This window comes from Saccostrea echinata, unplaced genomic scaffold (genome assembly GCF_033153115.1).
Source record: "Saccostrea echinata isolate AGI-Se365-2 ecotype Australia unplaced genomic scaffold, CSIRO_AGI_Sech_v1 ptg000029l, whole genome shotgun sequence".
Lineage (NCBI taxonomy): Eukaryota > Metazoa > Mollusca > Bivalvia > Ostreida > Ostreidae > Saccostrea > Saccostrea echinata.
This window is the reverse complement of record NW_026889778.1, coordinates 11,694,027-11,766,115: the sequence shown is the minus strand read 5'-3', so window position 1 is coordinate 11,766,115 and position 72,089 is coordinate 11,694,027. Positions and strand designations below refer to the sequence as shown.

Genomic DNA, 72,089 nt, shown 5'->3' with positions numbered 1-72,089 from the left:
TTGTAGCAAATCTTACCCTTATATCGTTGCAAGTTTGCTACATGTGAATGGGCGTAGTTTATTCGTAAAAAGAAACAGTTATCTAGGGTTTCTAAATGTAAGTAAAGGGTAAAAAATAGGCAATTTAACCACAAACAAAACCTTGTATAAACTTTTTGCAATGTGTTATTTGTGTACTTGAAATGTACACGGAGAGATGTGGAACAGAGAAAATGAGCGGAAAATACAGTACAAAATTAGTCATATCTTAATTAATTAAGGTTCTAATTACAAAGTATTGTTTAATTAAATCGGAAGTAAAAATTGTGTTTCTATTCAATCTAATTAAAATCAGATACTTTTATCAACTCATTTATTAGAGCACTACTACTGGTTAAACTTAATTTAAAATAAGTCTCGATGAAATTAGACTCTTTAATCTGCAAACATAGACCGTCACTCAAGGGATCAACGAGAGCGGATCAAAGAGTTTTATTTATCATTTTTTAAAAGTTAACTTCACATAATTTTTTTTTTCTGTCAGGTTTTACGTAAGACTTCTTTCAAATACATTCTTCAAAAATGATGATTATTCCAGCCTTAATCTTATAATTTTTTTTATTTTCTTATTTTTTTTTTTTTTTTTATTTTTTTATTTTTTTTTTTTTTTATTTTTTATTTTTTTTTTTTGTTGCTTTTATGTTTGGAAAGATGAAATATAAATATACCCAATTTATACTCATATTCATGCATTGTTTTAATTCGGGAAGATACCTTTTGGAGTAAATGAAATAATAGTATTCGGGTTCGGTGTATTGAATTTTTCTTAGAGAAAAGATAGTTGATATAAATTACACTTTTTGTAGATATTAGACAACCATCGTGATGCCTAGAGCTGTCTGGTGCTTATTCCTATTACAACTCATGGCCATGACGAAGCTATCTAAGGGTGTTTGTCAAAATATGCATTTCCTTCCTGTGTTTGGTGGAGAGGGATTAGGGTATTACTGTGAGAAAACATTGCATAATCTGAATTGCAGTGTTGGTGTAAGTGGTTTATCGTACCTACTAATGTTTATAAACTGGATCATCAATTTTTTGTTTAAAACCTTTATCTTTGATGGCAAAGTTTATGAATTTTAAGTGAAAGTTTTGTGATTACTTGAAAAAAGAAATGCAAATGATCCAATTTTGCCAAGCTTGAGGTAAGTTTTGGAAAAGGATGATTACAAAACAATATAAATATGATTTCACCGCTACAAAAATATAATTCTTTATAAAAGGATTTATGTTTTGATTCTGTGATTAGATTTGAATAAGTTTTGTTTGTTTAATGTCCCTTTCGAGAGAATTGTTCACTCATATTAAGACGCCACCATTTGCCGGTGGAGGGCCGCAAATTTTAGACCTATACTCGGCACTCAAAGCCAGTGAATAATGAGGGATCTTTTTAGTGCCAACACCTACTGCGACGAGGGACCGTGGTTTATACGGTCTCATCCGAAGGACCGGTCTCCACGTCCCGCAGTGGGATTCGAACTCGTGACGTAGGGATCAATTCCTTACTCCGCGAATCTAGAGCAAACGCTCTAACCACTGCGCCACGGGCGACTGGACTAAAAATAAAATTGACAAATTTTGAAAGCTATGAAATCCGAATAGGGCCACATAGTTCACTATCCAACATCGACTGTTGGGTCGATTGCGCGATGAAGCTATGGTGCAATACCAATTACACGATGCAGCGATAGTGCAATGGAGATAATGCGATGACGAAAATGCGATGACAAAGGTGCGATGGAGAGATGAGCGATAGTGATTATCGCTTCATCGTACATCGCTCCATCGTCATTGCACAATCGTGTCATCACTATCGTACCATCGCATCATCGCGCTATCGCTTTATCTCGCAATCACAGCATCGTCATCTCGCTATCGCACATCGCTTCATCGTCGTCGCATTATTGCGTCATCGCACCATCAACCCGAAACTCGATGGTGCGATGATGCGATAGTGCTACATACTACATTGCCCTATCCGGATTCCATTGAACGATAATAATCTGCATATATTGGCACATTTAGAGAATTTGTTCATACATGAATATTCATTTTTTACTTATTTATTCGTAAATGTGTTATATATTTTGAAACCGGGCATGCACTTCTAGCAAAAAAAGTGTTATTATAATAATTCAGAATATATAATGAACATAGTGCAGGATGAAGCGGTCTGAATGTTTTGGTACTTAAATTTATTAAGCTATGTCAAAAAACAAAAGTATTACTTAAACAAGGAAGTAAAAAGATACGATATTAATAAAAGAGAGGTAAGAATCAAGATATTGGTTGATATAGGTATCTACATGCTAGTACTGCCTAATGCCCCTATTGTCTAAGTAATTATGCAGAAATAAAATATTTTAATATACATTGATCTTAATATGGGAGATCGATTTCTGTTAGGTATAGAATGCCTGCTTCCGAGTATGAGAAAAATATATTTAATTAGTTGATTTTATTCTAGAAACATTCAAAAAATGATAACAATGTTAAAAAACAACATAAACAATATGAGTGCATAATTCGGAATTTGTAAATTCAGTTGATCTTTTAATCACTTTTCTTCGTAGGAGTTTATTAGACATATTTAAATGTATATTCTATTTTAGTTTAGGAAAGATATCGAAAAAGATACAACACTAGAATGCAAGATCAAACGAAAAAAAGGTAATGTTTATCACCAATACACAGTTTACGCTAGGCATTAATCAGCAGTACTGGTTAGGTGCCCGTCGTCCTTGTGTCTTTGTATGTCTTTGTAGGTCTTTGCAGGTTTTTGTATGTCAGTCTAGTTGTTTAGTTGTCCGTTTGTGTAGCATAAGGATGACATTTACTCAGATGGAAAAAAAATTCACTGATGGTAATGAAAAAAAAACACCTATTATACAGTACACTCTACATTGTAGACCTATGAGTAGGAAAATTTAGTCACTCTCAAATGTATATGTCAGAGACCTACTTTTTATTTTCTAGTGACATAGAAGTACATGTATTTCTTGAAAAAATATCGGGAAAATACCATAAAAGTTTGCACTTTGACGAAGATTTTCCTTCTAAGCAAAAAATTCGTTTGGTAATAAAACATAATAAAATAAAGGATTGTGTTATAAAATTTAAAACTATTCAATAGCCCAGTATGAATTCGACTGTCAATATTCTTATTTCTACATGTACCCATTATTTGATCTAATATTACAAACAAATGAATCATGGAAACTGTTTAAAGCTTCAGGTTACGTATTTTGTTTGTATTGAAATACACAATATTGATCCATTTCCAGTGAAACATCGTTCTCATGTAGACTCCTTTATGAAAAATATCTACAAACTTGTTTATTAAAATCCTGAATACTATAAAATTATAAACGTTGAAACGTTGAAAGTATATTTTACGTAATATTGAGAAATGAATTCAAATACAGCGATATGCATATTTTGATCGGATTTCGGTGCAGTGAAGTCATAGGCGACATTTATAAGAATAACAATTAAAATGCGAAATTCTTTCAAAATTGTTAAAATTTTACTAATGCTTTAGTTTTATTCCGTTTTCAAAAAAAAAAAAACTTACAACAGAAAGGCAAGTTCAACAATCAAATTTCTTTCTTTTTTATGTTGCCAGAAATCATGTTCAAGTGCTACTTCTTATAACTGCAAGAGAACAACATTTTCCTAGGAAACTTCCTGCTTAAACTTTAAACCCATATTTCATTTATTTTATTTTGAGAAGGTAATCTACAACCTAAATTTTACTTCAGGTTGGGAAGAGTATATGAAAACACTTGGTAATCTTACACGTTGTTCTCTGTGTGAACCTTCTCAGCTTGTGTCATTACGTGTGGTCAGAATAACACAGCGGGACTACCTTGATGAGGAATATTCATATCCAATCATTGAGCTTAACTTTACAGTGCCAAAACCTACAGTTAGCAGATTGTTCTGTATGTATACATTAAGGTGGCTAACTAATACATGTATATAATTCGGTGTCACATTTATACGCTTTATTTTTACTCCGTTTACTACTCTTAATCATGAATTTCTTTCTCATTTGGAATTTTTTCCTTTATTTTTGAACATTGTGAAGGAATAACTGTCAGTAGATATACCTTCAACCCAGAATAAAGTTTTAAAAAACACGTATTCCTCAATTCAACTAAAATTAATATAGTATTTGGTCTGAGTTCCTAGAGAGGGGGTTGTATATCATTATTTCAACAAAGTGGATCTAAGGTTTTAAAAAAAATGAAAAAAATATCATATATGTAATTTTTCAGATCCAGGCGGAATTTCCTTGTCCTTTAGCAGTAACAGGCAAGCTATGACCGATGATTACGAGTTTGAAACACGTTATAGACTGTTGGACTTTTCTAAATACAAATATTCAAGTCCTGATAGTAATAGCAATTATCAGGTATTTCATTGTAAATGTTTTATTTTTCCTATTCTGCTTTGCATATCATTGTGAGATTTGTATTAAGTTGTGCCCAATTCTTTCAACTCTGACTTTTGTTAAAACGATATTTCCACGCTTTTTTATTCCTACATCATTGCGGTAGATTAGGTGGATTAGCTTTTTTTCGCGACATCTCTTTTTTGTGAGTAATCTATTTGGTACTTATAAGGGAGACAAAAATTTAATCAGTGTGTGGTTATTTTATATACTTGTATTATGATTATAAATAAAAATATACGCGAGAATGAAATTTAAACGAGCAGACGGTCTTACCAATTTCGCTAAAAAATTAAGTTCCTGCGAATGAAAAGTGTTTTACATTACCTAGCATTTCCTATTAAATGCTTAAATATGTTGAATAAGACTTTGGCATAAAGTTTTGCGTAAAAGAAGTTATGCTTTCTCAGTCAAAGATGGTAATCAATCACATTTAAAACTATCCCCCAGTTTCCTTAAAAATGATGACTATATAATTTACCAGGATTACTGATCTCTTTTACAGAGATCTTTGAGTTTCCCGTGTTTCATGGGATATCGACATGATCCCTGCCAATCTGATGACTATAAAGTGTACTCTGTGTCCTTCAAGTCCTTTTCCAAGTTTAAGACATATCTGCAAGAAACGGCTTTTACAGAGCTTACGTACAACGTCACAGTATACAGTTTTTATGGTATGTATATCAACTTTTAAGTTTTGCAAATGATATAAAAAGTGCCATTCATTTTTTTCTTTCATCTTTTATTGTTGAAGTTTTTTTAAACGATATTCTTCCAAAGTATTTTTTCAGAAATATTTTCAAGTTTCCGCCATAAACAGTCACTTTCCATTCTTTAAAATATTGATTTAGGGTGTTTTATTAATTCTTGAACAAAGAACTATATAACGGATTTTTCGAACCTTGAGCACAAGCTTTAAAAATTCCTGTATTTCTCTTCCGATTTTAACAAGAATTCATCTATCAGTGTAAGAGAAAGAAATATTCATTTGGTTGCATTTTTGCGGACAAAAGTTACAGATCAACCCGAAGAATAGTATATTGTCATATGAATGTTTCTTTTTCTACTTTTTCTTAAAAGTTTCTGATAAAGTAAGAAAATAGTTAAGTAAGTTCAGTCTTTCCTCATATTTCTTTTTTGTTACAAAAGAGCTCTGAGAGCTAGTTTACTTTAACAAGTCTTCACTTGTATTGTTTCCCTTTTACTTCCAGAGGTGTAACAACTCTTCTTCAAAACTACAAAAATAGCCATCCTTTTAAGAAATACCGTTGTGAGAATTCTCTTTTTTAGGAATTGTTAAAACGAAATTACTACTATTATTCATAATTTAATGTTTCGAACAAAAGGTGAAGATAACAATCAGTGACCAATCTCAAAAATCTTAAAAGCAATACTAGTATGTGAACAGGGCTCATCGAAACTTCAGAGTTGGGATCAAGTGCTCAGGTATAGTACATGTAAGCATACTCTGTCGAGTTTTCAAGGAACTGATAAAAATTCATTTTTTTCAGTATATCACCCACATTTATGGAAATCCACGATTGCCGTTGCTTTCTTCCCGGGGGATAAAGATGTCATATTTCTGTTTGACCCTGTACCAGATTCTGTAACATTTCAAATGTACAATATTTCACTGGTTGATGCATATCATAATAAATCGCTCAGGAATGAGCTCATCCTAAAAGGACAAGCAACTAAGCATGGTTTTAGGGACGTGGAAGATGGAGTTTATCATATATTAGTAAGTCACCGTGCAGAACAGGTTAAATGTACAAGCAAAAAAAAACTTAACGAGAAAATGTTTCATGTATAAAAGGCATTAAATTTTTTGAACATGGCTTCAAAGATCAGTATGCTAAATTAGTTTTGTAGGTTTTAAACACACTGCAGAAATCATACTGGAACTCATACAAGAACGCATGTCTATTTCCTCTGTCTACAGTAATGAAACAATCTTTCTAATTTAGCTGTCTTCTCGGAAACATTTTATGGCAATAAAATTCATATAACTCTTCTATGCAGTTGATCAAATATTATATCGATTTTCTTTTTTATAGATAGAGGTGATTACTACAGACTATAAATGTCCAGAGAGTTGTAGATTCACAAGGTCACACAGTTTCACAGTTGGAAATCCAAAACCAGTCCAAGTTAGAGGTAAATAATATTCCGTTTATTGCCTAATTATCTTTTTGAAACTATTTCTAAAAGTTGCAAAGATTCATAAAAATATATCACCAATTGGATTTTTCAAAAGCTGATTCAAGCAATAATGACGTTCAGTCCAATAGTCCCTGATATCCTTTGAACGGACGAAATTCAAGCTAACATGAAAATTATTTCAGAATCCCAGGGAAGCACTTGGTACTCATATATATTTACCGTTTTCTATCGGAATGAAGGCATTCTAAATTTTCTAATTTTTATAGATTTACTTTTTGTAGAATTACTTCAGAATTTGTTTTATTCACGCAGTTGAACGCAACAAATACCTTGTCGAGAACTCAGAAATGATAACCATTATAATGGGTACATTCAGTGGGATTCTTTTATCTCTTTTATTATTCTTGGGAATCTTGAGTCACCGTCGTCGGAAAAACCACATAGAGATAAAAGAAACAGGTATGTATGAAAGTTTTGAGTTATATTAAGCTGTATGATGACATTTAAATATACATGAATAACTGGTAAGTGATGAATACTGAGCAAAATTTAAAGTTGAAAAATTAATCAGCCATGATTCCAATCTTGACTGTGAGTCGACTTATTTGATACAGCATTATTCGGTAACTTGTAGTGGTGAAAGGGAGATTTACATAGATGCTAAATTAATTAAATGTCTTTGCAAAAAAAATATATAACATTAACGAATAAAGCATCGTTTAACAATATCAATATTAAATACATTAAGGTTTCCTTTTCATTTCGACATGGAACTACAAGGTTTAAAATTTGTTTTAAAAAATCATTTTTTTTATTCTAATTTCAGAAAAGCGACCTCTTTTGAATGGGGTTTTGATTTACTCCAATAACAACAGAGACACCTATACATTAGCCTGTGAACTTAAAACATTCTGCTTGGAAGAATTGAAAATATATATTTCACTTTTAAGACCCCAAAATGACATGGTACAAAGAGATAATGAGGCGTGGTTCAAGGAAACACTTGCGAACGCAAAGATAGTTATCATATTTTGGACTCCAGAGATTAACGGGAAGCAACACGATTATGATATTACATCTGGTGATTTTGATACATGTGTTAAACTAGCATTAAATCCAAAATACGACGATAAAAAATTAGCGTGTATTTATTTTAAAAGATCACATGAAGCAACGATACCAAGCGATATCCAGAAGGCTGCACGTGTATTTTATTTTCCGGAAAACTTCTCATACTTCTGCTCTTATATATATGAAGAAAAAACTAGGCGAAATCATAAAATTACTATAGCTCTTAAAGATGCCTGTTTTGAATTCAGTAGAAACAACAGAACATCAGAAACAGCCATGGATGGTAAAACTCTTCATAATAAAATTATTTCTAATGGTAAAATGGATATTGAGGATACAGAAGATTTAATGGAAAGTGAACCTTTGATGGAGGGTGATATCACACCAAGTACAACAAAAGATAAAAGAAGAACATCGTCCAACTTCAAAACTGAATCTCAAAAGGATCAGGAAGTCATTGAACTGAAAAAGACCCCCGTTTCTATTTATCCAAATTCATCCATTTCTTCCAGCGTTCAGGAACAGAGTCCGACGACATCAAAAAAATCAATTGAAAGGCCAGCTATGCAAAATGGACCTCCATCTGGTAGTGTTTCAACTGATCAATTGTTTGACAACTCCTGTGAAAGTCATTATTCTAGTTCTTTAAGCATTTCTAGATTACAATTTAAGACAATGACTCGATTATTACAAGATTACGATCAATCCTCATATTCTTCTTATGAACACTGTGAACACATATCAACACTATCTTCATCATCGACAAACGAATATGAATGCATACATTCTCCATGCTGTCTTAAACCTAATCAAAATTTATTTTTTGATACTGGAACATATCGGAAAAATCCACAAGACTTGGTTTGTGAGGTGGCTAATCCAAGCATTAGTGAATGCAGTGTCAAAAGTGACAATATTCAAGACACTGGCTTGTCAAAGTGTCCGGTACATGCATTGAGATTCACAGAGGATACAACTTGGGAATGTTTCTGTGATTTACACAATGTTGAGAGCTACAGTGTCAACAGTGAAAGTATAAGAAGTTCAGAGATCGATCTCTCTGAGTTTATACATTCATAGGATATCTCAAAGAACACTTATGTTATCCAGTGCTCTTATTTGTCGGACTTAAAATGCTCAAACATTTTCGACCTATTTTTCTTTAAATTTGGTACCATTCCTACTGGAGTACATTCCACGTATATTTTTAGTCGATTCTGTGATCTAAGCAAGGGTCGTCATTATTCCACTTGAAACATTTTCAACTTTGTTAAAATTTGGTAAAAGTTTTAGTAAATGAAGTTGATAAATATCTTAGACAGCTCGGATCCTCCTCGCCGTCTTTGAGATTGATCAACCTGATACAATTTAACTATCACCGATATGCAAAAATACATTTCTTCAAGTGTCATACAGGGTGTTTCAGAAAACATGCAACCATTTACTTTCCTCACTTTATTTAAATGCAAACAGAAACATATGAAAGTTTTATATAAAATTATGCTAAAAAGGCCAAAGTTTTTATTAATAACAAACATTTTGAAAAAAATTACCATTTGAATTAATTATATGACGTCATATTTGACATCATTGAAAAAACTGATAATTTCATTCTCCATGTGGAATTTAAAAAAAAAAAACAATCATCAGGAGTTCCGATACTGCTTTATCAGAGCATGTCACCAGTTCCTTCGATTAGGACAATGAAAATAAGGTTTACAGAATGCAAAGAACTTACTAATAATAATGTAAAGTGAAAGTTGTATAATTAAATCTGTAAAATTTTGCAGCTAATGGAAGAGTTAATGCATGATCTAAGAAATTTTAAGAAAAAAAAAATTGAAGAAAAAGACAATTAGCACGCATGAAAACATTTAGAATGTTGCAAAAGAGGCATTGTTCTAGAGACTCACATGAAATCCTTTTGTAAAATAACCGAGTTTGGGAACAAATTGAGCAAGTCAAGTGTAGATCAGATGCTGAAATATGTTTTGAATCTTAAACCTTGTTAGAACAAATGTTTGGAGGACCATTCAACTCTTTCAAATCAGTTAAATTGGGTCTCCACACCTGACTTAACACCCCTTGACTTTTATCTGTGGGGATATTTAAAGGTCAAAGTTTTTAAAATACACCCCCCCCCCCAAAAAAAAAACAAAAACAAAAACAAAACAAATGAACTCAAAATGGATCGAAAAATGAGACCTGATTCATTACCAAGAAACTCTCTGCAATTGTAATGAGAACTTTCTTGCATCGGATAGATTTATTCATTCAACAAAAATGACGCCATTTAGAACATTTTTTGTAACTAAGTGAAATTTTACAAGTTTCTTTTTTTCTTTTGTGATTCATTATCTAGTTGCCATATCAACTTTATTTTCATAGGAATAAATCTTGAAATTGTTACTATTAATTTGATATGTTGGTTCATGGTTTTGGTTGAAACACCAGTAAAATTTAATCAATCAAAATGGTTGCATGTTTTCTGAAACACCCTGTACACAGCATGTCACAATTAAGACATCACCACCCTCATTCAAAAAGTAAAGTTATTACAAACACTGTAGACATTTAAACACTATCTTTTAAAACTCAAACAGGTTTTGCAAAATGTTCTCTCAATACACTTCCCATTTTTGTGTATTCCGAATGAAAAACGTTGCCTGGAATATGATTTTATTAAAGAATGAGTGGACATAACGCCCTATTTTGGGTCTTTTTGCGATTCCTCTACCAAGCTTAAAATGAAGTGAATCAAAAATATTGTACAAGCAATAGGACGAACTACATATACATGATTTTATGAGGTTGAACACTGGTACAAAAGCAATGCATTGGTGCCATGAATCAAAATTGAAGCAATGATGCATTAGCGTCGAGTCCGGAATTTGACATGTACCCGGATTGGTTTAAGGATACAAAATCAATATTAATAGGAGGCGGGGCTATCGATCGGCATCAGTGTCGACATTTCTCTCTCTCTCTTTCTCTCTCTCTCTCTCTCTCTCTCTCTCTCTCTCTCTCGAACTTTGAATATGTGTGTGGTATATAATAGCGATGTCAATATAAAATTTAAAGATTTCTTTTGTAAATATTGTAAGGGCAAGCAAAAATATAACATCATTCTGCAAATGGCAGACCAACCAAATACGCTCTAAGCCGTGATTTGGATCGAGGTCACGTTTAAGTATACAAATTGTTTTCACATACATTCGCAGTTCACTCGCAGCCGGACACCACGTGATGTTTGTTTGTTTTTATTGTTTAACGTCCCTCTCGAGAATTTTTCACTCATATGGAGACGCCACCACTTGCCGGTGGAGAGCTACAAATTTTGACCTATACTCGGCACTTAGGGCCATTGAGCAGTGAGGGATCTTTTTCGTGCCAGCACCTACTGCGACACGGTACCTCGGTTTATACGGTCTCATCCGAAGGACCGATCTCCACGTCCCCCAGTGGGATTCGAACCCGCGACGTAAGGATCAACTCCTTACGCCGCGACTCTAGAGAAAACGCTCTAACCACTGCGCCACGGGGCGACTACACCACGTGATGAATTGTAATATTCAACAGATCAATAGAAGTCAAATCAAGGTTAGCACAGTCATAACAATGGAAAATGTGTCTGTCTGTCTATGTGTGTGTCTAGCTGTCTGTCTGTCTGTCTAGCTGTCTGTTCGTCCGTAACTAATTTTTCGTCACAGTTTTCTCAGCAATAACACATCGCAGAGGCTTGAAATTTTAGCATACACTTTGCTGAGGCATGCCATATGGTGGGGTTAATTTTTGTACGAATCCGATGTCAACTTCCTGTTTATCCGTGTATCTGTCTGTACCATACATAAAAAATTTTTGTCGCACTTTTCTCAGAATTACTCATTGCAGATGTATGAAATTTTAGCACACTGTTTGTGTAGGCATGCCATATGGTGGGATTCATTTTTGTTTGAATCCGATGTCAATCTGATGTCAACTTCCTGGTTATCCCTGTGTCTGTCTTTAACTGAACCTGTGTATATTCACATCAGAGTGTATATTCACATCAAAGCGGGGGGTATTACTAGTGAGCATTGGCTCACAGACTTCTTATTTTATCTTTGTTATTGTTAAAGCTAGATCTTAATCTATTAAAAGGGATTTTTTGATTTTCTTTTACTGATAATTGCCTTTCTGAGACAAGTGAATTTCACAAAATGTCCATTGTTAGATAACATATATACAGAAGATTTTCTCCTTGAAGAATTGTTGCTTGAAAGTAAAATTTCATGTGGTTTGAAGTGCTCAGAGCTCGCCTTTGTATGTTTGTCTTTTGCTTGGAATAAAGGAACAGATCGTTGCTTGCTATACAATACGACGATTTATAACAAGTCATCATCTGCACGCATTGAGAATGACTGGGTACATTTTAATATAAAAGGTATCAAGTACGATCGATAACTTTTACTTTATTTTTACCTTTTTTACAACTCCAATCAATGTTTTGTTCGTCGTCTTTTTTTTTTTCTCTGTGATAGAGGTTTTCTCTTATTAGCCAACACAATCATAAAAATTCAAAAAAAAAAAAAAAAAGCTAATAGACATAGCATTAGCTGCCATAAATCCAGCATGTCCATTTACTATAGGAAATTGGAGAAAATCATCTGTTAAATTACACGTATTGCAATAATAGATTCAATTTTTTTTTTTTAAATTTAAAATGACGAGGAATTTAATTTGTTAGCCAAGTCTTTAAACAACTGATTGACTGTATGTTGCTTTATATCCCATTCGATATTTTTCACTCATCATCTTATAGGCCCTACAGGTGAAGGCTTCAACCTTAGACCTATTCTTCTCACTCAAGACCATATAGTAGTCGGAGGTTTCCTTATCGTGCCTATAACGTGCCTTTATAAAGCTTACCATTACAAGGGGTGTTAGTTTTAAGGTCTCATTTGAAAAACCCACAACTTTTTGCTTCTAATACCGGACGCTTGGTCACATCAGCTGAACTTCCACAGGAAGAAACAAGACCTTTCAGTTAAAAACTGACAAGCGGCTTTCAGTGACTTTTCAGTGGCCATTCAGTCACTGAATGGCAGGTACATTTCAGTGACCTTTCAGTTTCCTTTCAGCCAGAATTCAGGTACCTTTCAGTCACCATTCAGCGGACACATTTCAGTTATCTTTCAGTGACCTTTCCGTCGTCTTTCAATCGCCTTTCAGCGACTTTTCCGTCGTCTTTCAGTGAACTTTCCGTCATCTTTCAGTGACCTTTCAGTCGTAATTCAACGACCATTTATCGACTTTTCATTAGTTTATCAGTAATTATTCCTTTAAAATTTTCAAATAAAATTATTCACATTTCTAAATGACTGTGTTTTTGTTTTCTTATATTGAAGATAAAATTCAGATAAGTAGAACTGGTAATGGTTAGATGTTCAATTGTCTTAAAATTGTTTACTAAAATGTTCTAAAAATTGTGATTATTAACTATAACATTTATGTCTAAATATAATTTTATAAACATTAAAGATTACAATGCAACTGTGTACTCATAAATTCAGAATTATTTTCGAATTTCTAATTTGTTTCATGAAAATTGATTTAGAAAAAGAAAATTATTCAAATGATGAAAAATAATATTCATATCAGAATTTAATTAACGGGAATAGATTTGTCTTATTTTTTCTTTCTGTAAAATCTCTCAATCTGTTACGAATATTTTCACAAGCTTCTTCAATTTGATAAGAAGTTAAATGAATAAGCAGACAGTCAATCTGAAAAATAAATCGAGGATATCGATCAAAATGCTCTTAAAATAAACAAGAAAAAAGTTCTCTTATTTTTTCAGCTCTAAAATAATTTTTCATTAATTTTATGTCCATCTCAATGCGGTTAGTTTTCATGGAAATATAAGGTTATGAAAGACAAGACAGAATTAATTATTTATGCCTTTTTTAATATTGTAAATTTTGTTTCTTAATTGTTAAAATCGCATAATATTTTAGATTCTAAAGGATATCGTTTTATTTTACATAAACAGAATTAATTATTTATGCCTCTTGTGGAAGAACCTTAATATTGTAATTTTTTTCTTGATTGTTAAAATTTAGCAAGATAAGAGATACCGTTTTAAGAATTTACAACGTTTTCTGAGGTGAAGATCCATCTTGAATCATTTCTTTGGAGAAAAAAAGGTGCCCGTCGCCGATAATTGTCATCATCCCGATAAGAGATGTATAATTAATTAGTCAGCCCCAAAAATCCGCGCAATTAACATAGAATATACAATATGTATACAATATTTATTTTTTTATTCGAAAATAGATTTATTTAATACCAATATAATAAGAAAACGTGAAATAAAATTTCTAAGTTAAAAAATAAGCGGATTATTTAATAAAAAGATACAACTGAAAGATAACTGAAAGGCCACTGAAATGTATCTGCCATTCAATCGACTGAATGGTAACTGAAAGACCACAGAAAAGTCACGGGTAAGGAACTTTTCAGTGACCTTTCAGTGGCCATTCAGTGGTCATTCAGTTACCATTCCGTCGACTGAATGGTGTAATTTCATCCTGTGTTCCATTTAGGTTTGATTGTCAAGCCCTTGAAAAAACAATACAAAATGTAAGTGCGTGATTAAACATTTATAATTCAAAGAAATCAGGCAACGCAATATTTAAATATTCAAATAAAAGTAATAAGCATAATCACATTTGGAAATGTAGCAAACGTTTTTATTTGTTTATAAAAAAGAAAAAAAAACTGTACCATTGCCCCCATCCCATGTATTCTTAATATTTCAAAACATATAATTTAATACTGTTTAACTAGGACGTAGTGTACAATCAATCCATTTAAAACTTCTGAAATACATGAGTATATGTACATATAATTAAAGAGTTTTATGATATACATTTTATTTTTGTTGCTTTTCAGCCGAAGACGAACAAATCAATTGCGTTGATGGAATAATCCATTCACCTCCACAAAGTAAGAATCCACCGGTATATGAATCTTCAAATTGCTCATTTCTATAGTGTTTAAAAAAAAACTTTCCATACTTCTCAGTGCAATTGTAATACATACATGTATTATTATACAAAGATTGATTGATTTGTAATACATATTATTTTATTTTGCACAAAATGTTAACAATAATTTGTACATATAATTATTATACAAGATATGCAATTTATACACAGAACCCATAGAGAGGTGCTACTATCGTTATGGGAAAGAAATTACAGTGGAGAGCGATAAGTGGTTATCATGGCCTGACGCTCAGATAATATATTTATACACAAGCTGGTGAAAGATGTAAATAATTGTAAATTCGTCTCCAAATTTGAAACAATATATGATTTACAGGAGAGTATTATGAGTAAGACATTTTTTTTTAGATCGATCATTTGTTATCTTCACGATGTCATTACAGGTTAGACAATACTTGATGATTTGAAAACTATAATAATATTTATCGTTTTGTTTTAGGTCAAATGCTGACTGACGTTTTTCATACTAATTGTTAGGCCATTATTAACACACTGAATTTTCGACGGATTTTCCGTTATTTCCCGATCACGACAAGGAGCACACGGCGGGTGTGACCGGTCGGCAGGGGATGCTCACTCCTCCACGGCACCTGATCCCACCTCTCTGATGTTTTGGAGGTCTGTGTTTGCTCTGCACCTATTTTGTAAAGTTTAACGGACTTTTGAGCTTGGATACTGTTCGTTATCTCTATATATTTCAATTTAACAAATACATAAGCTTTTCAATTTTGCAAAAAAGTTGAATTGGATAAAAATTAGGGATGGCATTCGAATATTCATTCGATGAGTTGATATTCGAATATGAATTTAAGATTCGAATATTCGGTGTTTTTCAGATTTCATAAAACGAAGTACTGTGATTATTAAATTTTGATTAGAGCAGTGCTGGAATTATCCCTCTTTAATTTACTAGCGATCAATTTCGATCGCCTGATTTCTTTCACTTCTTTCTTATCTTATAGAATTACTAAATTACATGGATTTTGTTTTGAGTAAGGTGTTAAAGAATTGTACAATAATGTTTTATGTATTAATACAAAACGTACTTTCATAGTTTTTATTTCTTCAATACGATCGGGTCTAGAATCGAAAACAACAAAATGAAAACCCTCTTAGAATGTCTAAAAGACGTGAAGAGTATACTTATCAAAACAAATTTTATTGATCATTCAAATGAATGTCCACTGTAATTAATTTTGTAAAGGGCTCAATTTCAGATTAAATGATTATATCTTGGGTTGTATATAATCCTGAATTTTATATTCATTATCGGGAAACTAATTAATTACCTAGGAAAATTGTCTATGGAAATATTTGTTTATATTTTAAAAACATTGTATCAAAGATTATTGTCATAGCTCTTATAAAACAGATTTTATTTATTTTATCGAATATTCGAATATATTCGAATACTTTCATTGAATATTCGAATATGAATTATTGACAAAATTGACATCCCTAATAAAAATATAATTGTGAGTGTAATTCTTTCCAAACACTATTCATCCTAGGCTCCTGCAGATCATACAATGTTGTTCTGATTTCTATACTTCTAACTAAGTATACAAGTAGACTAAACCAGGAACCATAATTTCATCATAGCTTCTATAATTCTCAAGCCAAATGGCTCCTTATACTCTCCTTTATTTTATTTTAAGAACCAATCAATATTGCCACTCTCATCTTAAACCTTTAGAATATATCTTTGATTACTGTTCTTTCCCTGGGTTCCCTCTTTGACATTTATCTGAATAGTACATCTTTTATTAAATTTGAATATTATTTTGTAGCATTATAGTAATAACCATATAATAAACATTGTAACTTCATTAATTTTCTTCTACGGAATTAGCAAAATTGCCTAGACCAGGACGGATACTTACTAGAAATTCAATCGAAGGAAGAATTCCGTTTTATCAAAAAAAGAGTTCATAGACACAGGTATTATAAAGAAAAAATACATTTACATGATAAGACCTTTTTATATTCATTCGGAATCCAAGTACTTGAGCATGTTATATACATTTTCAGACACACTTTTCATTGCATGGATTGGTGGGAAAGGCACCCAAGGCGATATCTTACTCAAATGGCAGAAAAGCGAGGAGGAAATAAAAAATATAAGTTTACTAGAAGAGATAGTGTCTCCGTTCAAGTACTACTATTTTGCTGCAGGTGATTGTTTCTTCATCAATAGGAAATCCATTAAGAAACACAACTACAATGGTCTGTTTAACTGGATATGCGAGTTTGATAAATGTCAGAAGAGTAGATGTGTTTCAGTCATTTTTAGAACATTTGGACAATAATTCTGTATCTGTAACAATTTAGAATGTACCTACATGTATTAAGTTTATTTTTTAAAAAAATCACACCAGATCTTCTTACTTTCATAGCATAATTAATATATAAATGTACATGTAAACGCTCTCTCCATGTTTATCTACCATTAAAAACATTCTTAATTTTGTATATTCAAGTAGCCTGCAGTAAAAAAAAAAAATTCTCGCGAAATATCTTTACCACATTATCCATACACCTTAAACGATTAAAAAATGAACAAATTTTCAAGTTATCAACACAGTAAAGGCGTTCATTCAATATATATATATATATATATATATATATATATATATATATATATATATATATATATATATATATATATATATATATATATATATATATATATATATATATATATACACACACATTTGTACACTCTATTTGTTCATATTATTTTTTGAGTTGCTGTTTTTGTTGTTCATTGCTCCCTGGTGTCATTATGACCACACCCATTGGGTATCTGCGCATAACCAACAATATTATATGGGGTAACTACTACTAACTGTGTGTAATAAGTATGAAATAAACACAATAAAACATACCCTTTTCTACATTACGTATTGTATCAGCCCTTGACCAATATTAGCCCTCCAGTCTTCAGCCCTCTGGTTGATACTGGTGTCTCGGCCTGATACAGCATGTGATATGGTAAAGGGTATGCAGTATTCTCCAAAACATAAAGAAGTACTGATATAATAAGGCAAATTTATATATTGGTTGTACATGTACAGTAAAAAAATAACCTCTCCTAATGTGTTCTGAACTTTTTTTTGGCGTTCAGCAATTTATAAAACCTGTGCGGTAGTTCTTGATAAATCTGGAGAAACTACTGAAGTATACAGAGTCTACAGTGAGACTTTCAAAGGGTCAGGAACTATACCAATGCTATGTTTATTTCAAATATTTTTTTTGGTTGCTCAATACTGGTTTTTACCTCTAACCTTTTTAATGGATCAAAAACTATACCAATGCTCTATTTATTATTATTTTTTTTTTTTTTGGTTGCTCAATACTGGTTCTTACCTCTAACCTTTTTAATGGATCAAAATAAACCATTTGTCTTAAATGTAAACCTGTAAGGGTGATGACAGTCTCATAATAAACTGTTGACAGGAATAACCAAAGGAAACCATTACCTTCTTGAATAAATAATGAGGCTAGTGCTTTTGTAAAGATTTTTAATATTTCACATAAAATAAAATTAGAATTTAACAATGAAACAATTTGCAATAGTATTTGTTCAAAATGTGATGTCATTTTCACAATCAATTTTTAACAGTGTAGGCCATTTGAGCTATCTATAATTATCTGTACCACTGATGTAATATATCTTCAACTTTATCTTGATGTGCCCATTCTTGCTGAATCTGAAAATACAATGACAAGGTTGTTTATCATCAATCATGTCAAAAAACATTTAGAATGCAAATATACATGATATTTTTTTTCCTTTATGAAAGTGCAAAATTGAACTCTTTATGGTTTGTGCAATTTAAATTGAAAGGAGATTGATGGTCACATGAGTATCACGTTTCTCAGGCCATGACCAACTCAGTTCTGACAGAACTCGTAACTTAGGACCATGACATTTCATACAAAGATTGATTGAAATTGGATCAGAAAACGTGGAAGTGGGTATGTTCAAAAGTTTAAGAACAACGGAACGCAAGATGACTGTAACTTACAGCTACAGTGTATCTTTAACCAAATTGCTCAGGTAACCCGAAAACAGGACATACAGCTTTATATAACCAAATCAATCATGTGACCCAAAAATAGGAATATTCTATATTGCTGCAAGTTATTTTTTTTAACCCTTTATTCTATATCCAAAACGTTATTTATTTTGAACAAAGATTTCAATTTTGAAGATACTAACCTTGTCCCAGATGTCTAGAGTTTTCCTGCTTTGAGATACTGGTGCTGAGCTAGGTCGAGTCTTCTTAGTTCCTTGAAAGTACATGATAAAATACTCAATTGCATATAACATTAGAATAATTGAATAGGAGATTATTACATTAAAAAGGAGACATAAGAATTGTAAATATTTCTTTGTTGTACTTTTAAGAACATTTGTTACATTACAAACCATAAAATGTTCAAGTATAAAAAAAATAAAATGTATATTAATAGTAATATTAAAAGAGACTCTATTAGTCTATTACCATGTGTTACTGTCTTAAGTGTACTGACGACCTGCTTTTTTAGGTCACCGCTGGTGAATTTAACCATTGCCATCAAAAACCTGGTGCCACCATGATGATTGAACACCTGTTCTATTCTCTTATCACTCTTCACCAACATCTGGACAATGATCAGACCTGTCAGAGAACCAGTTAAATTTCAGACCGGTCACAGCACCAGTAAACAAGAGGCCCATGAGCAACAACACTCACCCAGGTCACTATGGTCCTGCTATTCTTCATCAGTACATACTTTGCTTTATATATTCCTATTTAAAACACTACTTATACCCCTGGGGGTCATGACTTGAACAAAATTGAATCTTCACAACCTGAGAAAGCTTTAAAATAATAAGACTAATTATGGCTTTACTGTTCTTGCAGAGAAGATTTTTTTTAAAAATTCCTACATTGAATATATTTCTATATAAAACTTTTATAAAACTTATATCACATATTGTGACCCCTCAGGGTCATGATTTGACCAAACTTGAATCTACACTATTTTAGGATGCTTCCATATAAATATGTCTGATCATGGCTTTGTGGTTCTTGAGATTTCCCCATGTATTCCTGTTAAGGGGGTGGGTGGGTGGGGGGGGGGGGGGGGTCATGCTTTGAACAAACTTCAATCTACAACAAGTAATGAACAGAAGTTTTTTTAATGAGTTTAAGCTTTTCTTGCCAAGTGGTTTTTGAGAATTTTCAAATGACCCCACCAAAATTTTTACTATTTCTTAAATATCCCCCCTTGGAAGAAGGACTTGCCCCAATCTAATTAAAATTAGATGTTCCGAATCCGCTACCACTTCTCAAACATCTAACAACATCCCATCTAACAACATCCCATCAGGGGTCACATCAGAGCGACCTTTCGATTATGAATAAACATAAAAATTTTGGCAAATCAGATTCTACCTTCTGTATACGATTCTAAAATTAGTTCCACAACTACATCTTTATATTATTGATGCTCAGGAGACTGTCTTACGTTGAATTAAAGTAATTTTGGTATAAATTGAACATATAGTCCGCCAATCTGGCATTCTCACCTGAAAAATGCACAAACTATACGTATACATTCATATATAGCACGGTCTTTACCATGCATATTTTGTTTACTACGAAACCCCTCGGGCATTAAGGTTTGGCAGTAAAAAAAGAAATGCATCCGAACAATAAGCCAAGATTTCAGAGACAGCGATTTCACTGGGTAATCGAAAGGTCGCTCTGACGTGACCCCTAATGGGATGTTGTTAGATGTTTGAGAAGCAGTAGCGGATTCGGAACATCTAATTTTAATTAGATTGGACTTGCCCTTCATTTCAAGAAATGTTTTGGAACTCCTTTCACCCAAGGAATTTATGTGTCCAGTTTGGTTGAAATTGGTCCGGTGGTTCTGGAGGAGAAGAAAATGTGAAAAGCTTACAATGATGAAGATGTCAGACAAGGCACAGATTTTGATGTCTCGGGTGAGCTAAAATTATCAGATCGTGAAACCTGTCACAGAACCACTTAAAAATAATTTGTTTGTTTATTTGCTTCCTAAATAAATTTGTTCGAGAATTTTTCACTCAAGCTGGGTGCCACCAAATACAGGTGGTAAACAGCAAATTTAAACCTGTATTTGGCACTTACATGTATGCCATTGAGCAATGAAGGATCTTTTTCATGCCAGCACCTACTGCAACACAAGACCTCAGTTTATAAATACAGTCTCACCTGAAAGACTGGTTTTCACATTCTGCAGTGGGATTCATATCCCCAGTGTACTAATCTAATCACTGCACCAAATGGGAGATGTTTAAACAATCAAATGTTAAAGAACGGGTCAAATATTTCTTGACAAATATATCCGATTAAGCCATATGTTCTTAAATACATGCAAATCTTCTTACCAATTATTTCCAGTAGTTCATTACTGGTGTTTGTTCTGAGGAAGTCCAGTAACTTCTGCATATATCCCAGCTGTGTCAAGGTCATGTGAACATCAACCTACACACAAAAATATCAAATCTGTGAATACTATATACAACAAAGCCAAAAAAGTTTTGTTAAAAGAGAAATGACTATCTACAATGCCACTTTCTTTAAAATTTCCCAAATAAATGAGATTGTTGATTCAGAACAAGTTTTTCAGAGAGGAAATACCTCAATCCCCTGAAAATTGCAGTCTGTGTGAGCATGAATGATCATTACAATAAGCACACATTTTCTCCCAAAAATCAATGGCATAAACAATAATCATGAAAAAATTTTAAACTTATAATTACATTTCCAAAATGCACTAGATCTCCCAGTAGAAGTGCACAGAGTTTTTTAACCTCTAAAGAAGAGGAAAGCATGGGTGTTAAAATCCGGGATCCACCCTCCTGTAACAGTTGCTCTCTGCACTGAACAGCTACAGGTTTAACTGGGTCAAGGACAGGCTTAGGGACCTCTGGAATTGGGTCAACTTGCCTGGAACTAGGCCTGTTTTCAATCACATCTGCAATAATACAGTAGGAGATTACATGTACATACAATGTAATGTATCATGATGGAATATAATTCAAGTTACTTGGATCTCAAGCCTTTTAACTTCTTTGTGATTTAGACTGACTTAAAATTTGTGTATATCTAAACAGAACAGTCTTCCTGAATCACTCTAATCTACTACCCACATAAACAAAAAAATGAATGAGAAAACTGAGAATAAAAAATGAGTGAATGAAGAGATAATGGTGAGCAAATGCTTAGTGAACCCTCATTAAATAGTTTTAATAACTAGATGTGTCGTAACGCCACGAATGTCCCCGCAGGCAGCAAAAATTTCAAATGCCATTATTAGTTTTAATTTTGTTTTCACAAAAGATTTTTTTTCTAAGTTCAAGAGGATAACTCTGTAAAAAATCCTCAAACCACGACTAAATTCAAACTTGACTTGTATCCTCTGGTAAAATACCTACACATGCAATTCCAACTTTATACATTCATCCCTACAAAAGTAAGAGAGCGGAAACCGAAAATTTCTTATTTTTTCTAAGTTCAAGAGGGATAACTCTGTCAAAAATCATCAGACCCTCACCAAATTCAAATTTGACCTGTATTTTTTTATAAAATACCTGCACATGCAATTTCAACCTTATATATACATCTGTACAAAATTTTAAGAGTGGAAACTGAAAAATTTCTTATTTTTTCCGAGTTCAAAAGGGATAACTCTGTCAAAAATTATTAGACCACGACCAAATTCAAACTTGACCTGCGTATTCCTATGACATAACCATATGTCAAATTTGAGTTGAATGCATGTGTGCAACTGTTGCAGAGATAATGTATGGAAAGTCAATGATGACAGAATGATGGAACAGGGTAACACTATATGCCCCCCACCATTTTATGCCCGGGGAAATATAAATGGATATTAGAACATATCAGAGACTGTAATTTATATTATCATTTAAATTTATTCCTTTAAATTTATTTAATTGTTTTAACATACAGATTATACATACATTGACTGAGTCTAGTTATAGCCTCAGTATCTGGTTCTTCCTCTGCCCTGGGGATAACATGGGGGGTGGAGGGGGCCAATCTTGGCCCCAGGGCATCTTTGATGATGTGAGCCACATGAGGTGACATGGTATGGAGAGCTTGTTTTACACGCAGATCTCTGGTGAGGGCTGCTGCTGCTGACTGAGGGCTACATATAGGTAAAATGAAAGTGCCAAAAGGGAGACAATTTCCATATCTTTTATTTCTTATGAAGATGATTTTTTTTCTTTTTATATCCATTATAAAAATCTTGATCGATGAATGTGTTTATTTTTAAAATATATCAACCTCAAAATTGATGATGTGGACTACTGTCAATCATTGTGATGGAAGAAACCTTTTCTTCTAAACTTAAAGCACATAACTAATATATTCAACTTTTTAAACAAAAATGCTGAACAGCCTTAAAATCCTTCATCCTTCGATTCCTGCTGCTTCTTTTATCAATACATGTACACATATAATGGTAGGATAATTTTTGGTATCATTGAATCAGGTAATAATTCTTACCGTAGTCTGGCATTTGCACTAGCATTGACTGGACCATACATGCTATTCAGAGTTATCTCCCTCTCTTCTATAGACTGTATGTTAGCTCTAAGGATCTCACAGGAGAAAATCTGAAAAATGACTCTGTTAGGTAAGAATTTATTTATATGTAGGATACATATTCAAAGATAAACCATTTGCCTTTTTATCTTTACAAAAACTCTTCAAAAACCACTTGCAATGACTTTCAATGACAGATTTTCTTTGAAATTAAAGGCCACTATTGAGAGTTATCATTTTACCAGTAAACAAATTTGAACATTAATGCATACCTGACATTGCAGATGTGAACACTGAATGAAAGGCACTACAACTCCAAATACACCTTGTTCAAACAAGCACTTCCTTAGCAACCGTCGCTCGGCACTTATCTCCTTGTCTTTGAGTCCTTGACAACGCTCTTCTTCTGACAAAGAGGACAAACCTACTGCACTGGTCGGTCTGCTTTTCAGAGGTGAACCTGGACGACTATTATAATATCCACCTTGTGTGGAAGAGACTGATTTTGAGCTTACAGGTGAAGACTTTTTCTTTGACTTGGAAGACGTTGGGAACAGATCAGAGAAACCTTTACATGAACACAGAGACATGACCAGCACCAGTTCTAGAAGAATCACAACAAGGTCTACTTCTTTTTCTTCAAACACGGCATACAGATCAGCAAAACCTAGGCGATCTAACACTTTCAATCCACTAGCAGACTTTGCTTCATGCTCGGAACAGAGATTTTTTCCTCCCCTGGCCTGCAGGGCTAAATCTAGTATGTTTCTGAGTTTCCTTGAGAAGAAAGTTAGCAATTCAAACATACACTCTCCAAAAGAATCCCACACCATCTGTACCAGGGCCCTGTTGATTTTACCATACTTCTTCCTATCCAGATTAAAGAAATAGATCCATTAATGTAATTAGGCATAGACTATCAAATTCCATGTTTATGCCAAACTAACATCTCCTACTGATTTTGTCCTTCTAAACTCTAAGAATCTTTCAATATTTGAAGCCATGGGAAATTTACAGTTCAAAATTTCTTAACAGAATACAAGTTAGAAAACCATGTCAAATATTAAATGGGAGTGAATGAGAACTCATCCAGTCATTGAGTTCCTAGTGCTTTTGAATGCCATTTTAATGATAAGTAAAATATTCTTAACATTAACCTTTGGTCCTCACAGTCTGTGAAGCTGGTCAAGTCCAGTGAATTCAGATCCTGCTTGTTTCTGTGAGCTGGCCACAGACAGACATTTAAAATGGCTGAGGAACAGTTGACCAATAGCTGGACATCACATCCTGCCCAGTATCCACATTTCACAACCTTCTGTAAATTGTTCTTCTCTATCTTAGCTGTAACAAATGTTAATGATGTAATCAATTTGAAATCCAGACTAAGAATACTAGCCTTTATATAAAAATCTAATTTTACTGTCACAATTATTTCACAATGATTTTCTGTGTATTATGTGTATCTTTTCAATTAAATCTGTATCTTATAAACTCACTATAATGTATTTTCATTAAAATCTTTATAAGGCTTCTCTGTCTTTTAGACCTCTTGGTCAACATAAATTACCCTCTATACAGAAAATCTTTATTTGTCAACATAAACTATACCTTCTTTGCAGAAGATCTTTGTCAACATCTCAACATAACCCTCCATCCCCCTCCATAACCTCCCCTCCCTCTCCTGTCTCCCCCTGATTGGTGGTTTGTCTGTGTGTCTGTCAGTATGTTGGGAGGGGAGAAGACTGTAAGATATGTGGCTCATTACTTCCTTACACAGTCCCAGTCTCCTGGTGCTGGTCACATGATTCATCAACACTAACGCCCTCTGTCTTACTATTCTGTTTTGAGGGGAAGTAACTCAAACAAGTCAAAAATATGACCAAAAAATGAATTCTTAATTATGTGCTTTTTTTATTGAGTGCAATTTGAAGGTGTGAGACAAACTATACATATGATACATGTACATGTTAGTGAAAAGGACTGTAAGATTTTTAAATAATATATCACAAAACAATTAGTATTTAATACAATGGAAATGCTAAGAATTATATATATTTAACTTGCCATGTGCAAATGCTTAACAATGTGAATGTGCATGTTGAAAAATTAATGTTGAATGAATTTGAACTATAGATTCTACAAATTACTATTTTCAATGGCAAAAATTACACAAAACTTTGTTAATAAGTATTAAGTACATGCAGGCAATTGATTTTAAAGAGTAAAAAACTATATTTAATTAGTTTAAGGAGGTTGGATCCTGCCATCAAAAGTAATGAGAATTTTTTATCAAGTATATTTTTAGAATTTATACACATAGCTTTATTAAAAATCAAAACAAAAGATGGGGGTCAATGCGCTTCTTTTGGCGCTACAGAGCATTTAGTTTGACCTTTTTGCACTGTAAATACGTCTTACACATAAAACAACTTTTAAAGTTTTTCCTTCAATATTTTTTGTTCAAATAAATTATGGTGAACAAGCACTGTCTTATTTCATCTTAAACAGACACATTAAAATTTGTAACAACGAAGAAATTTTCAAATTACTCCGCATGTTCAATTATTTGACCTTTTTGCGCTCAAACATTTTCATTTTTCTGACATTAAGATTTTACAAGCAAAAAAAATCATTTGAAAGTAATGACATCTTACTGAATTTAAGAAGAATGGTTAAAAGTATCGTATATATTCAGAAAAGAAAATTAAAAGTGGGGGTCTGTGATGTTAATTTTTAGATATTACTAAAATAGTGCTAATTTTATGCTTAAAGTAGGGCTATTTTTTTCTTCATTTCCATAATATATTTGCTATATTTATCAAATATGATGATAGAACTCATGACAGTTTATTTAATAAATAATTTAGGACCAGTATAAAACAGTCCACTGCACAAAATAACTATGTGTGCAGACTGCATGTAAAAATAGGAATCCAAACTTAACATACTTTAAATACTTCGAAATAGAAAAATTGATCATTTTCTTCTAAAAAACCTTCCGCCACAAAATATAGTTCCTAACTTAATGCTTTTGGTATGGAATTTATTCATGGAGTTTTAACTGAATATAGTTAAATTGGTATTGTAGAATCCAAATTTATTGTAAGAATTAAAACATTATGCAGAATTTTTGAAATATAGGTTAAGAAAAGAATCTGCTCAAAAGCTCAGGAGCGAACCTCGTTAAATTAGAGCATGCATTGTTTATTCAGAAGTCTGAATATAGTTATATTTAATAGGGAAAAGGGTCTGCATATCTGGATGGACATATAAAAATATAGCGGTTCTGGAGGGAAAGGGTTGGGGATATATATATCTAGTGTATAACTTTTTTTTTTAATTTGAATGAAATATTCATGCATTGTTTACATGCAGGGACAGAAATATAAAACACTGTATTGTTTTTGCATTTAACATCAAGCTGTGAAAATTCTAAATTGGTTATCTAATACAGTGATTACTTTGTTATTCAAAATTGAAACATTTTATGTTTTAATGTAAATTGAAATTACAGGTATATCATAAGATACTTTTTTGATATGTATGTGAACTTCTATGCCTTGTGTAATTATACATTATGCCAAGTTCAAGAAAAAATAAATAAATTGTGCAATAAATAGCAAAAACATTTTTTGCTATTCTTATATTATTTAAGCATTTTATTTCAAATGTGTTGTCAAATCTGAAAGCTTTATTGGTAATATTTCTGCATACCCAGATTGATTCAGTTCTGTAAGATATAATACAATAAGCCTGGTTACAAGACAAAATATCCTTATTAGTTAATTACAGTATTAATTTGTGCTAGGAAAACACATTCATGCAGAGAGACATTTGCAGTGTATTGAATTATTCCTCCTGAAAAAAACACACTTTATCTTTAACATTTATATCCTGCTAATTTCAAAATAAAATTTAATAATTTCGGGGAATCATAATAGTATTATTGTTTTCTATATTGGTCAGTGTCCATTATGGGGTGTTTTACCTGCATTTGGACTGCTGGACACAGGTGAGGGTGGTGGGGAGGATATCCTCGTCATTAATCACAGTGGCCCTCCCCCTTTCTGTCTCAGACAGAATACAGAGTAAAGACAGGGCCTCAATCTGCTGGTCACTGTGGGAGAGAATCCTTCAGTGGAACTCATTCAAAACCAGTATAAATAATACTAGAATAATACTAGAAAGATCTAAAGATTTAATGAATTTTTCTGTAGTCAATTTCAACATTCTTCAAGTAAACATGTATAGTGTATGAGCATACTATCTTATTCAATGATTTGCATATACATGTATATTAATACACAACTTTTTTAAAAATCTAAATTCAATTCTTCAATTTTTCTTTTTAAATGGCTCTTTCATTTATTTATACTGATATGCCAGTCAAATAAAATATAAGTGGTTACAGGTAAGAAAAGTAGAGAATTGCTAGAGGTCTTGTTATAAAGTACCATGGTCCCTCTTTGAGCATGCTGACCGCTACACCGGTCACTCCCTGGTCTACACTGCTGGACATCCCAGAGTCCTCATTCTTCACAACCTCTCCAAGAATTTTGGTGTAAATCTCCTGTCACAAGAATAAATTAACTCACAGTGTAAAATATATGCACCAGGTATCAAAATGACACTTATTATACATTAAATGTTTAAACAATATACTGCATAATTTTAATTCACCTGTATATCTAATGAGGTAGGACTTTAAATCAAACAAAAGAATCTTACTTTGAATACTATGAATTTTATTTTAATTTATTTTGATTAATCATATATATTAGTATATTTCACTCTGCTTCTTGTCTGCTAATTCAAGTACATATAATGTACATGGTGATATATTATTTAAACAAAATACACATAGAAGCTTTTCTATTAATTTGCTAATCTATGATTACACTAATCTTTTAATGAGGAAGATGGCACTAAATTTTGAGTGAGATAATTTATGCACACATTTACAGTACCTTTAACTTAGCACTGGAATTTCTCAGTCCAGATATGATTGGTAGAACTCTGTTTTCGATGATGCCTAGGAAATCCTGGTCCTTCCCAAGACAGTGAAAGAAACAGCCAATCCTATACTTGTGGTCCAGGGTGACATCCTCCATAGACAGGGCGGTCAGAAGGAGGGGCACAATGTCACTCAGGACCCACTCATACCAGTCCTCCCTAAGGCTCTCATGACTAACCACCTGCAGTTACATGTATGGGAGGATCTTTTCAGTTATTTAAAATTGACCTGATTTCCTCATCAAATTAGCTTCTCTTTGAAGTAGTTGAAAGTATTTCACTTGAACTTTCAAGACTACAGCAAAGAATTTCAGGTAGGACAACAATGAATAATAAAATTAATCATAAATTTATTACAATCAGACTTACACTAATGATTGTGTCTACACATGGTCCCAGACTCTCACTGGAGGAACTGACAGCCTGGATAATATTTTTTAGAAAATTCCTCTTCAGTAGAAATGTCACATTGGAAAGGTTCCCACACAGCTTACTGATCAGAGACCAAGTCATCTGTTTTATTCTTAGGTTGCCAGATTCTAAATACTCACAAACCTATAACACGATTGGATAAAAAAACCTGTTATAAAACTTCATTATCATCCCTATCTTAATCAGCTCTGCTAGTTGTGTGTTTTTTATCAAGCCACTTAGAAAATAAAAGATGAAAGTGTGTAAAGGTACCTTCTCGAGCTTGTCATGTGAGACAGATTCCTCGCAGGAAAACCCCTCTAGAACCCCGTTGAAAGCCTGACTTGAAATCCTACCATCTGGCCTTTTGCTTAATCCATCAAGCAATTTCAAGAGCACTCCCAAGTCCACATCTGTACAGCATTCAGCCAAGTTAAAAAGTGCATTTGTTATTCAATATGTGAAGTTATTTTCCTTATACCAACTCTCTTAATATACATTAAATTATGAGTAGGACTGAAACATTATTCTTTATCTAAAATTGCTTATACATGTACATGTATTACTGTGGAATCATCATATTTCATAGGGGTTCAGTATTAGTGGATTTCTCCACAAATTTCAAACCTTGAAAATTCATACAGGAATTATATTTCATAAAGAGACATTAACTCAAGAAATTATGTCATCATAAACATGCATGTCTTTTATTAAACCAGACCAAATCCCCCCTCCCCCATTTTTTTTTCAGTATGTAAATGTTATATGATAGAAAACATTCCTCCATCATTATAATACACATTATCTACAAATTGTACACAAAATCACACCCTCCTCATTAATGTTCACATTTTCTACATGTAACCCTCCATATCAAATTCTTCACCCGGCCTCCTCATTAATTTACACATATTTTTACCCTCTTCATCCATGTTTCACAAAGCCTTCACCATCCTCATCAATGCATACAAATTCTCACTCTCCTCATTAATGTAAAAAAATTACAAATGTATCGGTCTCCTACAAATTCTTCACCATCCTAATAAAATTATAAAATGTACACTAATTCTAACCCTCCTCACCCAAGTACAAAAATTCTTACCCTCCTCATCAATGTACACAAAATCTCACCCTTCTAATTAATGTACTCACAAATCCTCATCGTCTTCATCAATTTACACAAATTCTCACCGTCTTCATCAATGTACACAAATTCTCACCCTCCTCACACACAAATTCTCACTTTCTTCGAATTCATCAATGCACACATACATTCTCACCTTCCTCATCAATGTACACACAAATTTTCACCCTCCTTATCAATGTTCACAAATTCTCAGCCTCCTCATCAATGCACACAAATTCTCAGTCTCCTCATCAATGTACACAAATTCTCACCCTCCTCATCAATGTACACAAATTCTCACCCTCCTCATCAATGTTCACAAATTCTCAGCCTCCTCATCAATGTACACAAATTCTCACCCTCCTCATCAATGTACACAAATTCTCACCCTCCTCATCAATGTACACAAATTCTCAGCCTCCTCATCAATGTTCACAAATTCTCAGCCTCCTCATCAATGTACACAAATTCTCACCCTCATCAATGTACACACAAATTCTCACCTTCTTCATCAATGTACACATAAATTCTCATCCTCCCCATCAATGTACACATAAATTCTCACACTCTTCATCAATGTACACACAAATTCTCACCCTCCTCATTAATCTACATATATTCTCACATAAATTCTCACCCTCTTCATCAATGTACACACAAATTCTCATATAAATTCTCACCCTCCTCTTCTTCATCTGTATCCTCTTCAGAGCTGCCCTGGTCCTTTTTCTGATGTTGTTTACCTGAACCAGATGTCTGACCTACTTTGTGACACTCGCATGTGATATGGACCACCCTCTGACGTCTGGGAGAAGGGGAGGGGGATTTACTGGGAAGTCTGGAGTAGATGCTGTTTATTGGATCATAATCAGGATCCCTGTAATTAAATAAAAAGGAATTATATTTTTACAACTGCACAGTGCACATGTGCTATATGCACATGTATAAAGAAACATTTATTTGTAAAAAAAAAAAAAATGTTGGGGGATTCTGCAACCTTCTTTTACTTGTGAATATTTCTTTCAGAGAACCATTACTTACTTTGTATTTAAGAAAAATCCTTCCTCACACATTGAAGAAAAATGTTGCCAATGGATTTCAAACTGACAATTTGTGAATAAAAGTTGTATAAAATCCTTATTTTAAGGATATTTGTGTTTGAATCAGAATGAGGCAAGTAATTAATTTTACAGTTTAAAAACATAATCATAGTGGAAATTTGTTTGTATGAGACAAGTACTTTTTCATACATGTATATTTATTATTTGATATTCAAATTTCAAATTGTTTTCTACACAATTACAATTGAGTGTAAATTTCACCAAGTGAAAGGTCAAGTGCCTAATATGCATGTCAATCTCTCGTGGCTGTCTTTGTGTCTGACGTCAGTGGGCGGGGACTATGGAAATTAAAATGGAATGCCTTGTGTACTTTAACTCTTACACAGCATTTTTTTTATCTATATTTACACTTTTATTTCACATATAAATGTAAATATAAGGAATCACTGTCTTGTTTGTTGGGACATGAATGACTGCTGGAAACGTGGAATAATTTATGCATAACGTGCTTTGCCTGTTATGCAAATTATCTCAAGTTTCCAACTATAGTTCATGCCCTGGCATACCCAACAAACTTGACAGTGATTGATAAAATATATCTGAGGCCAATTTTCAAAAGGACTTTTGCCAACAAATACTTGTCTAATTTAATTTTTTCTTTTTTTTTTTTAATTCACGTTAAAATTACATTTAGATTCATATATGGTTTTTTGTTACTTTTTCACATTGATAAGTTTTTGTTAAATGGGTCAGTGGTTCTCAGATACATGACAATAAGTCACATTCTACCACAGTTATTGCCGAGATCAAAGAAATGCAGCGGACATTATTCTCCAATATATTAATCAAGAACGTCATCAAAAAATTATCAGATCAGAAACACATATCAAACCTGTAGAGTTGAAATGAATATTTCACTAAAGAATCTAATACTTATTTAGACCATAATCAATGTGTTGTCTTCCGCAGTCTAAAAAGTGTATACATTTTCATGTGTACATTCCGTGATTTTACTGATCTAGCAATGAAATAGACAACTAGTTTTGTTTTTTTACATTGATCAGAAAATAATCAATTTATGTTACAAACAATTCATAAATAATTAAATGATATTTTTAACCCAACAAAAGCTCAAATCCTCTGCATTCTATGCAACTGATCAGCGTTTTTTTTTCTTTATATAACTGGTACCAATAAATGGTACCATTCTCAATGCCCAAAAACGTCAATTTTTCTCAATTTTGAGACTAAAAATTCCCAAATCAACTGCCAAGCAACAAACTACAATGACATCCTATTTCTTTTTATATGAAACATTGTACAAGTTGACTAATTGTTTCACTTCCACTCAAATAGAAAGTAGAGATTAGTCTTAATATGGCGGGACCTGTGGTGTAGACAGCATAGTGTCGAACATTTTGACAAATTGAAAGCATGAAAATGCAAAAACAAGGGTCATTGATATGAAAAACAATAAATACTTGTTGTTTATTCTTTAGAACATGGAGTAATAGGTAATGAGGTTGGAATAAATGCAAAATACGTTTCATTTGTTTAAATGACAGAAATTCTCCGTTGCCCTACTTCATTTTCCCAATTGAACCGATACCGGATCGATTCCCAATGGGTAGAAAAAAACTGCTGTTGATACACAAGTAAACAAACAAATTGACCCTCTGGTGTTAAATGGAACAGCATAATTGCGACATGGTGACCTAATTTGTTTCTCTATACAGGAAACGATCAGTTGTATTTTTGAGCTGTTAGTAGAATAGAAATAAAGACCTTGTTGTCATGAAATATAAAAGCCTCAGCTAACGCCTTGGCCTTTATATCTCAAACAACATTTCTCGACCTTGGAGGTTATCCTGAAACATTCACCAAAATGCAGACTTTTTTTCTTAATTTCAAAATATTGAAAGAAGAATTTTAATTTTTGATTAAATTTTAAAAAGAATATAATATTATATACAGTGTACTAGCACTCAGCTCTAATCAGGAAATCATAAATAAGATGAAATTTAAATAAATAAGGCCAAAGGTTGGTTTGCCTCTAAAATAAGTACTAAATGGGATTTAAAAACAAAATTTCTGATGCAATTTGAGTGTTTTTCAACATTTAAGTAAATTAAATTCTGAAAAATACTAGTTTAGTTACATTTTACTAGTTTACATGTAGTTACAATTTACTTTGAGCAGTCTGGCCTGTTCATACTCTTCAACAAAATGACAAGTCTAACATGGTATAACATAACTTAAGTTCAACTAAAGATCATGATCACAGGAATTTACAAAGAAAAGAATTATTTAAATATTACAGGTATCATACATATGCATGTAGATACATAGTTTTGTGCCAGATTGATACCTTTCAAGTCGCTGGTGTTTGATCAGGTGAGGAGGGGTTTCCAGATATTCCCCAACAATTGCTAAATGTTTACGATCCACCTCAGAAATGACAGAATCTGTGGGATGCCAGGACTGATGAGGATTGGTCATTGTTGTTGATTCCTACAACAGTTACAGTGCATGTAACAGCTGAATCACACTCAGTGACTACTGCATTTTGTAAAAATTGTATTAATTTAGCACTGAACATTTTTTGGCATATCTGGCACTTTAATGAGTCTGATGAAATTTTTTTTCTGTTCAGAAATTAAAAGAGAAATCAATAATTCAATGAGAAATAATAACATCGTTATTTTGACTTAATAAAACAAGAGCAATGAACAACTATCAAATTTGATGTTAATTCCAAATTAATAAAATTTAATACGACTTACTTTCAAATATTTTTTCAGTGCTTGATTTTTTTGCAATCCTGCATTCTTGTGTTGTCCAGGAGCTGTATTTCAAATCAATCATTAGGCGCATTATACAAATGTACATAAGGAATAAAAACCAGGAGCCACTGCTACCATTTGTCTAGTGTGCAAACATAAGAAAATACCCCTTGTTGACTCAATAAATCGACAGTTCAGACAGGAACGTGACACATTGTTAAACTTTTCTATTACCACATATTGATTCTTTGTCCGATAAGTCAAAGATTTATTTGACTTTAAACACGCCACTTTAAAAAATTGTTTACCTTGGATTTCGACAATACTGTAATTAAATATTATGTATGACGATCCCGATGGGATTAGAGAGTGGTTTTTTTTTTTAACTTTATCAATTTTTCAATTCTTTATTCCCTCAAAACCAGATCACTGGTACAAGAGGTATATATATACATATATACAAACAAAAATTACAGTCAAGGGTCAAAAAATAGACAAGTATATAAAGAAAAAAAGAAATGAATGAAGTAAACATATAATCAGTTATATATATGGAGGATTCAGGATTAAGGACAGACAGTTTTGAAAATTTTCTTAATATATTTTGACAATGATTTTTGTGTATATATATATATATATATATATATATATATATATATATATATATATATATATATATATATATATATATATATATATATATATATATATATATATATATATATATATATATATATATGATTTTCTAATCCAAATAGAATCATTCAGTTAAAGGGGGTTGAGATTTCATTACGAAATATCTATAACTCGCAGAATTTGAAGGATATTTACAATTAAACAGTAATAAAGATTGCATACTCGAGGCGTTCAAGATTTAAAGTCCCTAAACCAAAAAGTATCGTTCTGCCGCCTACCTTCAAGTCATTTTTCAAAAGTTATCATATTTGAAAGATTTTTCATATTTATGTAGATATTTATGTAAATTTTCATAAAACAAAACTTCTTTGGTAAAAAAAAAAAAGAGAGGGAGAGATAACTCTATAATTTTGGTAAAACTTGTGTTTTTCACTATAGAAATCAACGGAAAACGGAAATTATTTTTAACCCCCCCCCCCCCCCCGAGAAACAAAAATAAATCTTTTTACAGGTATGGGGTATTATAAATTGTTATTTCACAAATTCACACCCAAACTTTTGTTATTTCACGGGGGGAGGGAGGGGGCAGACGAAAAAAAAGAAGCAAAAGTGGTAATTTTTTTAAATTACCAATTTCAAATGCGATCATTACAAATACGGTTATGTACTTTATCAATCATATATAAGTTAAACATACGAAAGATTTAAGGACCATTTATTATCTATTTTCATGAGTATTTGAAAATCTGGTGATGTTAAAATGCCTGATTTCAATGGATAAATTTATCTACCCCCCCCCCCTTATGAAATAACTTGTAAATAAGAGCAGTCAACCTTTTGACACAGTTTTTTGAAATTATTAATCAGTTACTAATGAACTCGTCTTTGCATTCAAATAAGTTAAAATGGCCAAATTGCCATTAATATTGAATTAAATGGGTTTAAAATGTAGGCGGGAATCGAGAGCTAGCGTTCGTAGTTCTTTTTTTTTGGGGGGGGGGGGGGGGGGGGCAATATCTACCCTTTAGCAACGGTTTCGAAAGTGGGGGGGGGGGGGGCTGTGACAAGCCAAAAAATATAGTAATTTACTGTCCAAATCTGTAATTTGCCAGTGCTTGACCTTACAACATCAAAAAGTGGGGGGGGGGGGGGGATCTTAAGGAAAATTTACAATAGTAAAATACTACACATGTATTCAGAAAAAAAGGGGGGGCTGATTATTTTTAAGAATTCTCTTCTTGAATGCTACGTGTAAGGCTTAGAAGAGTCCAATATTTGTAAAGAATTAAAGCATGTGTACTGATCAGTCTAATAATCTGACTCTTATGTGGTCAAATATCTTACCATATATCGGGAGTGTAAACCGATATGGATGACAAAAAAAAGATAAATCATAACAAGATGTGTTTGTGAAACACTGATGCCCCCGTATGGCAGCTTATGGCGAAGGTCAAAGTTTCTCAAATGCAAGTCAAACTCCAAGGTCAAGAGATCAAAAATGTTGTTACCCAAAGAAAGGACTTGCGTCAACGTCTATACCTGGTAAATCACCAAGCATTCAAAAGTTATGGTCAAGGTTAATGTTTTCTGAATGTGGCTCAAACTCCAAGGTCAAGGTCAAAGGGTCAAAATTAATGGTTAGTAGACCTTGTCATAAGGAATACACATGCAAAATATAAAAGCCCTAGCACCAAATGTTCAAAAGATATTGGTAAGTAAAAGTTTTTCAAATGTAGGTCAAACTTCAAGGTCAAAAGGTCAAAATTGTTTGTAAAGGAAAAGGAGGTTTTGTTACAAGGAATATACCTGTGAAATTTGAAATCCCTAGTGCTAACTGTTTAAAAATTATGACCAAGGTTAAAGTTTTTCAAAAGTGGGTCAAACTCTAAGGTCGGGGTCAAAAATATTTAAACCCATGGAAAGGTCTTGTCACGATGATTACATATGTGAAATATGAAAGCCCTAGGTTAGGGCCCCTAGCACGAATTGTTCAAAAGATATGGTCAAGACTAAAGTTTTTGAAAAGTGGGTCAAACTCCAAGGTCAAGATCAAAATAGTTGATACCCAAGGGAAGGTCTTGTCACAAGGAATACACTTATAAAATATGAAATCCCTCTTATTAAATATTCAAAAGTTATGGCCAAGGATAAGGTTTTCAAAAGTAGTCAAACTTTAAGGTCAAGGTCAAAGGGTCAAAATAGTTGGTACCCAAGGGAAGGTCTTGTCACATGGAATACACGTGTAATATAAAGCACTAGCTCCAACCATTCAAAGTTTATTGCCAAGGTTAGAGTTCTAGGATTGTATGTATAAATACTAGTATTCTCAAGTCCTTAAGCATATACATGTACTTACGTATTTCCCTGCTAAGCAGATTGACGTTTTACTTAGCATATTGCTTAGCATGTTGAATAAAACTTCTCGACTCTTACAATGTAAGTATATGCTCATTATATGCTTAAAGTTGAGATATTGCAATAAAGATAAAATTAAATATGAAAATAAAATTGAAACATAAATAATTAAATCATAATCTGCACATTTCTACTTTATCCAGATGGTTTTCATATACTAGTTATTTACATGAAAGGTAAACCATTTGGTAGGGATGCGCGATTTTATCGGTATACCCGTATATCGCAATTTTTCATTGCGTGATACGTATCGTGATACGGAGACTAAAATACCGGTATTTGGTACATAACTATAAATTCAGGAACTTATTAATTTATTTGTTCAAACTATTGAATGACAATTACAGGAAGTGTAAAAAATGTTGAAAACAGTTAAACAACGGCATCAAAACATGCTTTATATTAAATAAATGAAAATTTATAAAGTAAAGTTATGTTTTCATAGCAAATTTTTAAGAAGTATTATGGAAATTCATTTGAAATTGTAGTAAAAGTTATGTGTACAAATATCACGATTTATCGTGATATTTTTTGGGGAAAATCGTGATATATCACGATACGAAAGTTTTTTCCGATACCCATCCCTACTATTTGGACTATATTATAAATGTCAAGAGATTGATTGGTTGTATATTGTTTACGTCCCGTTCGAGAATATTTCACTCATATAGAGACGTCACCATATACCGGTGCAATGTCAAGAGAATATTTCATAAAGTTTGTTATTTTTGATCCAGTCCTTTTCGAAATCAAAGGCCTGAAGGGTCTGAGAGTCGACTCGCTCGAGTAAATTGAGCTTTTTCATACAACTGGACACCATACCTTATATTCAGTTTATATTGCATCAAAAGAGATTGAATATCAGGTTTCCATGTTCGGTTAAAAATTGAGGGCTTCAATGCAAGCTCACATGAGTTTTTTTTTTAAATTTATTTAAATTCTGGGTTGGTAAATACACAAATAAGATAACATAAAGTGACAAAAGATTAAACATTTTGAAAAGGGATCCGAATACATCTGCTTAAAGTTGAAAGGGTCTCAATTTACCCCACACCCCCAAAAGTAAATAAAGGTTAAGGGTTTATCTCCCACCTTTTGATTCAACTGAATTCTTAAAAAGATCATGATCACTTTAGTATTTTTTAATTATAATTATAATCAATCTGATTAGATCCCAGTGTTCCATTAAGAAACAAAATTCTACAATAAAGTGAAAGGGGGGGGGGGGTTCGTGTTTAAAAAAGGAGAAAAGTAACGGTGAAAAAAAAATTTAACATATAAACATACTAGTACATGTAAGCTACAATCACTAACAACCTCCAGTAATGGAAAACAAACATTAGACATTTATGTTTTTTTTTTTTAAGATCCGCCTACCCCGGTAACTATATCCATGTATTCACACAATTTTACTTTAATTTAAGCATTATGATGTTTATGGTAAGTAACTTATAATCTAATATTTGGAAAAAAACACACAAAAAGTTATTGATCTTTGTTTTTATATATCAATAAGGTACACACATATTTATACACCAAAACCCAAGTACCTGTAAATAACATCATCATGATTATGTTAGAAAATTTTACATTGTTGGCCTATTTATCCCATATCATTGTGAAAAGGAGCACTGCAAACCTGGATTCTAAAATAAATTCAAGCACACTAGCTGCAGTGGTCTGTGTTATGGAGTAATTAGATCAATGGTTCACACTGCAAACCTGGATTCTGAAAATAGATTTTTCAAGCACATTAGCTGCAGTAAATGAGAGCAGGGGTGTGTGTGTTAAGGATTAATCTAGTTCAATTATAAATAAAATTCAGATGGGAAGATTACATCCGCCAAACATGCTTGCACATATATTCATACGCAATAATATTGTACATTGCACGGATATTTAATTGAATTTTTCTTTCGAAAGATAAAGTCATAAATAATGTTACAATATGACATTTTATTATACATCTTAAGTTTATGCAATCATTCAAACAAAAGCATTGTTTGTTAGAACTATTATATTTGGCGTATGAATCAAATTGATGAATGAGTGATAATTTTTACAGCTATGATAGCAAGTATTCGCTCGCTCCGCGAGCCAACTCAAAAATGACGTAATACTGCAAACAGTGCCGTTCATGACAGATATATATATATATATATATATATATATATATATATATATATATATATATATATATATATATATATATATATATATATACACCACCTATCATCTTCCAAAAAGACGATTCGGCTACTGGGCAAAATGTAAGAAGAGTTCATGGAACCAGGTTTTTGTAGAAAAAAACATCATTTTTTGACCCCCATTTGGCCTCCATGGTAAAATCATAAAACCTTATTGCACATCTACAGAACACCATCTATCATATTCTAAAAGATCACTTGGCTGCTGTTTAAAGTAAAAGAGGAGTTTGAGGAAGCAGAAAGTGTGACAGACGGACGGACGGACGAACCAGGGCAACAACAATATACCCGGCGAACTTTCTTTCCTCGATCTTACTTTTTTTATAATTTACATTAAATTTGTGGTAAAAATATTAATCATTTTTTAGTTTTTGGTACTAATTTATTTGCTGTCGAAGGATTAGGCTCATTTATATTATACTATAATTCTGAATGGATTAAAGTTGTACATGTAACCATCACTAATTTTACTTCTTTTGAAGGTGTTTTGAATACTGCATACAGCACGTTTTAGTCCGTCTCTTTTTCGCACATGTTTTCAGTGGCTGAATTCAACATACAAAGTTACACATCTTTAAACACAACTGTGTTCCTTGTCGAATTTAAAAAGAGGGAAATCGTTTGCAGTGTGGTAGGGCGAAAATAATTTAACACGGGTAAAAATAACCTTGTACACAGTACAAATGAAATATCTTATATGAAATAACAGTTTGGCGGGAGCTCATTTGCCACTTTAGAAGTGGCAGATTTATCCGGCACAGTGTTCTTTAAAAAATAATTTCATTTTCTCTTTTTTAAAGCAATACAAGTGCGTTTGTTAAATTTTTCTCATACTGGTTATTGTTTGCTAAGGCAGTAATAAATTTATTAGTAATTAATGAAATTGCAACATCTTTTCCAATTCTTTTATTCAGAAAGCCAAATGAACATGAAATTTTGACATTTAAGACAAGAGGCAGAAAAATACATTATTTAGGGGTTTTTGTTATCTGCCTAGTTTTTTTTTTTTATTCTCATAATCGAAATCCAGAAAACGAAGGCCAGTATGCTGCGCTTACAATGTCCATTGCTTCAGTTGCTTTGACCCATACTTTATCGCCAGAGACTAGACTGACAGTGGTAGACTGTGAACAAGTGTTTCTTTTCCCGGTTTTAGAAAACTGATGACAAGAGAGTATGGCTATGGCAACGTTGTTTTTCACCAATGCTGTGTCAACCGGGAAATTTGGAAGCGATGTAACACTCCAAGTGAAGAAATAGACTCCAGACTTCGGAGCAGTGAAGACATTATTTCGATAAGCATTATCCACGTTGACGATAGTCATTGTGTAGGGTATCGTGTTTCCAGGTTGAATGTTGGTGGCATTTTCAGACATTCTTGCTGTGAAAGCTACAGGTTGCCTTCCCGTATATCCTTCATACAAAATCAATGAAATGAAAAATAGGTGTTTCACCTAGAATATTTCACCAAAATGTTAAAAGCAGAAAATAATTGTTGAAAAATGAGAAAAATGTTTTCTTTTTAAATATTCATATATATATATATATATATATATATATATATATATATATATATATATATATATATATATATATATATCCTCGGAGCTCCATGGGTCGTTATCCTAATTTGATCGTGTCTGTTTTGTATAAACTAGTAAATGAAATACTGTTTCATTTCGTAAGTCATACCTTGTTTTAAATATTTTTTTCTTTCCATTGAAGTGACAGTTTAGAAAAATCATGCCTTTATTGTTTACATCTCGTTCAAAGTACCGATGTTTTTTCTGCGCAATTTTGAAAAACAGGTCCTGGGATCGTGACCTCAGCGGAAATGACATTATAAAGACCAAATATGTGACTTCTATTGACATTATGTTAACAATGAGTATGGTAGCACCAATACACTTGAGATAGGTCGAAAGAAAAAATATTGAAGATTTTCTTTTCAAACGTATGCAATAATAGCAGATTTAATCCAAGGGAGGTGAAATTATGTTTAAGACTATTATTTTACCTGCTTTGACCTTATTATCGTCTGCAGTTGTAAAATATGACAAAAAGCAATCCAAATAATATTTTTCTGACGATGTATGGTGCAGCAGCGGACACAATCCTGAGAAATACTCGAGGAAATCGAGGAAAATAAAAAGGGCACGATTCTAGGACCATAACAAATTTAGGGCCACCGACGATACATAGAGAGAGAGAGAGAGAGAGAGAGAGAGAGAGAGAGAGAGAGAGAATTGCAAAATACTTTTCTTAAAATTCAATTTAAAAAAAAAGAAATATGAATTAATTCAAATATTGTCCTTTTTGTCAAGTTTTTAGCTATATTTTTTCTTGCATGTTGATGGACTAAGATTTGAACATTTGCTGTATGTTGAATCACACTTATGATAGTCTCATTTTTTCTATCAAAACATCCAAATCCAGTATCAATGATACAGTTTTTAAACTACATAATTATATGTATGTATGTATGTATGTATGTATGTATGTAGAAATTTATTAGAAACATTATAAAGCCAGTCAAGATTATTAGAATAGCCTCTTTTTATACATAGTAAAATCTAGTCATCTTAATCACAATATGTACCTCAAATAAGCAATAAAAACTGAATTGCGTTTGATAAGTACATGTACTCACCACGACCACGATTATCTTGACCACCACGACCTCTAGGACCGCCACGACCCCTAGAACCACCACCTCCACTCCCAGAACCACCACCGCCGCTAAAAGGAGCGACACGAGCTTCACAGTGTTCAATAAAGATAACAAAGACAACCAATAGCAGTATTCTCAGCATCTGAATAAAAAAAAGATTGTTTTAGTAGCGAATTTACTTAATTACTGCATTGGACAATATTTGAACCACGTGACTGTGCAGTATTACTCACTGCTTTCATATTTCTTATCAGCTCCTCAATGAATTATTCTATAACCACGTGACTGTGCAGTATTACTCACTGCTGTCATATTTCTGATCAGTTCCTCAATGAATTATTCTATAACTTAGCAGACAAATGGCACAGAACAGATCATTTTATTTCTAATTAATTTAGAGCTCATAACAGACAAGTATGAAATTATTACAATAATAAGGAAAAGATATGCCAATGAATAGTATTATAATCGGCAGTAAATGGCATTGCTCATTTCAACAATACTAGTACTCTTGTACTGTTTAAGTTAAAAGGAATGCAATTCATGAGTGTATGATTAAGACTATAACGTGTTGTCATTTATAAATTTGCCCACAAAATTAAAAGTTTCCTTATCTTCAGTATTGAGTAACCAAAAGAGGTTTTTTTTTCATCATCTAAAGCTGACAAATGTGGGTAATTAACTGAAATATTTCTTCTTTTTTTTTTTTTTTTTTTTGTTTGATGATTATATTTTTTTTTTACATGTAATTAAAAAATGAGTTTCATCATCTAGAAGGTACATGTATCTCTTCTAAAAAGGCCATGTATTTTTTTTTTTTTAAATCAAGAAAGGCTCGGGTCCCATTCATGAACTTTATACTTGTGGAGCTCTGATGGGTTCTGTTTTATAAAATTTAAGATCTTATTACAGTGTCTACTTAAGGAACTTTAACAAACAAAGAAACAAACAAAATAATTATGGTATATCAGATGTGATTACTAATAATCGTCAAGGATGCTTAAGATTAAAATGTTTGTATGTACTGAAACATAATGTAACAATATAAACAATCCATAAAAAATAACCTAAACATATGTTTATATTCTTACCTTTGTTGTTTTCTCTGCCCATGAAAAGTACAGTACAGCAACTGCAGTATTTATAACAAAATTCGTACATGATCAGTATTAATTTAAATCACGTTTTCAAAATAACTGTCATAAACACTACTGGTTTGATGAATTATTGAAGATTATTCGCATTTGTCAAAAATCAGGCTTTGTGCAGTTTGAACTATCATTTTTCGCCACGTCTGCTGATTAGTTTTGTCATAAAAAACGTTTGCTGCATAAAAATATAAATAATTTATGATGATGCACAGTGAAACAAATGTTGACATTTGCATTTTTGTCCTTATTCACATATTCAAGGCGACAGTCAGCATGTCCACAATAGCGCTTCTACCACATGTTAAACGATTTCCAATATGTACGACTTCCATGCGTTTATGACGGCAAGCTAGCCTACGGAAAATCAAGAATAATGATGGATCCCTTTCCGAAGTGGCGGCCATTTTCGTAATGTTAAGGGAGCCGACTGGGGTTTTATTCTGTGAAAACTACTATAGAGAAACTCTTTAATTTCATACCATATGTACCTTAAATTGACTTCAGAATACATGCCAAGTTTAGTGAAAATCTACCATTATTTTTTAGGGACCATCTCAAAATACAGGTACATGTACATTTACTATAGGATTATATTGGAATATACTACATGACACGTCACATACTTCAGAATACATGCCAAGTTTAGTGAAAATCTACCATTATTTTTTAGGGACCATCTCAAAATACAGGTACATGTACATTTACTATAGGATTATATTGGAATATACTATTTTTTCGCACCTCGGAGCAAATTATACAAATGCTACTATAGACTTTTTGCTCAAATTATATTATTTGATGAGTAATACTATATCGTACATTTTATGCAAGAAACACAAAATTCTACCGTCTGGTTTCCAGAGGGGGCACCTCAAAATGTCAAAATTCATGATATTTTCCTGTTTTTATGGAGTACTACAAAACATGACAGATACCACCGATTTATATAAAAAATTATAAAAATGATTGTGAGATTCTCAATTTCCTATGTTTAAAATTTCAAGAGCATCTTTTTTTATACTTTTTATTTTATGACATAATTAATGACCCTTCTTAAAGAACTTCGGTTATTCATAACGTCAAAAACACACTATAACGACGTCTTTCTACCATCATTTGAAAAATCTGTTTAAAAATCAATTATTTAAAAAAGTAAATAGATTCTTTAACCTGAGATTTCCTAATTTTGCTATTTTTTTTTTTTTTATAAATTATGTAAAAATAGTTGCTTTAAAAGAGTCAATACGCTTTATTTTACTATGTTGCGCGAAGTTTTGCGCAATGAAAACCCCAGTCGGCCCCCTTAAATTCCCGTAGACTTTGAATTGCCTGCCGTGTCAATATACTAACTCGAGAATTCCTATCAAAAGCAGAATATTTTATTCGGGGGGTGGAGGGGTGATCTATTCTTTACCCGCAACGATGTTTTGATATTATACATGTTATAAACGATAGGACAGACTATAGCTACATGCAGGATACGATTCTTGCACTCTACGATAGAATATGCGATTCTTAACGATATCTTTTTCTCAAAACCTAATAGCCCGCGTGACGCAGTGGCTAGAGCGTCTGCTCCAGAGTCGCGGAGTAAGGAGTTGATCCTTACGTCGCGGGTTCGAATCCCACTTTGTGACGTGGAGACTGGACCTTCGGATGAGACCGTATTTATAAACGTATTTATAAATACATAAGACCGTATTTATAAACGTATTTATAAATACATATCCGGAGGTCCCGTGTCGCAGTAGGTGCTGGCACGAAAAAGATACCTCACTGCTCAATGACCTATAGTACCGAGCATAGGTAAAAAAAAAAAATTGCAGCTCTCCACCGGCAAGTGCTGGCGTCTCCATATGAGTGAAAAATTCTCAAGAGGAACATTAAACAACCAAACAAACAAAACCTTATAAACAAAATAATCTGATAAACGATTTTTAAGTATAAAGGAATATAGGTACCTCGATTATTTTAATTTTAAGAATGTGGTTAAATAAGATGCTCGTTATAAGGGGAAAACATGATACAATGTATACAAGTTAAATTGATGCAAAGCATCAAATCGGCCGCAAAAATATAGTAAAACTAGCATTTAAAAGCATTTCCACAAGAAAGAGTCCAAAGAAAAAAAATCAAAGTAGAAAAAATAAATGATAAATTTTTATTGCAAACTTTACACTTGCCTTACTTTTCATTGCACTTTTTATACTTTCATTTTCAGTTATCATTAGTCAAAATAAATTCATGGAAATGAAAATCGAACTGAGATAAAGGAAAGGAATATATGTTCATCAAATTATTTGATTCGTAGACTCATGTAACAAATATCTAGAATTATTAATTATAATTGTCTGAATGATGACAAAAAGGGCGTCCAAACTTAACATGCAGATACCCTGGATCTTTGTCACGTGATAATATGTATCACAATAAATATGAAGTGCAGAAAAAAATCATTGTGTCATTTGCATAGTGTTTTCAAAACAAAATTTACCTTCCATTAAAGTTTTTACAATTTATAAATTATTTCAGGCACTGTAATTCATATCCGGAAACTATGTACGTTTTGTTTTTATATCTTACGCACACCCATGTTGGGGAGTAGTTCACGTAACAACTTTTTAGAAAATAATAAATTAATACCTGATGGGAAATTAAAAAAAAAATTGAAACGTTATAACAGCCATTAAGACTTTATATTAAGCAAATTTTAAAACCTGTATTCATAACTTTTATGTATGTTATCAATCAGGACTTACTCCATCAAAGCATTGAAATAATAACATATCATTTCCCCATGTGCACATTCTAACACAATAACGCAGATAAGGACAGATTCAACTTGATAAACAAATCTAATGATGCGATAAAAACCTGAAGAGATACATGCAGGGTTCGACAGCATGCAAGCATGACTCAGTAGGACATGATAGATTTGTCACGATAAACGTCCATGTTCAGTTCCAAATGTTCTGTAGCTATAAATCCATGACTGCAGAAATTATATTGAAAAAAATAATATGCAGTAACTTACCGTTAATGAATCGGCAAACATTTTTTTTTTTTTTTTTTTTTTTTTTTTTTAGACATTTTGTTGTCATCAAAAACACTATATGTTATCATTTAATGAAATTATCAAAATCAACGTGTAAAATTATAAATTATTTTTTAAAAAAAATTGATTTCCCTATTGAGAAAAAAATCTACGAAGAAATCTTTTTATTACATGATTGAATAATTCCCATCTCTCTGATTGGCTGAGATCCAACAATGTTAGAAAAATACTACGTTATATTGACCTGCACGTGATCTCCCAGGTCAATATAAGGAATTATTTATTCTACATTAGACCAAAAATAGATAGGGAAATTCCAATTGATGAAAATAGTTTTGGAAAGTTATTTCACTTGCTACTGACATTCACTCATATGAACATAACATTAAGGCACATAGATTCTTGGGTGAGGGGTCGGGGGGAGGGGGGTGCTAGAGGCCTGCCCCTCTCCCCACCTTTTAAGAATGTCAAGTTTTAATTTAAATTTTAAGGATAAAAAATTTCAATGAAAGCCGCCCACCCCTCGAAAAGTTTATGGACCTTTACATCCAAAAAATAAAATTTTGATTTGGAAGAATTCTTTTCCCTTTTTGGGTCACCTGAGTCACTCAGGTGACCTATTGCTATCTGTTTTTGTCCGTCGTCGTCCGTCGTGCGTCGTGTGTTAACATTTGAACATTTTCAGCTTCTTCTCTTGAACCGCTGAACCAATTTCGGCAAATTTTAGCATATGGCATCTATGTGTGAAGCCAAGGGGAACAACATTTGTGAATTTCATGGTCCCTGCTCCCCCCCCCCCCCCGGGGCCTGAGGGGTGGGGCTTAAACCACCAAAAATAATGCAATCTTTAAAAATCTTCTTCTTTACTCCTGGACATCAAGCAGTCAAACTGTTGGCATGATTTTTATAAGCATTGAGCCCTCTACTAAAATTGTGAAATTCATAGCCCCAGGGTCAGGGGTTCTGGTGCTAGGGTGGGGTTATATAGATCATATAGTGAAAATGCATTATTTCTTTGAAAATCTTCTTCTCTCTTCTCCTGGGTATTATTTAAAAAATTAAATACATAGTTATGATAAGTGAATTTAATGGCCCCTGGTTCAGGGGTTCTGGTGTTAGTGCGGAGATCTATTTATTAGATAGTGAAGATGCATTTATGCTTTAAAAATCTTCTTCTCTGCTCCTGCATGGGTATTATTTATACAAACTAGATTTTCCAAAATTGTGAAATTCATGGCCCGATGGTCAGGGGTTCTGATGTTAGGACGGGGCTATATAGATCCTATAATGAAGGTGAATTATTTCTTTGAAAATCTTCTCTGCTCCTGGGTATTATTTAAACAAATTAAGTACATTGTTATGATACGCAGGGATGCCTCTTCCAAAATTGTGAATTTCATGGCCCCAGGGTCAAGGGTTCTGGTGAAAGGGGGGGGGGATACTATTGTGATATGAACTGTTAATGAATACTAGACTAATTATTTTGTTGATATTGATCACCCTATTTTTCTTGCTTTTGGGCAACAAAGCTTCACCTTTCAGTTCATTTTATGCTCTATGGATCCTCTAAATTGTTGTATTATACTCAAGTGACTGTTAAGCCCCTTGGGGGGGGGGGGGGGGGGCTAGTCAAAGATTTGTTTTCAGGTAAGTTTTCAATTATTTTTCCCTTTCAATGCCCCCTTTTTCAAAATCAATCCTATATATATGCCTGACATTAATTTTTTTTTCTACATTGCACCTAAAGTAGAATAAAAATTCAAAAAAAAAATACAATTGTTTTTTTAAGCCCGTTTCTCTCATTATGTTCGGCTAGTACTTCAGTAGATGTGAACAAGTAAGATGGCCCGGATTTCTTAATGACTGTGTGTCATGTAATCATTGAATCATATAATAAAACAATTATTGCTGTTTTTTATGGTCAATACGATGATTTAGGCACCTTCGAAGTACAATATTTACCTCGCCCTTGGGGCTCGGTGAATATTGTATTCCTCAGGTGTCTAAATCATCGTATTGACCTCAAAAACCAGCAATAATTGTATAATATACATATATTTACATTTTAAAATTTCTTTGTCCAAGATGAAACTACAAACAGTAATCTACATAAAGCTACTGGTTCGGTTAAAATGCGTGGTTAAAAATCACGTGCGGTGCGAGACAGAGAGAGACAGAAGTAAGCGGGCATTGTAGTATGTAAATTTAAGGAATCAAGAGCATGCAAATATTATAAGGAATGACTGTCAGAATTTTTGGTTTCATGACGATGAACAAGCGATTGGCTTGCGTGATAATTTTATGCATAAACTCCTTCGGCATTTATGCAAATTATCACGCAAGCCAATCGCTGGATCACATCATGAAACAAAAAAATTAAACATTTATTCTTTACGTATTTTGAATTTTTGCCTAGCCTAAATCTTTTAATCCAGGCGCAGACCCAGGAATTATTTCCGAGGGGGTGGGGGGGGGGGCAACCCAGAAAACGTAAAAAAAAAAAAAAACACAAAAAACAAACCCAACCCAAAAAACGAAACCCCTTTCCCAGATTACGAAAGCATATTAGTGCCACGTAATATTTTTTTTAAAGTTGGAAATTCGAACTTTAATGTTGGCTTTTCCAACTTTAAAAGTTGGAAATTCGAACTCTAATCTTGGCTTTTCCAACTTAAAAGTTGGTAATTCCAACCTTAAAGTTGGAAATTCCAACTTTAAAGTTGGGTATTCTAACTTTAAAGTTGGTAATTCCAACTCTAATCTTGGCTTTTCCGACTTTAATCGTGGCTTTTCCAACTGCAAAGTTGGTAATTCCAACTTTAAAGTTGGTAATTCCAACTTTAAAGTTGGTTATTCCAACTTTTAAGTTGGTAATAACAACTTTAATCTTGGTTTTTCCAACTTTGAGCTTTTCTAGCCCCCCCCCCCCCTCTTTTTTTTTAAAACTTTTTTCCTCTTATTTTAAATTATTACCAACTTTATTAATGCGAAATTATACACTAAAATAGATTGGTGAGCAATTAATCTGTGTCAATTATTTTTTATCTCGGATTTTTAACGTGAAACGAGATGGACATCTGATTATAATTATAATACATGTACATGTATTAGTATGTAAGTGTCTCACTCTCCAAGTTTATCGAGTTTGAATAACCAAAATACCTGCAGCTGAGGTGGAACTAAAAATGGTTCATTTATTTCTAAAAATTTGAAATTTTGCACAACTTTAGAAAAGTATTTATTGTTTTAAAATCCAATTTAACACTGCTGGGGTCGAGGGGACATACTTATGTTTTGGCTTGCAAAAGCAGTGTTTCTTGTATATTGTTTGTTTTCATTTTTGGCTTTTTTCTCCATTTGATACAGTTATTCATGAAGGCATTAGATTAAATTAAAACTATTACAGTTAATTATAAATGGTCTGTTCTTTAATATACTGTGCAACATGTACAGACATAGCCACAATTATATAAAAATAGGTAACAAGTTAACTCCCCCATATAGACCAGAAATAGGAGTTAGACAGGGAGATGTATTAAGCCCAAACATTTTAAAAATATTTCTAAATGATTTTTCCAAATTACTTGATGAAGAAAGTATCGGATTTGTTAATCTTTCTCGAAAGAAAATTTCTTCACTTTAATATGCTGATGATCTTGTATTGTTATGAGATAGCCAAAAAGGACTGCAAAACAAACTATGTTTACTTTATAAATACTGTAAAGAATTGGTGATTAGAAATTATTACAAGTAAAACTAAAGTAGTGATCTTTAACAAAAGTGGTCATCTTATTAATGAAAATTTCACAGTAGAAAATTCACATATTGAATGTGTAAACAAATATGAATATTTAGGTGTAATTTTATCAACCTGTGGCTCCTTCAAGGAAGCCAGATCGCATTTATATTATAAAGCTTCTAAAGCCTCTTTCAAATTCTACAAATACCTAAACTCTATTCATCCCCATCAAAACATTTTTACATCTTTTTGATCAGATGATAAAGCCTATTGTGTTATATGGCTGCGAAATTTGGGGAACCCTTACATCGAGCATAAAGGAAAATGACAGACATTTATATGACATTTTTAAAGAGTGGGAGGTAGAAAGCTTAAATATCAAATTTTGTAAATATCTATTAGAAACTGGGAAAAAAAGTACTAATATTGCAATAATTTCTGAATTGGGAAGATACCCTATGTATTTCTCAATAATTCAAAATATCTTATTATACTGGCATAGGTTGGAATTAAGTCCAGAATCCTCCCTGTTACATAATGCATATACAGAAAATATTAACCTTAGTCTGGGCAATGTTAACTGCTCGTACAAAAATGTAATTTATTTCATTAAAAAAATTAACATCTCATTATCAGAATGTAAAAAATACAAAAACACATTTTTTTTTCAAAAAACAAGTTAAAACACATTTGAAGAAACACTTTCTACAATATTGGACACTGAAACGTGAAGAAGGACTTAACTCAGGAAAACTTATTTTATGTTTAAACACATTTTTTGCAATGGAAAACTATATGTTTATCAAATCTCATGAAATAAGAAAATCTGTATGTAGATTTAGAATAAGTGCTCATGACCTAAAAATTAAAAAAAAAGGTAGATATGAATCTGTGAAAAATAATACTGGTCAAAGAATTCCTTTAGACAGAAACAAAAGAAATGTTTAGTATGTAATCAAAATTGTATGGAAGATGAATATCACTTTCTCACTGAACAAAATCCTGTATTCTTTTCTCTATTTCTGCCCTCGAGAAAAGCCTGGGTACCCATCTTACACCCATTTTCTTCATATTACGATCATTTTTTACTATTACACTTTTAAAAATTCATTCAGTATGATGTTCCGATTTCAGTAGCAATGTAAAGCACCCACGTCCATTAAAGCTCTCAATTTGTCTATGAGGAAAAAAACGACCTTCCACCTTTCGTCATCTTATACTGAAGCTCTATTTTCCTGAAATTTCTCACAACAACTGAAAACTAGTTGCTTATTGCACTTCTTTTGCCCTGCCTGTCAATGTATGCATTCTTCGGAGTGTTCTTGAGATTCTCTAAATAAAACTAAATATCCATCAAATTGGATATTAAAACTTTCACACAATGGTTTATAAAAGTTCAAGCATTCGTAATTATGACATTCTCTCCACTTTGAAAAACTTTGCTACACACCTGAAACAAGTTATTTGGATTGCTATATATCAAATGTTGCATTGTCTTTGATAGTAAATAGTAAATAAATAAATGCATGTAGTATTAGTATATTAAGTACGTTTATATGGACAAATATTTCAATCAATATAAAACCAAAAACAAAACAAAAAAACAAAAAAAGCCACCATGCTTCATAAGAAATTCCTGAATATTAACGAGTGACGTATTGAATGCAAAAGACATTAATGGCAATCTAACAACCAAGCTTTATGATAAACGTGATGACTTTAACTTTTCAATCATCAACTTCCCTTACTTATGCAGCATTATACCGTCATCCCCTGCATACGGGGTTTATATCTCTCAGTTGATTCAATACGCAAGAGCATGATCTACGTATGTACAATTTCTAAAACGAGGTAAAACATTGACAAACAAGTTGATGAAACAAGAATATCAGCAGTCTCGTTTAAAGTCATCATTTCGTAAATTCTATGGTCGACACGATGACCTTGTCAGCAAATACACTTTATCATTGAGTGAAATGCTGACTGACGTTTTTCATACTAATTGTAAAGCCATTATTTACACACTGAATTGTCGACGGATTTTTCCGTTATTTCCCAATCATGACAAGGAGCACACGACGGTGTGACCGGTCGGCAGGGGATGCTCACTCCTCCATGGCACCTGATCCCAGCTCTAATGTTTTGGAGGTCCGTGTTTGCTCTGCACCTATTTTGTAATGTTAAATGGACTCTTTAGCTTGAATACTGTTCGTTATCTCCATATATTTCATGCAACTCATTTTTAAAAGTAGTACTATAAATAAATTAATTCTAAGTTCTATATATGAATTTTAGATTGAAAAGAAATTAAAATTATTTTAGGCATGTGCAACTACTACAGGCATGTGCAGATACTATATGCACATAGCCTTGGAAGGGGGGGGGGGGCTTGCCCCCCTCCCAATAATTTTGATAATTTTGCCGATATATAGATTATATAGTAAACAAGCATTCTGAGAGTATTGAATTAGCAATACTAGTCCCCTACCGGCAAGTATATATATATATATATAGATTTATGACGTTTTTTTTTTTCAATTTGGTCTTTAGTATATACGGCTTTATAAGAAGTTTAAAACAAACATAAATCTATCGATTTTTCTATTTCCAACCACCGTTAACGTCCTGGATAGAAGGACAGAAAACAAATGTTGAAGATAAGGGTTTTTTGGTTTTTAGATAAAACACTTCAGAAAATGCGTAATTGTTATACTTTGCATTTCCCATTACAGGTGGATAGCATGAATCTCTCCCACTTAGAGAGAGGGGATGTGTGGAAAACTTAGGCAAATGTTTCTTTTCATATGAAAAAATAATGTCAATGAAAGATAATAAATTACAAAGTGACTTCAATTTGTTATGAATAGTAGTAAATAGTACTGATTTCACATGTGTTTTTTCTTGCATTACTACATTGGTGTGTGTTGTAATGTGTTTATTAGTCCCCTACCGGTGAAACCGGAGGGGACTATAGGTTTCCTCTGAGTCTGTCCGTCCGTCTGTCTGTCTGTCTGTCCCACTTGGTTTTCCGCACTTTTTTCTTAAACGCTTGCAGATATTGACCTGATTTTTGGTATGTGAGTGTACCTTGATGAGTTACAGATCAAGTTTGCATTTCGTTCCGCTTCATTGATTTTTGACGGAATTACGGCCTTTTCAATTTTTAAGGGTTTTCCGCAATTTTCTTCTAAACGTTTGTAGATATTGAGCTGATTTTTGGTATGTGGCTTTACCTTGATTAGTTATAGATCAAGTTTGCATTTCGTCCCGTTTCATTAATTTCTGACGGAATTATGGCATTTTCAATTCTTAACGGGAACGAGATTACACTTGCCGGTAGGGGACTAGTATTGCTAATGCAATACTCTCAGAATGCTTGTTTGAATTATATCATACATGTATATCCCTTGTAGCACAAAACATATTAAACATTTTATTGCAGTTAATAAAATGTTTTTGAAAACTATTTAAAGAAAATACGTTTTAAAACGTGTTTGAATCAAATAAAAGACATGGAATTTTATTTTTCAGATATCTTGAAACATTCTGGAAATGGTAAGTTACAAATTGAGGTGTTTTTATCATGCATTTCCTACAGTGTTCTGAACAATAAGTCTAGCAAATTGTCGGACTGGAGACTAGAACGCCTAAATCCAAACTCTTAAAACATTACATAAATTATTCAGTCATTCTTGTACATGTAAGGTAATTATCTTCCCTTTTTTGTACTTTTATATTCGTATCTCAGTCTAATAGACACTGTAACTTTTAAGTGTTATAATTATATCTTTCCCAAAATTTAGATTTATCGACGACGTAATATCAATTACCAATAGTTACTTCCATTCATATGTCGATTCGATATATACCAGTGAACTTGAAATAAAGGACACCGCTGAGACTGACATATCTTTTTCATATTTGGATACTTTACTAGAAAAAGACGTTAATGGTAACCTAACAACAAAACCTTTTTGATAAATGTGATGACTTCAACTTTTCTATCGTCAGTTTCCCTTACTAATGCAGCAATATACCCTTATCAGCTGCATATGGGGTTTTTGTCTCTCTGTTGATTCGATACGCAAGAACATGCGCTTTTACGCATCAAGTTCTAAAATGAGGCAAGCTATTGACAAACAAGCGGATGAAACAAAGATATCAACAGTCTCCATACTTATTGTTAGGCCATCTCTTTGGGTAATTAACAAATAATACACATTTATAAACCTCGCGGGCGGCGAGCATGCATTGTAAAGATACAGATGTATTCCTTTTGTTTAACTTGGTCTTTATATTAAAAACCACTGTTATATTCCAACTACCGCTTTTTCCACTGTACACCCTTATGTGGGGTTATAACAAAAACAGCGATAATAATAATAATATATATTAATAATATACAGTTATGGACTCTTCTGGTGGTGACTATGGTTTGATATTCTACTTAAAAGTAAAATATTGACCGAGGCGGAGCCACCAAATGAGTCCATATTTTTTATATAGTCTTGATTACAATGAATAAGACACTGAGTTGTTTGAAGACACTATTTTCATAAACAAACATCTGTCGCAAAAAGATGAAAAAGTGTCCAGATTACAAGTTATATTAACTTCTGTGTTTTTCTTTTGTAGTATGTAAGACAGCATTTCCCGTTGAAATCTTTGGGCAATAATCAGGCTATAGGCTTGTCAAACTTTTTCCTGCGCAGATACGTAGCTTGCTAAGCCATTGCAATCAATGTTTAAATAACGCTTCTTGGGGTGTCGTTTGTGACGTCACAAACGCCGCTGCTCGGGCACTGACCCTCCGGTGAATACGATTTCACATCCATTAAACATGAAGTGTTAACAGGTGATTGTATAGATTATGTAGGGATTATAAAAAGACTACCGGTGTATATTTATTTAGTAACCTTTATTCATCCAGGATTACACAGATAGCATAGAACTAGCTTTCATTCTGGTACCGGTGTGCAATTAAAAACATATTAAAAATCATGCATTAGCATATTATTAATGAGTATCCAAGAATAAACACATTGTCACATGACATATAACAGTCACATGACATATGAAATGACAGTTACATTGTATAAAGTGACATTATTGTAACTATACATTTAAAAATTTGGCACACGTACTAAATAGGAGAAAAAAAAGTTGAAAAAAGTTTCAGTATTAATTTTGTTACATTATTTCATAAGATAAACAGGTTTAAAAATGCCCACCGAACATTTTGAGACATTTTTTCCAAAGATACAATAAAATATACTTCAGGCTATATATGCACAACGGACACCATCTAGTCTTTACTAGGTTTTTGCGAAAAAATTATGGACATGACGTTTTTGTCAATTTGTGTTGTCTTAGATATGCACAGTGTATGCCAAAATAATTGGTAGATGAATCCAAGTCCCAACAGTTTGGTATTGATCGTTTAAACTATTTTTTGGTAAAATAATCGACTTCTTTAAAAGTCACAAATAGTGCACAGGGCAAAGAGTTGATATTTTATAATATGATATATTATGAATTAAAATGATTTTTTCGTGACACAAATCCAAGCTTAAATTTGTCAAATCACATAAGACCCTCGTCCAAGCTTTAATAAAAACGAATTGTACGTGTAAAAGAAAAAAAAAACAGAAGCTGAATCTTGCTTGTTTTACAGTGTGTATAGCCTTAGTTATTAAATTGAATCCATTTGATTTTTTTTATTTTAAATTCCAGGACATGCAACAATATCACGTGTTTTTCGCTATAAAGATTTTTATTCTTGACTATTTCGATCATAAGAAGAAAATGCAATCAAACTTTTATGAACTAATTAATAACGCATAAAGAATTATTTTTTCTGCTGTATTTTTTTTTCTAATTAATTCGAAGGTAAACCGGAATGTAAAAAAATACACCTTAATTTTTTCACGAATTTGAATGTGAGTTAAAAATTCAATATATTTTTTGAATTAACTCGATCCTAGATCATTTTAATGGGAACACATGCTCACTGTTTCAAAAAAATATGATTTAAAATACTTCAAAATTAAATGAAGTAATTGAACTAATCTATATTTTTTGGCCTACACAGAGAAACATAATATTTATACATTTTATACAAGTTTTGCGATTCTCATGTCCCGTGAATGAGGTTAAAAATCGATACATGCATGTGCTGGTAATATAGCTATGTTTAGGAAGTGAAAAAAAGCAATTTTTTTACTTTCTTTTAATATTTGTGTTTTAATTGCTGTGAAAATTTTAAAATTTAAATTGCTTTATGAAACACATTAAAAAAGATTATAATTACCTGTAACTTAAATTACCAATCTCGCTGCGTGTTTTTGCATTTGAGGTCTCTGGTTAAATACATCTTCCATATATCGCTTTATATCAATAGTAGATAACTAGTTTTTCATATAATTACAAGAGTTTATCATTTGTCTGTCCATTTGCTGTCTGCCTTAGTTTCTCTTGCAAAAACTTAAACCTTACGCATAACTTGTGAATGAGAGAAATAGGAAACACTAGAGGTGGAATCAGGGGTCGTAACATAAAGCTTGCTAAGTTTTTGACTTAAGTAGGGTCATAAGTATGTTTTAGGTGCAATCTTAAGACCTGCCGAAGTACTACATAAGTATGTCTTAAACAGTAACATAAAACGGACTTAGGTAGGTCTTAGCTAAGTCAAACTTATGTTCAAAATATTTGTTATGAATCGTGCTAGTTTTTCAATTTATTTATATATGTATTTGTAAATATGATTTAGTTACATTTTTATCACATGTAAATTAAAGTTGACGTCCTTACCTATCGATTTTAGCTAGGTTAGATTAGATTTCGTAATTAAATAAAATTAATTCTGTTTAAATAATTCTGAATACATGTATTTGAAAACAAATATTGCACGTTTACAAAGTGCCACTAATGGTTCATTGTAAATGCGTGAATATTGTTTATCACTCGAGACTGCCATGTTTTCAGTTTACCGTTTGTTATTATTCTTTCGTTTGACAAATCTCACTTGCTTTCAAATTATCTTTCTCGCAGTCATGGCACGATAACCGAGCGTATGTTCTTGAAATTGAAACTCTTAATAAAAAAGTAAAAAACAATATGGATATTTGAATTTTTTTTCCCTTCCATATCAGCAAGCAGAGACTGCAGACGTTTTATGATATACTTATTTACAATTTAATGAAGGATGGAAAAGAACTGTTTTCAGAAAACAATTTTTGTATATATCCAACTGACATGTAACAACATCTCTCTCTCTCTCTCTCTCTCTCTCTCTCTCTCTCTCTCTAGTACGTTAACGGTAGTGAACCCTGTCTGAATCCTTGCTTGTTGCCTTCAACACTCAATGTAATTTACAGAAAATCTTTTTTTTAGTTTTCTAGTCATCATCCTGTAATTCACCTATAACTTTTAAAATCATTTCATCTCATTTTTTCACAGTAAACAAACAAATTCATGATTACTCTGTACAATTTATTTATAACGATTAGTGTTTATAACCTAAGTCCCACTAATATTTCATACGTATCCCAAAAATAATATTTTGCATTTATTTGTATGTCATTTAGAGAGTGATATTGGAATAAGTGATGAATCCCCCCCCCTACCCCCCAGACGAAAACTAATATTCTTATACCAGTATATTAAATAGAGAGAATTATCTTTTAATGCATAATATAACTAGAGGAATGTTTAAACATAGTAAGTCAACCTTAAATAGTACCAAATATATGTTTAAGAAAGTTAAGACAGACTTAAGTCACCTCTACCGGCCGCCTAAGTTTTGCTAAGACTGTCAAATCTTAGCATGTTTCTAGTTAGGTCTTAAACGAACGTCTACGTATTTGAAATTGAAACTCTTAATAAAAAAGTAAAAAAACAAAAAAACAATAGAGGCATTTTGATTTTTTTTCCTCCCATATCAGCAAGCAGAGACTGCAGACTTTTTATGATATACTTATTTACAATTTAATGAAGGGTGGAAAAGAATTGTTTTAAGGTCAGACGATACGTTCCTCAAATATCTGTTTTGCATATCTACATAAATTATGAAAAATATTCAAAATCATCACCTTGAGATTTCTTAACTGTTTTCTAATTGTCTTTAAAAACTCAAACCACTAAAAAATTTGATATTAGCATATTAAGTTATTTCCAGAAGGGTTACATAGGAAACACCATCCTCTGGTATCTTGCACAAATGCCTGGTAAGGTACCTCAATTGTTTGTGAGGAAACATGTTAAAGTAGCAATACTTCACTGACAAAATCTTGGAAAAAAATATATATTATTGAGGAACGTATCGTCTGTCCTTTTTTTGTAATTATTCGTATATCTCCAACTCATCAACAACTCTCGAGAGAGAGAAAGAGAGAGAGGGAGAGAGAAAGAGAAAGAGAGAGAGAGAGTTAACGGTAGTGTTGTGTTCTACATTCAATCTAATTTACAGAAAATCTTTATTAGTTTTCTAGTCATCACCCTTTACTTCACCTACAATTTTTAAAATCATTTCATCTCATTTTTTTCTCAGTGAACAAACAAATCCATGATTACTGTATACAATTTACTTATAATGATTAGTGTTTATAACCTAGGACCCACTAATAGTTCAAACGTATCCCAAAAATAATATTTTGCATTTACATGTATGTCATTTAGAGAGTGATATTGGAATAAGTGATGTATAACCCCCCCACCCCCCACCCCGGGTACGAAAAATTAAAATTCTTATACCAGTATATTAAATATAGAAAATTATTTTTTAAATTAAATGCATAATATTAATAAAGGAATGTTTTAACATAGTAAGTCAATCTTAAATAGTTCCAAATATGTGTTTAAGAAAGTTAAGACAGACTTAAGTCACCTCTACCGGCCGCCTAAGTTTTGCTAAGATTGTCAAATCTTAGCACGCTTCTAGTTACGGTATTAAGTTTAAGACTGTACTTAAGTCCTTCTTAAGCATGGTATTAGACTTAAGTACCCTTTATGTTACGACCCCCAGGGGGTACATATATACATGCATGTAGTGACTTTACCACGAAGTTGCACATGCCTGAAATAGTTTAAATTTCTTTTTAATCTAAGATTCATATATAGAACTTAAAATTGATATAATTAATCGTACTAGTTTTTAAAAATGCGTTGTATTCAGTTCGGCACTCGTTCTCAGGAATATTTCATGAAGCATAGTGGCAGTTGTTTCTGTTATTGATCGCAATATTTGTCCATATAAACGTACTTTAAATATACTTAATACTACATGCATTTATTTGTATTACTATTTACTAAATGACATCGCAATATTTGATATACAGCAATCCAAATAGCTTTCTGTAGGCCTTTAGGAGTTTTTCAAGGTGGAGAAAGGGGGGGGGGGGGCTCTGAAAAAATTCCGCGTAACACATGTCGGTCTGTGCTGCATGTTTATTTTTCCAATATACAAGTCCAAAACAATTCCCAGCCGTTATAGGTTACCGAAGATAGACAGATTTTTTAAATTAAAAAAACTATAGACCTGTCAGGGATAGAATTTAACATTAATCGCGTGCTATTAAACTAATATCACTCAAACTCGGTAGACAATTGTAGAAAATTTAAACGATGGGTTAACCTGTGTCACCTTTCAGAGTAACCAATGAACTCGTCCAAGGATGTGACGGCGGTTGTAAACCTTACATGAGGTTTCTAAGCAAAGGAAAGCGCAAAATCTCTGTATAGAAACTGTTGCGGCTGCGGAGCATCACACATTTTTCCTTCGTCATAAAATAGAATCCGACATTTAACATAATTTTCGGGGGGGGGGGGGGGGGTTCGTTACAAGGGAAAAAAGGTTATCCATTTTTCTTTTGGGGTACGACCGTAAATAAGCTTAGATTGAATTCTAAATACCTAGAGATTTTTAGGTCCTGCAGATCTAGCATAATATGTAATCTTTAACAGAGATATTTCTCTTTCAAGAAAAAAACAATGGTAAAAACTGAACAATATTTAAAAACCTGAAGACGATCAAAACAGTTTACATTTGGGGCTTTTGTGATAAATGGATGTCCCCATTTAAAGCTCAGTGCTACATACAGTAAACAATAGATACCTTGACCAAGACGTTACTTCTTTCATTCGTTGTTACATATTTAGTAATGAGCCCATAAAGTTAAATTTTAATTTAAAAATTTAATGGTTCAAGATTGAACAAATCGTTTTTGTAACACGTATTTAATTAAACCCAGAACTTTCTTTTGAGAAACACAGACCTATAAGGTCCACGTATTGCGGTCCCTTTTGAAGGACAGCAACTTGTTATAATTTTGTTTTCATTTAAAAAAAAAAAATGTAATATCGCGTGCAACGAAATTGTTGATGTTAAAGTTCACTGACAACAACGATCCTAACTTCAAACAAAACAAAGTCTGGTTTAAAACTAGGATACAATATTAATTCAAAAGTTTTAGCAACAATGATGCCATAAATAAATATATTTTGAGGAGTTCATTTAGATACTATCGGCATGCAATGGATCACGATGATCGACATAGCATTTTTTTTTTAATATCAGACATACGCATGTATAATTGTGCCTGTGTGTAAGTCTTTATTTCATAATTGTGTATTTTGTTTTTAAAACGAAATTATTGTACTTAAAAAAACTGTTTGAAGCATTTTAAAATTTTGAAATTTGTTTTTACATAATACCAAGAATATCAACGCTAAATGTTTTATTTCCAAGAACGGTAACTCTATTTCTTGTTTCCCCAAAGATGGAACATTCAATCCATTGCCAAATTCGTTATACCGCCATGATTTCTAAACTACAGAAGGCGGCCGTTTATCAAGAATTAACTGTACGTTGAAGATAAATTGAAGATATTTACATTAAGTCCTCTGCTCTGTGTTGAAACATGTATATATTGAGATACCATTCCACCTTGAATTATATTTTTTTTTCTTTGACTTTATCTACTAACGAGTTTCTTGTAGGAAAAACGACAATGTCTTTATTTCGTTCAAACCATAAATAAAGCATTTCTTTTTTCAAATAAATTTCAACCTCTAGCATTTACATTTGCTATATCCAGTAAAGAATAGCCTGTGTGGTCTCTATGAAGAGAATCGGTCAACATATTTGATATGAGCTCATCCAGAAAATTGACGGTCATTTAATTTTTACTATTGACCGGGAAAGAGAGTTTGCCTACGTTATTAATGATTCTGATTAGTAGGTTGATTGATCGTGACGTAATGATACAGTTTCGTCCAAAAACAATACCACAATTTACGACGAAGTAACAAACCTCTTTACTTACTTCTCACTTAAATATTTACTGTAATGAAGGGGAAACTTCAGGAGTACTGTACATGTACAATAGTATATTCAAGAAGCTGTGTAAATCAGATGTGGATACTTAAAAACTCCAAAGAACTTTTTGGAAAATTTGAAATCACAAAATTTTACTAATACCAATAACATCAAAACGGACGACTTTTCATCACTTTTACAACTACACATGTATTCTCCACGATAAATTGAAGTCCAGGCTTTTTGACATCATAGACAACTGCGTTTTCAATAAAAATGGAACTCGTAAATATATTTACCCTGTCATTGGTCATTTACAAAATTATTTTGTTGAAAAAGCACTCTGATTGTACACACAAGTACTCTGAAGTTGATATTGAAAAGATGCTTGAGTTTCTGATTGACAATATCTATGTAGTTTTTAGAGATCAGGTCTTCCAACAATCCAATGGAACTGCAATGGGTACCAATTGCGCCCCTTATTAGCAGACCTATTTTTGTATTCATATGAGGCAAAATTTAATCAGGAACTTCTACACGAGAAGAAGAAAACAGTTGTTATGGCCCTATTTTACTAGATATTTTACTAGAAAAAGATGTTATTGGTAACCTAGCAACAAAGCTTTATGATAAACGTGATGACTTGAACTTTTCAATCGTCAACTTCCCTTATGTAGCAATATATCCTTAACACCTGCATATCGGGTTTATGTCTCTCAGTTGATTCGATGCGCAAGATCATGCCCTAGGTATGAACAATTTCGAAAACAAGGCAAGCTATTGACATACAAGTTGATGAATCAAGGATATCAACAGTCTCGTTTGAAGTCATCATTTCGTAAGTACGATACAATGGCCTTGTCAGCACATACTACCTATCATTGAGTCAAATGCTGATTGACGTTTTTCATACCAATTGTAAGGCCATTATTTATACACTGAAATGTCTACGGATTTTTCCCTTCTTTTTCCCCATCATGACAAGGGGCACAAGGTGGGTGTGACCGGTCGGTAGGGGATGCTTACTCCTCCATGGCACTTAATCCCACCTCTAAATTTTGAGGTCCGTGTTTGCTCTGCTCCAAATTTGTATCGTTTCATTGGACTTTCGAGATTGAATACTGTTCGTTATTTTCGTATTTCATCATAAATCTTGTATTTGTTTAGTTCTAAATCAAAGATTTTAATATGCATGATTGTATTCATTTAATTATATTGATAACTATTGATTTTTTTCCCTAAATATCCGGTTTACGTTTATTAGGTCCTTCCATCTTTCTGTAGAAAGACCTATTGAAATTGTTCTGTTTATTATTTTTATTCTTTTCTTCTGCTCATTTTTTTTTTTTTTTTTTTTTTTTTTTTTTTTTTTGATTTTTGAAAATTTTCTTTAAAACCTTTCAGTTTTTTTTATTTATTACCCTAAGGTTGACACCTTTTAAAGTTATTGTCCCTCAAACTTTTAACATTGTTATCAGTACTCCTCCATAACCGTTAACCTTAGAGATATCAATCCTTTCCTGATGTCTTTGGTTACTCAAAGTTAAGTTTCAATCTATCAGTACTGATGAACCCTAATGACAGTCATTGCCCATTTTTTTTCCTTGCGCTTATTTTAAGACAAAAATTTTTAAACGGTTAGACATAAATACATAAGTCCAACAGCTATGCGATCCTTAACCTTTGACGTTGAATTTCTGGTCAAGACCAAACAAAGGTCAAGGTAAGTTAGTAGTCTACTTGTTATTATATTATTATAATTATACTTTTTTCCGCTGATTGTTTTGTTTCAAGGTATATCGAGAAGATTTTTATTCATCAAAAAGGTCTTAAAAACTATGAACACATTTGCCCAACGACTCTGGATCTTGACCTCTTTCGGAGTTCTTGCCCCTTGCACGATAAATCTTGTTGTCGATTCTCCTTCGAAAATGTAACCTGTAGATACGAAACCTTCACCAATGTCTTTGACCACTTGAAAGAACTATTCAATTTATTCATTGCGATTTGATTTATCGAGCCCTTTCTTGAATTATTGCCCCTGAAAATTTTTATTGTTTACGTGTAATGATATTTTTGAAACGATTAGTCGCAGAGACATGGGACTAACTGCATTCGAGTCTGCATCCTTCGACTTTTTGGTCAAGGTTAAAGGTTAAGGTCACTCTACTTCTTTTTGAAAATTAACCTTCGCCCTTATGCAAACATCCCACATTTCCTAATGTCGTTGTTGCCCTGGCAAACCCAACAAACTAAACAGTGATTTCTGTAAATTGATATCTGAGCAAAGTTGAGTACATATCTAGGTTTTTGCAGTAAACCACAATCAAACTTTTTGTTTGCCTTCCCAATACTCAATATGTTATAGAATGTCTTATAAGTAGATTTACATGTTGTCCTTTTCATTGGAACTTAATATGTGTCATAAAAATTTAGACAGTCATTCGTTCAGTCGTCTGTATATACATGTAGTAAACTTTTTTTAACAAACTTTAACTCCATATGAATCACATACAGTATTCGCGGTATTTGCTTTTAAACCCCCTTTTACGTATCTTTTTACATGCCATCTTAACCAAATTCTCGTTATACAACATGATCAGCTCTCAAGTTACTTGTTGAACAGTTATGACGTCATCGGTCGAAGATTTTAATCTAAGTGACAGATACAGCATAACAAAATAAAAACATCTTATTTTTGTTAATATTGGCATGTTTCTATTCATTTTCAGGAGTTTAATTTCATCTCTAATTACCAATATTAAGAAAACTTGTGTTCTAAAATTGACATCTCGCCTGCAATGACGTCATATGTATCACTGATTTAGTCAAGTCAAAATATCTGATTGTTTCCTTAACACACCTGCGAAGGGAAAGTGATTACGTCCATGTTTTTTAATCACTGAAGACGTTCTTGTCCCACACAGCACGAAAATGCATGGTATATGACAAAGTAGCAAACCGACAGAAGATTTATTATATCCGCTAATCTTTATTGCCTAGCACCAAGTATGTAAGATTTATGTCCCTCCTTTGATGAGACGCTTTTTAAGGCTGAATAAATATTTTTACCGACCTTTCCTTTTTGATTTTTGGAACAATAATCCCGATGCAAGTGAAATAATATATATTTAATAAAATATATTATGTACGCTAATTGTTTTGTTTTCACAATGAAATTGCAATCACATAAGTGGCACATTTTTATCACTTGTTCTGATACGGCAGTGTTTACACCTGGAGCCAATGTGCTCGGAAATCATCATAAACGTGATGATCGTGAGAAATTTTGAGCCCGCACGGTAACTTTTTTTCTCAACATGGCAAGTGAAATTTTTTAATGAGCATCAAATAATTGAAATATTAAAAAAGATCTGATTTTCTCTTTCAAAACTCTTTCACTTAAATTAAAGAAAAATAAGAAAACACTAAGCTATGAATAATATAATATTAACTTATTTGTTTTGACATCCAATGTGCATTGAACATTTCTGACTATGACGTCATAATTGTGATGATCACTGTGTGCTTTGTATCGCGTATATATTAAACTACCATATTGATAACCGTGTCAGTTTAGATAAAAGTTTGGGTGTTTTGAACCAACATTGACCAAAGAAATTGGATTTACCTAAGCCTAAAGCATCGAACACTGGAAACAAATGCTTGTGTTACAAAGAAAAATTGAAAAAAAAAAGAACTGAGGAAATGTCCAGGGAAGATTTCCTGTCAAGTTTTGAAGACTTAAAGCAGAGAAGAATGTAAATGGACAATCTGACTACAGAGGAGGAGGATATTGAGAATGAAATCATCGAAACAGATGAGTATAACACCGAATTAGACATTAGATTAATCAAATGAAACTGCGATACTGTATTCAATCCTCATGAAATCATCCAAGTTTCATCTGATCCTACTGAAGTCAGATAGATAGATATGCTGTCTTCTCTATACATGAGCATTTCCAAGTGTCAATGGCATAAAGTATTTTTTCAGCTGCTTCCAACCATAAATTTCCCGAATTATCCTTAACAACAATGACAACGTTTAATGGTAACAAATTACAATGGCAATCATTTTTGGATTCATTTTGCTCGTTGATTTACGAAAATACCAGTTTAATTGATGTCGTAGGCGGATTAGCTCTTACCAATACCATATATGCCAAGGCCAATGATCTACTGAAGGACAGGTATGGACAGTCGCATTAGGTTTCTCAAAGTTTTATATAAGCACTTCTACACCTACCATAACCAGTTGATTCATTACATAGTTTGAGAGAATTTTTTGACAAAGCAGAAACATGCGTACGTGGATTAGAAACCCTGAATCAGACTGAAAAGTACTATAGACACTTTCGAGTACCTGTATTTTTTACAATTACAATCTAAAACTAGACCGAATTTGTTAAGTACCCACGAAGGAGATGGTTGGACACTTCATGACATCCGGAAGTCTTACGACAAGAACTGCTAATTCTTAAAGCATTTACTGATGCAGAGTGGTGTCTTACCGATTTGACATTCTAAAGAACAGTTAATTTTCATGTAGAGGCTTATAAGATAGAACGAGTTAGCAACAGGGGACTATAATTTATTCAACTGAAACCTAGGTTTCAAACCTGAGATGCCCTTGAGTCCTTCAAAAAAAAAAAAAACTACAAAAATATGGGAAAAGCCACCACACCTACACTACAAACCAGACCCAACCTGACAGAAAGCAGTACCTAAACAGTCCCATGGCTTTCTAGGACTGCTCTAGGACTGCTTAGCAGTCCCAAAGTGGTCCCAGAGCAGTCCCACAGCAGTCTCATAGTGGCCCCAAAGCAATCCCAGAGCGGTCCCATTAGTCCCAGCGGTCTCAGAGAGCAGTCCCAGCAGTTCAGAAAGGAACCTAGCTGGCGGGGTAAATAAATTTAACGCGAAGAGCTTAGTCTTGACTGAGATTACATTTGTATCAACAAACAATGTCAGTATTATAAAGGCAGTTGAAATTAATGAATCAGATGCACTTCTTTTTTAGAGAAAAGTGTATATTATACAGGTACATGTAATGAGTATCGCATATTCATAATTCTTATGTGACATTTATTTATAGACTGTTTGTTTGTTTGTTTATTGTTTAACGTCCCTCTCGAGAATTTTTCACTTATATGGAGACGCCACCACTTGCCGGTGGAGACCTACAAATTTTGACCTATACTCGGCACTCAGGGCCATTGAGCAGTGAGGGATCTTTTTCGTGCCAGCACCTACTGCGACACAGGACCTCGGTTTATACGGTCTCATCCGAAGGACCGGTCTCCACGTCCCACAGTGGGATTTGAACCCGCGACGTAAGGATCAACTCCATACTCCGCGACTCTAGAGCGAACGCTCTAACCACTGCGCCACGCGGGCGACTATTTATAGACAGTAAACAAAATTACAGTATAATAATATAAATGAAAGATATTTTCACAATTCACACTAAAAAATTACATTTAGTATAATAATATGACACCACATTAAATTAAAGTGTTTATTAACTGTGATTTATTGAGATTGGTTACTTTATATTTTTATAGAAAATTAATCATGAGCTAAAATATTGAAATGGCTTATTATCAAGCCAGAATTTAATAAATGAAAAAATATATCTTAAGATTATAGAGCAAGGCCGATTCATATTACTCTGTATCCGTTTTTTTTATTGACGGCGAAGCTTGCGAAAATATATGCAAAATCTGATTACAGTTAATTCTTTGACAAATTTTACTTACTAGAATATTCTTGTTATTTTTTAATGAGCACCCATGCATACTTGATATTGGATTTTTCATGTAATTTGGGGAATATCTGTTTATATTTTTAGTAGATATAATGTTTTAGAGACAGAATTAACAAAACACAATCATTTGATATCCAAGCACTATGAATTTACCACACTTACCTCGATCAGCAAGGAACTCACTCATGAAGTATTGATACCAGAAATCCTAAACAGTGGTTAATATGTACAGATTTCTGGGAACATTTAGAAATAAAATTACAAACTATCATTTATTTCAGTCTGGGTAAATTCAGAAATTTGTTTATTTTTCAAAAATAAGAGGTGCCTGTCCTGTTGATAAAAATATTACAAACATGTATTTCCAAACGATGTAAAAAGGAAATAAACCACTCTATAAATTAAAGACGGATATATGTACTCACCAACTGCGAAGGAAGATTAATTTGTTGATCAATTAATTCATTTCTTTAGATTGAACAGAAAAAGGGATACAGTGCATTCCACACATTTATCTAAACTTGATTCACGCATAATTACTTGTGCATCGAATTATTTATATATTATTTTACAGATATCAATAATAAAATTGTTACTTTAACTATTTTAACTAACTGGGAATGAAACTTTTTCTTTCAAAAAATAAAATAAGACTATTTCTAGATTTAAACTACATGTATATTACACATATATTTTCACACCACTACAGTCTCCCGAAAGCGAGAACAGTACAGTACTTATCAGTAAATGTCAGCACTTGTCTAAGTTTTTCGGCAGGGAAAGAAATACGTACGGGTCAGTAATTGTATAAGGTTATCAGCACCGACTAAGATTGTCAGCACATTTCTAAGTTTACCAGCTCCGGCAGTAAAAAGATCAGTAATTGTCGAATAAATTTTGCAGTAAAGATGGTATATTGTCAGTAATTGTCTGTTTGTCAGTAAAACATGGGAATGTCAGTACCTTTCTGGGTGGGTAGTTTAAAGTTGCTTCTAAAAATAACTTATTACGTATTAATTATATGAATCATTGTAAAATACATGTTGTAGATTACGTTTCACATTATCAATTTCAAGGTTTTGCTTAAATTGATACTGATAAGCTTTACATTGTCTTAATGTTTCTGGATGCTTTGTGCTCAATATGCTATTGGTTTCAGAGATTCTGTACCTACGGAATGTAAGCATCCTACCTATGATGAGTACAGGATTCAGCACCCAGTGTAAAGTACGACAGTGTTTCCAATGTCAGGAGATCAGCAATTACCACTGTAAAACGTGTAAACATGACCTGTGTCTACTGTGTAAAGAGAGACACGTTATTGATCTAGATACCATATACCATGATGTTGTGATTTACCATGAGAAATATGAAGGCACATCAAAACTAGAGACATGTGTGAAACATCCAGAGAGGGTCTATGAAATGTTCTGTCTCTCATGTTAACTTCCGTTTTGTTTGCAATGTACAGAACACAAAAAACACAAGACACAAGACATTAGAACAGCTTATAAAATAAGCCAACAACAAAACAGAGTACTCATTTATAACATTAGAAGTGAAATTTTCTATAAAAATTGTTTTTTCTTGACAAAAATCAAAAATTATGTTAAAAACATTCATACGGGAATATCAAACCATCAGTCAGAGATGTCAAAAAAGGCTAAAGAACCTCATTGACTCTGTGATATGTGATGTTAAAATCAGATATAACAATTATATCCATAAACTACAACAACAGAAGAGGAATACAAACAGACAGCTTGCCAGAGCAAAGAACTATTAACACAGATCTGAACAGTCATTGAACAGACCGGTAAAATTCCTCTTAATGCTAAATAAAACCCGTGTACCAAACCAAACGGACGCTCCTAATCATATACACCACTGTATACTCTCCCTGACCGAGGAAATTATGTTGGAAGATGTAATTAACTTACTGAGCGAAATACAAATCATAGAGGCAGGGAAAAGACAATTAAGAAATGAATGTCTTCTGAAACTGATTTCTACACCCGTTTTACACAGATCATTCACAGTAACAGGTGTTAGTGATATCTGACACATTTCCACTGTGGCACCAAACCTGGTATGGATCAGTGATAACAACAAACTCATCTTGACAAACACAGCTGGTGAGAGACTGCTTCAATTGAGAGATATAAGTGGAAGATATGGTGCACATACATTTAACGTTACACTTGGGTTTATCTATGTAGACAGTGTTTGTAATATTAACGCATTATCTACAGATATCGTGGTTAGCCCTAACACTAACCTTAACCCAGATATTAGAAAAAAAAGTCCACATTGGTAACGATAACAGGACCACACATGTCATTCTGTGTGTATTGCTTTCCCTCTAATGAAGATCTACTGGTAGGAATGTGCAGAAGTGAAACACGTACATGGACAGCAAAGGTATCACGGTATAAACGCATAGGGCAACTGATACAAACAATACAACACAACAACACAGGCCAGGATCTATATAGTTATCCTGTTTACATCACAGAGAATCGCAATGGAGATGTTATTGTATCTGACTGGCGTCGTACTGTAGTTGTGACAGAGCGTGGAGGAAGTCACCGCTTCTCCTACACAGGACCTCCATCAGAATCAGGATCATGGCTTAGTCCACAAGGAATCTGTACAGACGCGCTATCACACATCCTGGTGTGTGATGGTTACACCGACACGGTACAGATAATTGACAAGGATGGTCATACAGACACAACATCAAGGGATAGATAAACCATGCAGCCTGAGTTATGATGGCATAACACACCATCTCTTGGCAGGATCATTGAACAGCAACAGAGTGTGTTTATACAGATATATAAACAAACGAGACTATTCAATAGGCCACTTCATTTAGTTAATTAGATATTTGTACACATACATACACATAGGACTATCTTACAGGTCCTTGTAGTTAATTCAATAAATCCATACGTGAAATACCTTTTTTCACTTTTGGTACATATATTTCTTAGATGTGTAAATATTTACTGAAATATGGTTACTACCTTGTGTGAGGTAGATTGATTGATTGTATGTTGTTTTACGTCCCGTTCTTTTTTCTCTCTCCTATAGATACGTCACCATATACGGGGGAGCTATGTTAAGGCTGTCCAAAGGCTTAATATGCACTAAAAATATACATTTCATTTTGAGCTAGTTTTTAATTTCAATATGCAATCTATGTATGACTTTGCAGTCAACTTGTGATGAGAGTTTAATCAGGTATTATAATAAAGTATTTTTGTGATGTCACATGACTTTGTTGATCACGTGATGGACACCTATGAATTCCTAAATGTTGCACAAAAATCGCATCGGCACAAGTGAAAAACAAAATTATTGATAACAATTTGTTACATAAGTCAATTAACCGTATTCTTGGGTATATATAAAGTGCTGGGGGCAAGCTGATTTTAATTTTAATTTTAATTGGTGTGTAAAGTAGAAATTGCATTTTTACATGCCCAGTAATTCATTGTTTATTTCTATAACATATGTTTGTGAAAATTATAAATACATAAATATGACAGCATACGCATGTGAGTTAAGGCTAGGTATAGGCGTTTCCATGCAAATGAGCTGATAAAAACGCGTAAGAGGTATATTTATTATTCAAAGAGTGTTTTGATTTATTTTCTTATGCATACTTAGTACCCACGATATGTTATAGCCAGTACACATTATGACGTCATATTATGACGTCATTGATCTGGCCTACTGGAGATAATATAACACATCAAAAAACAGCTTCGGCGCAAGGGATTAACCTATTTATTTTTAAATAAAAATTGTATAATGCTAAGAAGAATACTCTATAGATTAATAAAACTGCTGCACAAATCCTAGGCATTTTCTCATTTGATCGGAATTTAAGGAAACTTATACCGGACTGTACATTTTCCCCTGATTCAACTTAAAACTTTACAAATAGAAATTATATAACTGAACTGTTGATATTTGTGCAGCAATACCAGCAAACGTTGGAACATTTTGCTTCTAAATATACCTTGTTTCAGTTAAATAAAATAGAGCATGCCCTTGCGCCGAAGCATTTTTGTTTATGTCCATTATAAGCATGTGTAGTAAAGAACAATGACGTCATAATATGACGTCAAAATGCGTACTGGCTATCTCATGTTGTGGGTACCAAGTATGTATTACACAATAAATTTTAACTTTCTCTGAATAATAGATATAGTCCTTAGGCAATTTAATTAGTTTATATGCATAGAAATGCCTATACCTAGCCTTAACTCACTTGCGTATACTGATTTGACTATTGTTTGAAACTCTGAAAGGAGAATACTAGGAGGAGAACTTCAAAATGTTATAGATGAGAACTCTTAAAAAGGGGTGATCTTCTCCATTGTCAATTTTTAAAATCACTGTGATAAAGGTGAAGATAACGAACAGTGATCGATGTCAAGAAATCTATGTACAATACAATTCTATAGAGAGAGGCATAAAACATGGACCCCTGGAAATTCCAGAAGTGGAATCAGTTGCCTAGGAGGAGTAAGCATCCCCAGTTGACTGGTCATACCCGCCGTGAGCCCTTTGTATTGATCAGGTTGACGGAACAATCTGTAGTCATATTCAGTATAAAAACAAAGGGCTAACAATTGGTATGAAACAAGTCAGCCAAAATACGACCCAATGATAGGTTACATTTATACTTCATTCTTTACCTCACCTGGGCCATATTGAAACGTGAGCTGAAAGCTCATGTTGACTTTCCTAATCGAAAAGGGTCCTACGTCTATCTGTCCGTCCGTCTGTATGTCTTATTTTTGCCTGTGAACTTTTTATACTATCGGTTTCTTTTCCAGGACCACTGCGGAAATCTTAACCAAGCCTAGGGGATTCAAGGTTGTTTTTTTTTTTTTAAATAAAATCTTATATAGAGAACCATTCCCTTGGAAGGGAAGATGATTAGGAATTCGTAAAAACTCAGTAATTTTTTAACAACTTTTTTCTCAAGAACCACTGGACCTGAAAAAAATTAAACTCACATGGAATCTTCTTATATAATGTAGTGTAATATTTTTTTTTTAATCGTTCCCGGGGAGCAAGGTGTGGTAGCAAAAGGAAGTCAAAGTTTGAAAGGCCAATTTATATATGAAATAATCTTAATAAAAATCTTCGGGAATCATAATACCGCAATTAGTCATATAAGTGTGCAAGAATCCCCGAATTGATGAATTTCAATTTTGTCTAAATCACTGCGGCCCTTACCCTACCCCGGTGGTCATGATTGGAACAAACTTGAATCTATATTAACTGAGGATTCTTACATATTATTTTGATTTCTCATGGCCCTG

The 72,089-nt window shown here is 32.8% G+C and overlaps 2 protein-coding genes across 2 annotated transcripts; both read right to left on the bottom strand.

Annotated features, from left to right (window-relative positions):
* Positions 1-18,368: 18,368 nt before the first annotated feature.
* Positions 18,369-34,101, bottom strand: LOC133195609 (uncharacterized). The gene is made up of 18 exons (XM_061331496.1): positions 33,788-34,101; positions 33,373-33,515; positions 30,624-30,820; positions 29,091-29,230; positions 28,776-28,961; positions 28,361-28,588; positions 27,848-27,963; positions 27,382-27,510; positions 25,002-25,231; positions 24,551-24,734; positions 23,666-24,263; positions 23,355-23,464; positions 22,805-22,992; positions 21,581-21,795; positions 21,206-21,302; positions 19,290-19,445; positions 19,004-19,074; positions 18,369-18,491 (listed from the first exon to the last, which is right to left on the bottom strand). The coding sequence occupies exons 2-18, from the start codon at positions 33,501-33,503 to the stop codon at positions 18,429-18,431; spliced, it is 3,039 nt and encodes a 1,012-aa protein (XP_061187480.1). The 5' UTR covers positions 33,504-33,515; positions 33,788-34,101; the 3' UTR covers positions 18,369-18,428.
* Positions 34,102-39,935: 5,834 nt separating this feature from the next.
* LOC133194973 (complement C1q tumor necrosis factor-related protein 3-like) lies at positions 39,936-42,028 on the bottom strand. Its single transcript, XM_061330866.1, has 3 exons — positions 42,020-42,028; positions 41,696-41,858; positions 39,936-40,459 (listed from the first exon to the last, which is right to left on the bottom strand). The coding sequence occupies exons 1-3, from the start codon at positions 42,026-42,028 to the stop codon at positions 40,059-40,061; spliced, it is 573 nt and encodes a 190-aa protein (XP_061186850.1). The 3' UTR covers positions 39,936-40,058.
* Positions 42,029-72,089: the final 30,061 nt, after the last annotated feature.

Coding starts and splice junctions, on each gene's coding strand:
- LOC133195609 (XM_061331496.1), bottom strand. CDS start 33,503: ATGACCAATCCTCATCAGTCCTGGCATCCCACAGATTCTGTCATTTCT. Junction 27,511..27,847: donor ATGCTCAAAGAGGGACCATG/GTACTTTATAAC, acceptor TCTCTCCCACAG/TGACCAGCAGATTGAGGCCC. Junction 23,465..23,665: donor GTTCACATCTGCAATGTCAG/GTATGCATTAAT, acceptor GTCATTTTTCAG/ATTTTCTCCTGTGAGATCCT.
- LOC133194973 (XM_061330866.1), bottom strand. Junction 40,460..41,695: donor TCAAGATAATCGTGGTCGTG/GTGAGTACATGT, acceptor TTTTGTATGAAG/GATATACGGGAAGGCAACCT.